General features: G+C 38.8%; 6 protein-coding genes, 1 long non-coding RNA gene and 1 pseudogene across 8 annotated transcripts in view; 4 read left to right on the top strand and 4 right to left on the bottom strand.

Annotated features, from left to right (window-relative positions):
- Positions 1-827, bottom strand: part of LOC102721993 (conserved oligomeric Golgi complex subunit 4) — a 4,370-nt gene extending 3,543 nt beyond the window's left edge. The window contains exon 1 of the mRNA XM_040520873.1: positions 1-827. This exon is cut by the window's left edge and continues 964 nt beyond it. Coding sequence (XP_040376807.1) covers positions 1-692 — 692 coding nt within the window. The 5' untranslated portion in view covers positions 693-827.
- Positions 828-1,876: 1,049 nt separating this feature from the next.
- On the top strand, positions 1,877-4,166 carry LOC102722278 (glutelin type-A 1-like). The gene is made up of 4 exons (XM_006648548.1): positions 1,877-2,216; positions 2,758-3,029; positions 3,161-3,661; positions 3,765-4,166. Exons 1-4 carry the CDS (start codon positions 1,877-1,879, stop codon positions 4,164-4,166), a joined length of 1,515 nt encoding a protein of 504 aa, XP_006648611.1.
- A 6,930-nt stretch (positions 4,167-11,096) lies between these two features.
- Positions 11,097-15,296, top strand: LOC102701055 (putative disease resistance RPP13-like protein 1). The gene is made up of 2 exons (XM_006647256.3): positions 11,097-11,426; positions 11,846-15,296. The coding sequence occupies exon 2, from the start codon at positions 11,873-11,875 to the stop codon at positions 15,137-15,139; it is 3,267 nt and encodes a 1,088-aa protein (XP_006647319.1). The 5' UTR covers positions 11,097-11,426; positions 11,846-11,872; the 3' UTR covers positions 15,140-15,296.
- Positions 15,297-20,080: 4,784 nt separating this feature from the next.
- On the bottom strand, positions 20,081-20,937 carry LOC102722557 (annotated as a pseudogene).
- Positions 20,938-25,218: 4,281 nt separating this feature from the next.
- Positions 25,219-35,229, bottom strand: LOC102722838 (ankyrin repeat domain-containing protein 17-like). Its single transcript, XM_015833698.2, has 4 exons — positions 34,897-35,229; positions 27,527-27,802; positions 27,296-27,433; positions 25,219-26,982 (listed from the first exon to the last, which is right to left on the bottom strand). Exons 1-4 carry the CDS (start codon positions 35,227-35,229, stop codon positions 25,243-25,245), a joined length of 2,487 nt encoding a protein of 828 aa, XP_015689184.2. The 3' UTR covers positions 25,219-25,242.
- Positions 30,490-31,888, top strand: LOC121053635. Its single transcript, XR_005811178.1, has 3 exons — positions 30,490-30,671; positions 30,753-30,859; positions 31,850-31,888. It is a non-coding gene; the product is annotated as an uncharacterized LOC121053635 (long non-coding RNA).
- Positions 35,230-39,647: 4,418 nt separating the features above from the next.
- On the bottom strand, positions 39,648-50,451 carry LOC102699289 (alpha-terpineol synthase, chloroplastic-like). 2 transcript variants are annotated; one of them, XM_006648550.3, is made up of 7 exons: positions 50,167-50,451; positions 45,086-45,341; positions 42,818-43,181; positions 42,280-42,498; positions 41,265-41,400; positions 40,870-41,121; positions 39,648-40,143 (listed from the first exon to the last, which is right to left on the bottom strand). In XM_006648550.3, the coding sequence occupies exons 1-7, from the start codon at positions 50,434-50,436 to the stop codon at positions 39,838-39,840; spliced, it is 1,803 nt and encodes a 600-aa protein (XP_006648613.1). In that variant the 5' UTR covers positions 50,437-50,451; the 3' UTR covers positions 39,648-39,837. The 2 variants fall into 2 exon arrangements, with proteins under 2 accessions (XP_006648613.1, XP_040376826.1); XM_040520892.1 differs by lacking the exons at positions 39,648-40,143; positions 40,870-41,121; positions 41,265-41,400; positions 42,818-43,181 and having other exon boundaries at positions 42,416-42,498.
- Positions 50,452-64,969: 14,518 nt separating this feature from the next.
- Positions 64,970-68,691, top strand: LOC121053501. The gene is made up of 5 exons (XM_040520597.1): positions 64,970-65,056; positions 66,078-66,175; positions 66,251-66,344; positions 67,183-67,248; positions 68,458-68,691. The coding sequence occupies exons 1-5, from the start codon at positions 64,970-64,972 to the stop codon at positions 68,614-68,616; spliced, it is 504 nt and encodes a 167-aa protein (XP_040376531.1). The 3' UTR covers positions 68,617-68,691.
- Positions 68,692-71,808: the final 3,117 nt, after the last annotated feature.

The raw sequence follows: 71,808 nt of genomic DNA, 5'->3' as shown, positions 1-71,808 counted from the left end.
TCATCAGCAAGAGCAAGGAGGGGGAAGAGACGGACGAGGCGGAGCACGGCCGGGTGATCCTGGGCGTCGACGGCAGCAGCCATCCTTCGGCGCGCGAGCCCCTCCAGCCGGCGCTTGATGTCTAGAAGGTCACGGCGGAGGTCGTCATCGGTAGGGAACCGTGCGTCGATGGCGAGGAAGTCGTGCGCCGCGGTCGCAGCGGCTTTGAGATCATCCGCCGCCAGGGCTCGCCGCGCGGCGTCAAGGGCGCGGGACCTATCGAGCGCCGCCTCGGCGCGCGCGAGTGCGGCCTCCGCCCTCGAGTGCGCCGCGTCGAGGTGCCGCACGCGGGAAGAGAGCGCGTCGGCCAGCGCGGCGGTGGACGAGGACGAATCCCTGAGCGCGGCGGCGTCGGACGCCGCGAGCGAGAGGAGCGGCGGGGCGGAGCGGAGGAGGGACGCGGCAGCGCGGTCAAGGTCGGGCCGGCGGGCGAGGAGCGCATCGAGACGAGCGTCGAGGGCGCGCTGGTAGGCGACGCACTCGTGGAGGAGGCGGGTGGCGGCGCCGGCGTCGGTGAGGGCGCGGAGGGCGACGAGGGAGGCCGGATCGCCAAAGTCGAGGGACGGCGCGGTGTCGGCGGAGGCGTCGGGTGGCAGCGTGACATCGGGCCGTGGGGAGCGCGGGGTGGGCAAGGGGGAGGACGGCACGGCCATGCCGATGCCGGCCGCGGCGGCGTGGATCGCCGAGATCTCGATAGGTAATTCACGGGATCTGGGTGCTCTGGGTAAGCTGTAGCCTGTGTTGGGGAACGGGGGTTGCCGGGTTGCTGTGCAGCGGCCTGCGTGCTGCGGGTGGAGGAGACTGTCAGTCTCGCATTTCTGAGGAAAATAACTGCGTTTCGAGCCGGTTTTGAAAATATCAATGCTAAGCAAACTATTTTTATTTTAAAATTCGTTTGTAAATGGTAATATTATTATTGTTTAAATTATAAACCTATAAGTAATATATGACAACACACAGTGTGCTGGGGCGGTTTTATAATTTAAAGGGCTCTAGACGAATTCGGTGTCATGGCCCATTAGACTTAATAATTTTACTTATATTATATATTGTAATTATTATGTTATTTATGTTAGAGCAAGTTACTTATGTTAGAGCACTTTGTTTTTTATTTGAAGAAAATACTTTTTATGGGATCACCAGGTGTGATATGAATGGACTAATCGTCCGCTGACCATCTAGTTCGCTGCCATCACTATGGTCCTTAGCCTGTAATAATATGCTGCACATCAGTATCAATTCTCAGTATGAACATCACCGTCGGTTTGTAATAAGAACTAGAATTGACGTAATGATGCGCCATAAAATTGTTGGTTCACTCTAAATCAAGTGGGGAAGGAGTATGAATTAGTAAAGATACATTATTATTGCATTACTATTGTGGGTTATGAAGGAATATATGGTGTTATAGTGATTCGTCAGTTCATACCAATCTCTCCATGGCAGTGTATATGTATCGTGTTACATTATTAATTACGGAACAACATATGGGGGCATCTTCTAGTTTAGGTGAGTTTTCTCTTTTTGCTGTAATTCAGTTTAGGAACTATTGTCTCTAGTCAAGCCACCTATGCATAAAGCAAATCATAAACTCTTATTGCATCCTAACAAACACCCTGCACTTGTTGTACTTTTTGTATCATCTTGCTACCAAACAAATGAAACAGATATCCCTCATGGCTCGAATTAAACACGTCATTCTGCATAGGCAGATAAGATAAGATTGTTTTCCCTTTTCGCATCTATTCTCCTTTTCTTAGTGTATATAAACCCTCCTCCTCCTACATAGCTAAGTCATTAACACAGGTAGAGATTAAGAAGCTAGCAGGCCACTAAGATGGTAGACATGTCTATTGTTGTTCCAGTATGTCTTACCATCTTTCTCTTGTCCCAAGTGTGCATTGCACAGGTTTCCTTTGATGGAAGCCCACTCTATAGCTCACGTGGGTTTAGGGGTGGCTCGGCGAGCCAACAACAATGTCGTTTTGAGCATCTTGCTGCCCTTGAGGTCACCCACCAGGAGAAATCTGAGGCTGGCTCCATCGAGTATTACAACACTGAAGCACGTGACGAGTTTCGTTGTGCCAGGGTGAGTGCGAGGCGCTTGGTCATTGAGAGCAGGGGCTTGGTTCTGCCTGTGTATGCCAATGCTCACAAGTTGCTCTACATCGTCCAAGGTTTGTACATACTTTGTGCACAGCCATAACACATTAAGTATATATTTTCTTTGTTTTTTAAAATTTGATATCGTTGAATTTTAAATCTATATTTAATTGTTGGTATATACAACATTTTTAAAAATAATATACAAAATTAGGGGCCACCTATTAATCAATCGCTTGAAAAAACCTAAATTCATCGATCGATTTTGTAAGACGTTGGACTAAAATCAAATGGTAACCAAGAAAACCAAACAAATTAGCACGTGGACAGCAAGCACAAATCTTCAAGCAAATATAATGGATAAAATATTCAATTGGTAGATTAGAAATTTTCAAGCTATTAACAAATACCGTAACAAACATGATAAAATTATAAATCGTGATTAAAGTTATTTTAATAATAAAACAAATCATAATTAATAGTTACATATATATATATATTTAATAATACAAATATTCAAACATATATTTAAAAATCAACACGATCGAATGAAAATTAGAAGGAGTACGTGCGAATAGTTAGTTGTGTAAAGAGTCACATAAATACATGTTGCAGGTAGGGGAGTGTTCGGGATGGCACTGCCAGGCTGTCCAGAGACATTTCAGTCGGTGCGATCAGCATTTGAGATGGCAACGGGCGATGCCGAGTCTAGCACCCGAAAATTGAGGGACGAGCACCAGAAAATTCACCAGTTCCGCCAAGGGGATGTCATTGCAGTGCCACCTGGAGTGGCTCATTGGCTGTACAACAACGGTGATTCTCCTGTGGTTGCTTTTTCCGTCATCGACTTTGGCAACAATGCTAACCAGCTTGATCCGAAACCAAGGGTATGTCCGATATACACATCTCTCAAGCACAATAAATATTCTTTCATATTTCTATCTTAGATTTACCGAGTACTACCACAAACACAGATTTATATCATTATTTATATAATACAACTCAATATATTGAGCAGGAATTTTTCCTGGCGGGAAAGCCTTGGGGCTGGCAGCAGGTCCAGTACTCATACCAGTCTGAACAACAAAGCAAGCATCAAAACATCTTCGCCGGATTCAACCCAGATTTACTTGCTGAGGCCCTGAGCGTGAGTAGGCAGACCGCCATGAGGCTCCAAGAACTAAATGACCAAAGAGGGGCGATTATCAGAGTCGAGCAAGGCCTCCAGTTGGCACTGGATCCTTCTTTCCAAGCTGAGCAGGAGCAAGAGGAACAGCCCCAGGAGTACTTGTCGTCCCAACAGCAGCAACCAACCTGGTCACAGCGCAGTGGAGCTTGTGTGCAAAACAATGGCCTCGATGAGATCATGTGTGCGTTTAAAGTGAGCAAGAACATCAACAGTGCACAATCCACTGACATTTTCAACCCCCGCGGTGGAAGGATCACAAGGGCTAATAGCCAGAATTTTCCAGTTCTCAACATCATCCAGATGAGCGCCACAAGAACTGTGCTCCAGAATGTGAGTACAAACCATGAAAAAAGTTATTAAGACTTCTACGAATAGAAAACATATAACGCAGGAATAGTAATTTTTGCTGTAATTTGATTTTCCCTGTTGGCAGAATGCTTTGCTCACTCCACACTGGACAGTGAATGCGCACACGGTGATGTATGTGACTGCTGGTCAGGGGCGCATCCAGGTGGTTGATCACCGCGGTAGGACTGTCTTTGATGGTGAGCTGCGCCAGCAGCAAATCCTGCTAATCCCGCAGAACTTTGCAGTTGCAGTGAAGGCACGCCATGAAGGATTTTCCTGGGTTTCCTTCAAGACTAGCCACAATGCCATAGACAGCCAGATCGCTGGAAAGGGATCTATTCTTCGTGCTTTACCAGTTGATGTGCTTGCCAAAGCCTACATGCTTTCAAGGGAGGAGTCTAGGACCCTAAAATACAATCGTGCTGATGAGACCCTTGTCTTTGCACCAAGGCCTGAAATACAGTTGTATGCCGAGTCAGAGAAGTGAGTAGGTAACCGAAGTGTGGTACAATCTATTTGTAATAGGAAAAGAAGCCTCCACGTTGTCTCTCACGGGCTAGAAATTCTGAGATTAATCGGAGAAAAATAGGAGAAAAAAGAAAAGATATTTTTTAGGAGAAAAGAACGGCAAAAAAAAATTGAGTCGGACAACGAGGGGAAAAAAAGGAAAGCTAGAAACATATTTTTTAATCGTGATCGAATACCTAACCATATTTATCTAGCTTTATGAAAGTGATCTAATTAAGAAACATGTATTTGTTTGCTAATTATAGTAACTATATCCAAAAAAAATGAGTCGGACAACGAGGGAAAAAAAAGAAAGCTAGAAAGATATTTTTTAATCGGACTGCGTGATCGAATACCTAATCATATTTATCTAGCTTTATGAAAGTGATCTAATTAAGAAACATGTATTTGTTTGCTAATTATACTAACTACATCCATGTCAATAAAATACATAGACGTGGCGATGAAACAAAACACAATCACATAAAGGCAATCACAGCTGTCGCATCCCAAATACTCCTGCCGAAATTAGTTTCATCAAGTAATTATACACCAATAAAAAAAGAATCCACCACGTTTACTCTGACATCATAAAAATCATCAAATTAATGAAAAAAGGAAAAAGCTTGAGCTTGCTAAAAGGAAATATTGGTTGACCGTGTAAATGAAGATAAAAAGTTTATTAAGTAAGCCTATAAAAATATTTTATTTTAATATTAAAATTATATTATTAAAGATTTAATGTTTTAAGAAGGATGAAGATGAAGAAATCTGCAAACCCACGGTCTAAAGATATTCATGTGATTGAACTCCTGTTATTAGAGAGTAAGAGACATCACTGTATTTTCTCTCAATTAATTTTATATATCTTTCATTAGACTTTCTAAAATAATTTAAAATATATGAAATTAGAAATAAAAAAGTAATACAATTAAAAGACAATAAAAATCAAAACTAAATTAGAGATAAGAGTCTGTGTAGAAGTACACTTTAGAAAAAAAATCTAAAGTTTGGATTCAAAACTAAAATAATAACAATTCGGAGAAATATTTCTACATGGACTCTTATCATAATATATTTAAGAGAAAAATAAAAGTGATAAAATTGTAGTTCAGACTAATAAATTCAGAATATTAAAAAACAATTCCATGTAGAAATACAATTTTTAAGTTAATTGAAAATTATTTCACATGTTAATCGAAGAAAAAGAAAATTGCTTTATCCTTGTGTCCATATAAAAAATATAACTAACAAATGAGATTTAATGCTCGCATCTATACCAACGTACTAGAGGAGTTCCTATGGTCCAAATCATGAGCAACAATGACAAATTAAATATAAGAAAATCAGTAATAAATAATTATTGGTAAGATGCACATATTTCTTATTCAAATATATGCTATAATATGTTTTCTTTAGTAGATAGAAGTATGTCATTAGAGATATTAGGAACACATCACTAATATTCTAAAGATAAAGATGAAAAAACGAAGATAAAAAATAAATCATAGAGATATCATTAATTTATTGTAAATAAGAGAATAGTAAAGGATACATCACTTTTGCTTTATATACATATGAATTACTATGTTAATCAAAAGATCAAACATATAAATTTGGTCAAGTTAAGCCAGAGTTTGAAAACTATATTACTATTTTTAATATTTTTTATAAAAAATTGAAAGAGTAGATATTATTAAGTGAGAAAATTTTATAAAGATTCTAGCCGCGATCTGCGCGGGCCACCGTACTAGTTTGTAGTGATTTGAATAATATGGAGGGACCAGCACCTCTTTTTGAATAAAAAATGAACCAGAAATTAGAAAGAACTTTATAGAATAATAATATTTTTTACATCGATATCTCTTCAGAACACAACAAAACTAGCAAAATAATTTTTAAACTGACTAGCACATTGCCCGTACGTTGTAACGGGATTTAATTTGTTAAAAAAATTTATCAGAATATGTTGTTTGCATTATTTTTTTCATATGTCATATTTTAATATTACATATATTTGTTATTCACATATGTGTCTATTAATCTCACGGTTCATTTCTTCTTACAATAAGTAGAGTTAGTAGGAACGGTATATATATGAATCCACCATTATTTTTTCTTTTAAAAATAGAGTATAGATAAAAAAACAAGGAGTTGGTGACCACTAGCAATATTTATAGCAGTATAGATAACGTAACAAAAAAGTCCAAATTATCTTGCTGAATTTTTGCGATAGTCCTATTTACCCTTCCCAACTTCAATGATGAACTTTAATTGAACAAATTAATTTCTACAGAAAATATATATTTGCAATAGATTTATTGAATTTCTGACTTTTCACTATTAGCCACAATCTTGTAGTCTCGGTTGAGTCAGATCTTTCGAGATTATTCTTAATAAAAGTACATATGATATTTGATAGGTTAAAATTAATTATTAGTTAGTTTATCTGGCTAATTTCACTATTTTAGTTATTATTAATTTTGCAACGAAGCCAATCAATCTGTTACTATGTTTATATTAAATAGGCTTATCATCATACCGATCATCGCTGAGGCTGATGGACCGGTTGAACTTATTTTTTTCTTATACTCAATTGTAGGATTTGACATGCCTCAAATCCTGCGGTAGAGTCAAGCAGACTTTACACGCCTTCGCATGTATGTACTCATAACGCAATATTTTTATCACATCGTGTGAATTTTTCGTGAACATGAGCCACTGAAAATGTCCCTATAAATTATCTTGTAATTAAACATGTAACACTAGAATCCCCATTTTACACGGCTATAGATAGACTCTAGTTCGTTTGTAATGGGTCATTAGGACATAACTTGTGTAAAACTTTTGAATTCGCAGTTCTACGTTCTAATTGTCCATTTTGACAATAACGATTTTGCTTCCGTGGTGGTTTTCTCAAACAAAGAAATTGGCACCACTGAATCATATGAAATTCTTGTGGTCTATGAAATGCTACGTTTCATGTAGGATTGTGAGCAAAACTAACGTAAGGTTCAACTTCAGATAAAGTATGCTTTTGAGTCTTTATCTTTTCTCAAATTCATGTCTTTTCTCATAGTTCATTCAAATTGTCATTTCTATATTTTATATGTTTTACAATAATCTATTTTATGCTTGTATTTTTATCAAAAAAACTTCTGCTCTCTTTTTATTTTTAAAAGAGAGCTTGCAGGAGCATATTTCTCCTCCCTTCACTCAAGGTCGTTAGGGATGAAAACGGTCGGGAAAACTATCTAACCACATTCGTTCCTGCATTTTTGTCTCGGTAATGGGAGCGGGAGCGGGACCCTCGGTCGGAAAAACGAAGTCGGTTACACGGTATTTCGAAAACGATTCATTTCGATCGGGAACATGGCGATAACGATCAGGAATCGATATTTCAAAACGGGAATAACAAACCATATAACCACTTTAAATATTCGACGCAACAAAATTAGTGCGGATATAATACTAGCATAATACATAAAACAATTGATGAGAACATACAACATCATGTAAATTAGTTGATCAACGCATACTCATAAGAATATAAGAACATGGTAGAGTTCAAAACAAGAATGTCCACGGGAATTATCCTGGGAAAATACGGGAACCGTAAAAACGGTCAGGAAAACACCTCAACCGTTTTCGCTACCGTTTTCGTTGGTTTTTTTTTGTTTTTTCCCGATTTCCTGTTTTTCCTGTCAAAACGGATTCAGGCGAAAAAATCGATATAGGTGCCGGTGGGGACGGGATTTTCCCGTCCCGTTTTCATCCCTAAAGGTCGTAACTGTCCATGGACTTATTTGCTTGGTCCAGCCTGCCTCTATCCAAGCCGTACAGTTTTGTTTTATTTTAGATTTAAATATGAGTTTCAGGATAATTTATTTTTAAACATGGAGAAATGTTTTTCAACAACAAAATGTTTTCAGAAAACACTGTATTTAGCCACACGAAACTTTTCACCCCTATAAAATTGAACATATGGTAGAGTTCGTGTCCCTCACGGGTAGATGCATGTTTTCTTGTCTGCATGTGGTGAATATAGTACTGGCGTGTGCTGTTTACCAGCTAGAAATAAAAATAAAAGACTATTTAATTTTTTATAGTTATTTAATGGTGTAAATGATAAAATTAGTTACTAAGTTAAAAATCTATTTTATATAGCTGAGATAATAAACTTTTATGTATAATTTTTTTACAAAATATATTGTTTAGTTCCAAAAACATACACGTAAGAGTGAAGAAAAAAATATAAGAATAGTTTAGAAAAAGAACGCAGCCTTGAATGGAAATTCCAGAAGAAGAAGAAGAAGAAGAAGAAGAAGAAGAAGAAGAAGAAGAAGAAGAAGAAGAAGAAGAAGAAGAAGAAGAGCTCACCGATGAAACCAAACCAGAGATTATGCACTAAAATATATAAACAAATCGATTCAGGAGTAGTGGGCGGCAGGACTGCAAGGCTGCAATGGGCCATGCAGCTGTCGGCTTTGCCTTTCTTTAGTTGCGCCTATTTGTCTTTGCTAAACGGAAAGCAGAAACACCGGGGCTCCTACCTGTGTGTCTGTGACATGTACACCTTCCTGCTACTACATGCCAAGCACGTTGCATTAATCATTACTCAAGTGGTGGTTTGATTATCTTCTTTCGGCATCATGATCCTTTATAACAGAAAAGAACACATTTTACTTCTCTAAACTAATTAACTACACAATTTATTCTTTAGAGACAATTGATCATTTGACCCTTGTTTAAAGGCTAACTAACAATGTGACCAAATTTTTGTATGTTTGCTTATTTAACCTCGTTTTTGAAACCGAAGCTACGGACTAACCTTGTTCCGTGAAATGAAGTTAACAGCGTGACCAGGGGTTAAATTGTCCGTTTTGCCCTTATATGTAAAATTTTAGGGAAATACGTTTAAATGTTTATTCAAACATTGGAGACAAGATTGAAATATTTGTTAACGAATTTTGTATTGATTTGTTAGACTTGAGATAAGTTTGATTGATATAGTCAAAATTGACTGGGCCTACTCATGGTGCTTCGTTTTTAAAAAACAAGGTCAAATAAACAAACCTAAAGAAAATGGGTTAGAATGGTAGTTAGCCTTCGAACAAGGGTCAACTAAGCAATTGTGTATGCTCTTTAAACTATTTTTGGCTTACTTTACCTCCTAAGTTGTTAAAAATAGTTCACTTGTCTTCTTCATAATATTTCCTTTTTTCTGACTATAGATGACTCTATTATTAAAGTTTAAAATATTTTTATTTTTTGACTACTGCCTCAACTTTACCATATTGATGTTTAAATCAATTTAAGGTGCTTCCAACCTATATAAATAGTTTGAAATATGCTATAAGATTCGCGAGATGTATGTTGCAATTCATCTTTGCTCCTATCAAAATTCCAGTTCAAATTGTATTAATATGAAAAGAAACAAAAAATAGAAATAGTGTTAAAGAGTAAAATGAACCATTTTTCAATAGTTCTGTGTGTAAAATGAACCAAAAAAATGAATCAAAAAATAGTTTAGAGGGCTAGGTTGTCCAGTCAAATAGTTTGGTTGAATAAAATTGACCTTTTTTTTCTTCGTAAGTGGACACAAATACTTCCACGGTTATCAGAAATAACAGTCATTAATTTTTAACAATTCTAAAAACTATGAAATTAACGTTGCACTTACGAATACAAATCTAACAATGTTACTGGCTCAATCACAAAATAAATAATCGTTTCAAAATTTATCATAAATAAACTGATACTCACGTCCCATTTAAACTTCTCTGTCTTATCTCTAACCTCATAAGACATCATAGTTTTCTTATCCTCATAATTTATCCTCCCTCTTGAAATAGTCGTTTATTTTAAAACGGAGAGTACTATATGACATTTAGCATGCTCCTTCAGTGTGAAATATAACACTATTTTTTATTATGACAAAGCTTTAGCTACGAATTACTTTATTGAAATAAAACAAAAGTATAACCATAAAGCAACACTTTTAAATATGAATCTAATAACAACATTACTTTTTATCACAAAAGTATTATCGTAGCAAAACAAAGTATGTTTTATATGTTTTGAAATAGAGGGAGCCAATGTTATTGTAAATAGTAGTTAAAAGTTACATGTGTATTTTTAAACAAAAATATTATTTATAAATAGGTTCCAAATTAATGCACTGTAAAGTAGCAGTATGTTCATTTTCTAAATTTGTCTCGGCCCATTTAGCCATTTCTAAGCCGAAACCAGTGTGCAAAATGGAACGGATCCGTATCATTATTGCTGTAAGGATGCGATCATTTCCGTTGTAAAACGCCCTGATTACACGAGGTGGCAAAAAATAGGCATGTCATTTCTTCTTGCTTTTCACATTGCTCCCCACACCCTAGAGATATTCTCAAATATGACAAATACTCTTTAGACCTCCTTGGTAGGAAAAACCTTGGAATCTGGGAGGATCACAATTCTATCGAAAAGTTCCTACAAATGCATTTGAAACAAATGAAATCACATTATTTTCTTTAAAATTTTTACAGGTTCGGCAAATGTAGAGGTTTTGGAGCAAAACAAACACAAGATTCTAGTACCTGTTTTTATCTCTGTGTTACTCTCAATTCCGATGTTTATTATCTGTGCCAACCAAAACATTAGTTTTAGACATGACGTTCTATTCTGACTTTTTTTTTCCCAATTTATACACTTTCACATGCGTGCGCTTCAAATGGGTCTTTATATGTTTTGCACTTATACCCCTCATATTACTCCTTTGAAATTACAGAGACTTGCCAAGGGCTTAGGAAAATATTCTTTTATAGTGGAAAAAAATAAGAAAAAATGGAGTAAAAAAGAATCAATTGCCGTTTCAGATCAGGGTGGCCGCCCTATAATTTGTTTGCGCCCAAACCAAACATAGAGTAATGGAGGAGGGGAGAGGGAGATGGCCCATCTCCTCCTCCTCCGCTCACCTTCCAGCTTGAAGGTTTCTCTCTGAATCGATCGGATCAATCAAGGAGGAGGTTGAGCAATTCCTGACAGGGACAGATCGGAAAAGCTCATAGCTTTCGTTGTTTGATCTGTTCCTGCTTTTCGATTGGAAAATTGGGAGGGGAGGAAGGTGATAGCCATTGAGGTGGTGGCATTTGCTGTCACCACCTTTAGCTATCGCCTTCCTCTTCCTCGTCTTCCTCCTCTTGCTCTGCCCACAGCCCAGCTTCTTTCTTCCATACAGCAGCAACAGGTAATCAATCGATCGATCATGCAATCAGTTATTTTGCTCCTGGTGTTAGATTTTTCTTTTCGTTTTTGGTGTTTTTTTCTTGTCAGGGAAGCTCTCTGTTCATCTGATTTGCGTAAAATTATTTGTATGGCAAATGCTAAAATTCATCAGCAAATCAATCAATAATTTTGGTGCGATTCAGTTAATGGTCGAGTGTTAATTCGATGCACACGTTTCATCCTGCGAGAGTCACTCCTTTTGCAAAATCATCAAATAAAAGGAAAGGAATCCTGTAAAATCGCAAGGAATTTCGATGTCCGTTTATCGTTTGAGGCCTGTAACTTGCAACTTGTAAATGCCTAGCTGATTTTTTCGTTCAAAGTGGTTAGTTTCCGCTAAAGAACATGATTAAAATTTGCTAACTTTTTTCCCCATTGAAGGGCGGCACAAATAGGTAGCAACCCGCCATGGCGATGGTGCTGGACTCCTTCGTCAAGCGATGCACGGCGTCGCTGGAGGACTTCGTGGGGCAGGAGGCGTGCGCCGCCCTCGGCATCGGGGACGACGTGCGGTGCCTCCTGGCGACGCTCCAGCGCGTCCAGGCCATCGTCTCCCACGAGGAGCGCAGCAGGGTGCTGAGCGCCAAGATCGACGGCTGGGTGGCTCAGGTGAAGGACGCCATGTACGACGCCGACGACGTCCTCGACGTCTCCATGATCGAGGGAGGCAAGATGCTCGCCGAGGACAGCCCGCCGACGCGCAGGCCGCGGTGCTCCCTCATCTTCTCCTGCTTCAGGCCCGCGTCGGCCCCGAGGTTCCACCACGAGATTGGGTTCAGATTCAGGGAGATCGATGCTCGGCTGGTTGAAATCGAGCCTGAGATGCCCAGCCTCCCCGCAGGATCGGCGCACCCTGAATCAACAAGGGAATGGTTCAGTAAGAGCATCATCTGTGGCAAGTGCTCTGACGCCATTAAGCCACATGCAGTTGGGACACAAGTTCAGAAATCTCTGGATGGCCTTGTGCCTAGGATGATTAGAGAGGGCAAGAAGAAGGTGGATGTCTTTGCCATTGTCGGTGCTGTGGGGATTGGCAAGACAACACTTGCGAGGGAGATATACAACGACGAGAGGATGGCCGAAACTTTCCCAATTCGCGTGTGGGTGAAGATGTCCAGGGATTTGACGGATGTGGATTTCTTGAGGAAGATCATCATCGGTGCCGGTGGTGGCGCTAATGCTCGGGAGATTGGGAGCAAGAAGGAGCTCCTTGGGCACCTCAGTTCTGCTCTTTCGAAGAGGTTCCTCATTGTATTGGATGACTTGGACAACCCAGGTATATGGGATGATCTGCTCAAAGATCCACTGGGAGATGGTGTGGCCAGAGGCAGGATACTGATCACAACACGGAATGAACAAGTGGCAGCAAACATGAAGGCTATTGTTCACCGCACTGACAAAATGGATGCAGAGAATGGCTGGGCACTATTGTGTAGGCAAGTCCTCCCAGGGTGTAGTTCAGAAGAGCTTGCGGTACTGAAGGATGTCGGGGTGAAGATCGCAGAGAGATGTGATGGCCACCCTCTAGCAATCAAGTTGATTGCAGGTGTCCTGAGGTCCAGAGGCAAGAGCAAGGCTGAGTGGGAGATGGTTCTGAAAAGCGATGCTTGGTCCATGCGACCATTTATTCAAGAGCTGCCTCAAGCTCTCTACTTGAGTTACGTTGATCTGCCTTCTCAATTAAAGGAGTGTTTCCTCCATTGCTCTTTGTATCCAGAAGAACTGCCCATTCAGAGGTTTGGTCTTATCAGACATTGGATTGCTGAAGGCCTTGTAAATGACACAGAGACCAAGTTGCTAGAAGACTCTGCTGAAGAGTACTATGCAGAATTGATAAGCAGAAACCTGTTACAGCCTGATACTGATAACCTTGAGCAGTGCTGGATAACGCATGATCTTCTTCGCTCGCTAGCACGCTTTCTGATAACAGATGAGAGTATCTTAGTGAATGGCCAACAGAGGTTTAGCACAGGCCCACTGTCCTCATTGTCAAAGCCACGGCACCTGACATTGTGGAACATGGAAAGCGGATTGGAGGATCCAATTTCAGTAAAGCAGCAGATGAGCCTAAGGTCATTGATGCTCTTCAATAGCCCTAATGTCAGATCAATAGATAATCTCATCGAGTCAGCATCATGCCTGCGTGTCTTGGATCTGAGCAAGACAGCATTAGATGCCCTCCCAAAGTCCATTGGTAATCTGCTTCATTTGAGGTACCTCAATCTTGATGAAACTCATGTCAGAGATATACCCTCTTCCATTGGCTTTCTCATAAACTTGGAGACCTTGAGCCTTCAGAATTGCCAGCGATTGCAGAAACTTCCTTGGACTATCAGGGCATTGCTACAGCTTAGATGCCTTTCGCTCACAGGAACTTCCCTTAGTTACGTACCAAAGGGTGTTGGTGATTTGAAGCATCTGAATTATCTTGCCGGTTTAATCATTGGTCATGACAACAGTGCACCTGAGGGTTGTGATTTAGATGACCTACAGACTTTGTCAGAATTAAGGCACCTTCATATAGAGAACCTGGATAGAGCTACTTCAGGCGCTGCTGCACTTGCAAACAAGCCATTCCTCAAGGATCTACAGCTCTGTGAGCAGGCACCATTGATAGAGGAGCAGCAATCTGAACAAGAACAAGACAATCAAGAAGACAAAAAGGAAACAGAAGAAGAGAAGGAAGTATTTGATGTAACCAGTAGCCAATCTGGTAGGGAGGAATCAATAAAAGTAAGTGAAAAGATATGGAACGAACTCACCCCACCCCAGAGCATTGAGAAACTAGTAATTAAGAACTACAGAGGTGGAAACTTTCCAAACTGGATGACAAGTCCCAAGTTGAGCATATCATTCCCTAGTCTTGTGTACCTGAATATTGACAACTGCATGTCATGCACGGCACTTCCTGCTCTTGGCCTCCTAAACCAACTCCAATCCCTCCAAATTTCCAATGCTGACTCACTCATCACCATTGGTTCTGAATTCCTCAGCACTGCTACATCGACATCGCCCACTACTTCCTTCCCCAAGCTTGAGGTGTTAAAGCTGAAAAATATGAAGAAGTTGGAAGTGTGGTCATTAGCTGTGGAAGAGAATCAGATATTGTTACCTTCTCTTAAATCACTGCACATAGAGTTTTGCCCCAAACTTAAAGCTCTACCAGAAGGACTGAAGAATGTTGTGATGCGTGAGCTTTATGTCGAGGGTGCTTATAGCCTAACTGAAATAAAGAACCTGCCGAGATTATGTGATAATCTTGAACTCAAAGACAACAGAGCACTTCAGAAGATCTCTAGCTTGCCTTTACTTCAGTCTCTCACTATTGACAACTGCCCGAAGCTGAAGCATGTTTCAGGTGTTGACACATTGCAGCATCTCAGACTGGTGTTCCCTCCATCCACGGAGACATTCTACTTTGATGAGCTGATCATCTTTTGGAGTATTGCGTTCCCACGGTGGCTAGAGCAGCTGATGCATAAGCACAACGGACTGCGCCGTTTCGAGCTTCAGTGCAGCCTCCCATTACTCAGGAGCTGCCTGGATGGTGGCAAGAATTGGAACATCGTTCAGCAGATCCCCGAGGTCCGCATTACCAGCACCGATGGCAAGAGGTACATCCGGTACAACAAACGCCGCTGCATCTACGAAACGAATGCTCAATCTGAAGACTGAAGCCTTCGTGAGAGTCCCAATGCAGTATGTTTTTTTTTTCACCTTCACTGTGCTGTTCATCCTGTCATGGTTCTCTTGTTCAGTTATGTGGTGATTTTACTCGCAGAAGTGTATATTTGGTTCTCTTGGCCATTGATTGGTTTGGTTTGTTACAAGGGCACACTGCAGTTGGCTGGTGTTCTTGTTTATACTGTTTGCCCAACACACAGGCTATTCTATTACATCTGTTTTGCAACACAAACAACTCATAAATTTAGTTATCCCTTGACTGGGATACGAGGGGACAGAGTAAAAACTGATCTGCAGGTATATTTTGCTCACGTAAGATTCCAATATTTTGATGGAAACTCGATATGATAATTTGCTCGGAGTTTCTTAGTAGGTCAGGTCAATTCATACATCTGAATGAGCCGTAGACATATTAAACATCTGCTCTTTTTTTTCGTTCCTATTTTAGTATATGACGCAATTAACTTTATTATACGTATTTAACCATTTGTTGTATTAAAAAATCCTTTTAGTAATAAATCTAATCACAATAAAATAAATGACAATTACGTAAGTTTTTTTTGAATAAGTATATTGTTGCAAAAAGTTAACATGGTCAAATATGTTGCAAAAAGTTAACAACATCATCATTTAAAATGAGTATATTGTGTGAAGACAATTAGAAAATTTTGGTGATGGTTTTTAATTAAAATGGACAAAAAACTATTTTACAATAATCTCACTTGTAGTAGAAATTTATATAAATTTAGTAGAAACAATTTTACCTAAAACCGGATAGTTTTCATCCTCATGTGGGTATACCAGAATGATAACCCACTCAAGCGGGTTTGAGGCCGTTTTTGGCCAGGATCATTCACATGGTAATATTTTATGGTAAATGATTATTTTGGCTGTTTAGATATTCCTTCCCCAAAGAAAGCATGATGAATAATAGTGTCAGAGGACCGCTCGTCGAGCAGGGAGACTGGCGGACCCATTTTTTCTGTTTGACCAAGGAAACATAGGGGAATTGTTGCAGGCTGTGGACAGGTGTAGAGATGGATGGGGTAGAACGAAAGAGGATGCGTGGTAAAAATCCCATGAACAAAAGATTTATATAGTTTTTAGGCATGATACGTATAGGCAGGAACTCCAACTAGAGATCCCCTTCGTTCTATTTTTTTTTTCTTCTTTGGCTCACGTATGTTCCCGCTCTCTGGAATTCCTAGCCTGCTTGGCCTCCTCTTGTTTGTGGGCATGACGTCCTCTCCGTTTATGCCAAGTCCTACGGTTTCCACAATTTAGCAGAAACATGTAATCATGTATCCTGCAGTCGTAGTATCACCAAAATTTAAAGAGACCACCAGGTTGTCTATTTTGCCACTTCAGTGTGTTGCGCTCATCCTATCAAATTTATATGCATAATATCTAACGAGAAACACTAATTTCCATTAAAGAAGTAAATTCGTTATACTCCCTTGGTTCTGAAATAATTTACATGATTATATTCAGATGGATGAAAGCCATAGGATCATATTTATGACGCTGTAAACATATTTTTCAGGTATTTATATATATGTCAAAAATATAAGCAATTAAAATTTAACTTTGAATAGTACCGAAGCCTAAGAGGGAGTAGATATAAAAAGTAATATGTTTTTTATTCGTTACTTCTTAACAGCAACCTTTGATTTCAAACTTATTCAAGGCAAAAGCATAATGCTAGAACAAACATGAAGCATCAAAGTTAAATGCCTAAGAGGTCATGGGACTTATCAATCTGGCAACGGATAAACTTATGAACCTTCATATGATCTTGATCAGTTAAGATCATAGCCATGGAGAAGCCGGGCTGATCTTAGATATCCGTGTAATTATAAATTTGACTGTTTTAAAAAAATATCATTAGTATTCAATTAATTAGGAACACGGCGTTATAATTTCATAACTATTCAAGATATGCCACCGTGTAGCCCTTCAATACGTTTAGAATTTTTTTACCAAATTGCCCTCTATGCTTAGAGCAGTCTTTCGGAGGGGGTAGTTAGCAACAAGGGAGGGCAATATAGTCCAATAATTTTTAAAAGTGCATGAAGGGGTACATGGCATATCTCGAATAGTTCCAAAATTATAATAAAATCTTTCCAATTAGTCGAATAGTAATGATATTTTTCAAAATAGAAAAATTTATAATGACAGGATCCAATTAACTGTATAATTTCATTGATCGCTTTGGTGTAATGAATAAAACTTCTTTTATAAAATAATTGAGTTCATTTTGCACAATCTAAATTTATTGAGTTTGTATACAAATCCATTTTTTTACAAAGCTTGCACCTCTATCAAAAGGAACCATTTTAACCCACTTTAGTTGCATCGAAAATTACCTTGCCTTAATTTTTTTTTAATATGCCTTTGAAAACTACTACTATCTTATCCAAGTTTACATCCTTCTGTCATCCTTCTTCTTCCTTGTCACCACCTTCGGCATAGCACATCAACAGGCAAGCTCCATAGGGAAAGCATGCAATGACACTGAGACGAGATCGATACGACGGTGGACAAGTTTGAGTGTGCAGTAGCAATAATACTAGCATTGAGTGAGATTGAGGAAGATGGGGACCATGAACAACCTCGAGGGCCCAATTGTTACGGACAGTTTCAGGCAAGATAGAGGGAGGCTGGTTCTACAAGTGATCTCAAAGGCATGGCAGAATATCAATAACAGCAAGATCCGTCAAGGAGGATAGTTGGTGATGCCTTGAGCAGAGAAGTGAGCTAAAGGGAGAGACATCAACAACATCATAGCTTGGGCAAGGCAGTAGGCAAGCGCAAAGGCAGAGGCGCTCGCGCTGTCAAATGAGTTAAAGGGTTGGCAATTGTCAATCTCTCACGGTTAGTATGTCGTGCAGTGACGAACACAGAATAGAAATTTCCAAGGTTTAATTTATACTAATTTTCTAATTTTTATATTTATATATTAATTAATATGATATAATTTAGTAAGAATTGGATAATTTATCTAGGGTCCAAGGACCCCAGGAAACTACATATAGGTTCGCCACCGGTCTCATGTTTGTTTATGTGAAGAAGAATAGTAATCTTAAGGTTCTTGAGACAAGTAAGGTACCAAGAGATACTAAATCACAATCGTTGATTGTGTTTGATCTGAGGGCTCACAACCATTGATTGTGTTTGATCGGTACCTTGAGGAACCCGCACATGGTTCCAGGAGATAAGAGGCCATAGGAGGGAGAAGGAAAAGAAAACATTCTTTAGTTATTCTGCATTGTATATATTTAACGTAACAGGAAAAGGAGCCTTTACGTTGTCTCTCACGGGCTAGAAATTTCGAGATTAATCAAAGAAAAATAAGAGAAAAGAAAAAAAGAGGAAAAGAGCCAATCAGAAAAAAAACTGCAGATCTGTGTTGGTTGTTAGATCTAGCTAATGGATTCTATTCTATCCACATTAATCAGACTATGCAGTGCCGAAGATAGAAATCGCAGGAAAAAGACTCGCTAGAGACCAGCTATTTTGAATCGGACAGGGAAAATAGAAAAAAAAATAACAGAAAAAAAGATAAGATAATGCTTTTAATCGGACAAGGAAAGAAAATATCAATTAAAAATAATAAAAGGAGTCCACGTGTATTGAAGTTTTGAAAAGTCCAAATCTCAGTATATGTGTAAATGCTGTTTAGAAAATTCCAAATCTTGGATTAAAAGTTTTGAAATAATTGATATTGAGGAAAGAGTCATCTATCAATACAATTTGGAAACATCCAAAATTTTGATTAAAAATAGGTATGAGTACAATTTATAATACATGTAAATGGGCTTCTATGTGAAAATATAATTTAGAAAAATTTAAATTTAAATTAACAATTAAAAATTAATTAGCATAAAAAATCAGTCGGAGGCAATGTAGATTGCTTATGTAACTGATTCTTTCTTTGGGAACCGTATTTTAGAAATTGTTTGGGAAACAACGGGAAACGATGTCCACGTTAATAGGATAAGCAACTGATTCTTTCTTTGGGAAACAAAAGAAACACAGTCATGCATGTCTGTTTCCAAATTATACTCGCTATATCCATGGCAATAAATATGTGAATAAGCAACCAAAATAAAACACGAAACACATAATTCTAGAAATAATCTAAATTCACGTTAAAAATAAATATTATTGATAAATGACTTCATATATAGAATTAAGATATATTCTAAAGTATAAATAAAAATATATTAATAGAAGACTCCGTATTTTTGTCTATACTAATTAGAAGCCCTTCTATGAGCCCTATGATGTGAAATAATAAAGTTATAGAGAAAAGAAACACCGCTTGCTGTTACAGCCTACCAATTGACATATACAATTCAATTCAAAATTTTGAATTAAAAATGTTAAAATAATTAATATTAAGGGAAGAGTCCATCTATAAATACAATTTGGAAACATCTAAAATTCCGTTTAAAAAGCATCTAATTAGAAATATAATTTCAGAAGTAAACATAAAAATAATAAAAGAGCCCATGTGCAATTAAAATTTAGATAAATCAAAATTTAAAGTATTAGGCATATAAGTTTGATTAAGTTAGGTTGGAGTTTAAAAGTATATTGTTGTTTTAAATATTTTTTCCTAATAAAATGTAAAACCATATATGCCATTATGTGAAAAGGATTATAAGGATACTGGCCGCGCAATCTATGCGGGCCCCATGCTAGTTTTAGGAAAGAAAAAAACATATAAAACTAACAATGCGGATAAAATTGTACTGAAACGAAAATAATAAACTAGGGAATGTATAAGTTCGGCTAGGTAAACAGTAAAATCCCACGAGTAGTGCAGTAGTATAATAATAATGTTCAAAACATAACGAATCAAAGGGCCGGTGATTAACGCAACGGCAGAAGCAGAGTCCGATGCAGTTGCAGGGAGTGGAATCAGATTCATGGGCTCTCGCCACGGATCCTTCTGGCGAGGTGAAGGTCCTTGGACATGATGGTGACGCGCTTGGCGTGGATGGCACAGATGTCGGTCTCCTCGAAGAGCCCCACCAGGTACGCCTCCGCCGCCTCCTGCAACGCCAACACCGCGTGGCTCTGGAACCGCATATCGCTCTGCATGTACGTGCCACTAATAAATCTCTCAATTAACGTTGATGCTTCACTACGCATGCAGTAGTAGAGGCGATCCATCGAGCACATCGACCATTGCACTGCACTGTGTCCAATAACCCAGAGAATCAATGTTGCTACCTTGTAAAGCCGTGCGATCTCCCTGACGAGCCTCTGGAACGGCAGCTTCCTTTTCAGCAACTCCGTGCCCTTCTGATACTTGCGGATCTCCCTGCGAATGAATGGTTACGATCGAGCGCGAGTGAGTGTTAAAAAAGCATGCAAAAACTGGGTTCCCAAATCTCGCTCAAACAATTTGCTTGGTCAGTTCGACAGAAGATAAAGAACAGTTTCTAGCTACCGTTCTACTCTTGAGAACAAAGGGGAGCAGCTAGCTCGCTAGAAATTAAGCACGAAAAAAAAAGGAATTATATATATTATTAAGGAAAATATACCGAAGAGCTACGGTTCCAGCACGGTATCGGTGAGGCTTCTTCTCCTCCTATGGACGGAGTGGACTTACGAGCGGCCAACTGCATGCATGTCGATCGATTTTATTATACATTCATCAACAGTAGCGTGACGATCGACGGGGTGCACTGTGTACGTACATATACGCCAGTGCGTAGTTGCTTTCTAGATGCTTTTCCTCCTGTGGACTTGCGAGCTGTCTGCTTAGTACGAGCCATCCTGCAGCAAACCATATGGACAAGAACATTATTCACGATGGCTACAAATAGTAAGACAACAATTTTTGAAGCCCCTAATAGATCAAGAATGGCAAGTGAGGCAGTGGTAAAATCAAGCTTCAAAAAAGATTACGGTTCATGTTAGAAATTTGCTAAAAGATTGCAAAGGGCATTGTAGTAATGATTTATAATAAAACTAAGACATCACATCAAAACTGATAAAAACAACTCATAATCAATTAGCCAAACTGCTGCTAATTTTGTTTATTAACTAAGCTAGAACTAAGAAAACAAACACCAATAGAAACATGTACATAAAATCTAAAAATATGAAAACTGCGATGTCACAAACATGTTCCAATGAGGCTATGACCATATCAGGAAGCTGACTATCAAGAGGAAGAACAAAAGATCAACTGAACGGGGCGTTAGGGGAGGAGTCGAGGAGACAACGGTTCATGCCTTTTCGGAATGGAAGATGTTTTTTTTTTTGATAAATTTTGTGATGATTAGCTCCATTCATGTCAAAATCGTGTAACATTTCTGCGAAAAACCCCTCCCTTAATTAGAGCAAAACAAGAGAAATTGTTTATACCTCTCACTATTCGCGTGCCGTAACCTCTTCGGTCGTGCGCCTTAGAAATTCCTCTTCAGGTTGGCCAAACTCTCTTCTTCTTGGTGTGCAGATCTGACCCAAGAATTGGGAGCTATTTATAGGCGGTCCGGAAGGGGTTACCATATTGTGAACCGACTTACCAACGTTTCATTTACCTTTAACGTGCGGTCGTTTGATTAGTGCTGCGTTTAATCGGACGGCCAAGATGGTTTAATTATGTGATGGCACGGCTCGGTGTCAATACATGCCTCATTGCTATTGGCTGGTGCTACCAGCACAAGGATCCCGGGTTTGCAGCTCGTCTGTTGATTAGCTATGTAATCATACCATCGGAGAAATTTGTTTCCTTCTAATGCGGTTAGATTATAAAGAGACTGTAGCATATATGGTACTATTAAATAAAGGTACTAGTAAATTGGATTTTTTTATTTCTAAAACTTTTTTAATAATAATTTTATTACTAAATCTCATAGGTAAATATTTTCATCATCTAGACTTTTTGGCCATACCGCTCCTCTTGACATGGAAAAAGAGCTCTCACACCAAATTGGCTGGCGTGGCAGGTTACCACGCCAATTACTCAAATTGTTTTATCACGTCGGGCGAAGTGGCGTCATCAAAAGGGTCAAATGTTTTTTGATGTTTACTAATAAAATTATATATTAAAAAAATTTAAATAAAAATAGTATTTTTTTTTACCTTTGTGCCATGTTTAGTTTTGTTTTGCGTTTAGCATATACGGTCACTTTGCACTAGGTTCTATCAGACTAAGTTTCATTTAACACCTTGATACGGCATAAAAATATAAGAATTTAATAAAATATCACAAAATATGAATGGAATTTTGTGAGGCATGATCTAATTTCAAACAAATTTCATAAGTTTTATCTATATTTTATATGGTAGAACCTAGTGTCAACCAAACTTATTTTGATATACCCTACTAGGGTAACCCTAGTATAAAGTGAGTATGTGCTAAATTATTGCTCGCTCCCTTTACCCATAAATATGAGTATTTATACGGCCAGGATTTTTCTCAAGTTTTTTCTGGGTTTTTGCAGGCACACAAAAGTTTTTATATAAAATTTCATCATCTTGTCTTTTGAAAATATATCTTTTTAACCTTGTAGTAGCTATTCCACCGTTTACACCATTAAATAGTTATCATAAAAATTAAATAATTTTTTATCTTTGATAAGAAAATCCCAAAAAGAACACAACCTTAATATATATTAAAATACAGGGGAGAAAAGTTGAATGTCTCCGAGAATCTATTAATATATAAAGTATTAATATATAAAGTAACAGAAAAAGAAGTCTTTACATTGTCTTTCACGGGCTAGAAATTATGAGATTAATCGGAGAAAAATAGGAGAAAAATGAAAAGATGCTAGAAATTATGAGATTAATAGGAGAAAAATAGGAGAAAAAATAAAAGATATTTTTTAGGAGAAAAGAACGGCAAGAAAAAATGGATCGGATAACGATAAGAAAAAAGAAAAGGAAAGAACGAAAAAAAATTGAACCGGACAAGGAGAAAAAGGGAACGAACGGCAGAAAAAGAAAGAAAGATATTTTCTGAATTCTTCGTGAATACCTAACCATATCTATCTAGCTTTATGAAAGTGTGCTAATTAAGGGCCTGTTTGATCCTCTAAACTTTTTTTTTTGTCCCTGTCACACCGAATGATTGGACATTAATTAGAAGTATTAAATATAGACTATTAATAAAACTCACCTTATACTCTGGACTATTTCGCAAGACGAATCTATTGAGCCTAATTAGTCCATAATTAGCGAATGTGATGCTACAGTAAAAATTTGCTAATCGTAGATTAATTAGGCTTAAAAAATTATCTAATGAAATAGCCTTTATTTATGCAATTAGTTTTGTTATCAGTTTCTATTTAATACTCCTATTTAACGTCCAAATATCCGATATAACAAAGGAAAAAAAAATCATAGATCCAAATAACAACTAAGACACAAGCTGTTACCGTCGAATCTATTACATATATATATATATATATATATATATATATAAAGTACTGTATTTATTTTTATTGTATACAAAATCCCATAATAATTAAAGGAAAATAGAAAAGTCACTAGGAGAAGTTACCCATGTTAACTACAGGAAAATTAAAGAAGTCCAATCGGACATTATGTCCATTGCTTGCGTGGTAAATTTGGACTCTTTCTTTCGAATGAGTGTTTTAGATTTGGAAAACAAAGTCATTTATGGTCTCTCAAAGTGAAACCAATCAGGAGCTATACATGTATTTGTTTGCTAATTATACTACATCCATGTCAATAAATACATAGACGTGGCAGTGAAACAAAACACAATCACATAAAGTCAATCACAGCTGTCGCATCACAAATCCTCCTGCCGAAATTAGTTTAATCAAATAATTAGACAATAACGGAAAAAAATCTACCACGTTTACTGGGATATCATAAAAATCATCAAATTAATGTAAAAAAGGAAAAAAACAGAGCTTGAGTTTGCTATTTGATCGTGTAAATGAAGATAAAGGTTTATTAGTTAAGACTATAAAAATATTTTATTTTACTATTAAAAATATATTATCAAAGATTTAATGCTTTAAGAAGGATGACCGATGAAGAAATCTGCAAACCCACGGTCTGAAATTCATGTGATTGAACTTACATTATTAGAGTGAGAGACATGACTGTATTTTTAAAGACAAGTGTATGTATAAAAAAATTACAAAATATAGAACTTGGATAAATATTAAAACTACTATCGATATAAGAGTCCGTCTAGAAGTACAATTTAGAAAGAAGAAGAATCTAAAGTTTGGATTCAAAACTAAAAATAATCACAATTCGGAGAAATATTTCTACATGGACTCTTATCATAATATTATTTAAGAGAAAAATAAAAGTGATAAAATTGTAGTTCAGACTAATAAATTCAAAATATTAAAAGACAATTCCATGTAGAAATACAATTTTTAAGTTAATTGAAAATTATTTCACACGTTAATCGAATATATGTTATAATGTGTTTTCTTTAGTAGATGGAAGTGTGTCATTAGAGATATTAAGAAGGCATCACTAATATTCCAAAGATAAAGATGGAAAAATGAAGATAAACAAATAAATCATAGATACGATGTTAGATATCATTAATTTATTCTAAATAATAGAATAATAAAGGATCCACACTTTTGCTTTATACACATATGAATTACTATGTTAATCAAAATATCAAACATATAAATTTGGTCAAGAAAGTCAGAGTTTAAAAACTATATTACTATTTTTAATATTCTTTTATAAAAAATTGAAAGAACAGATATTATTGTGCGAGAAAATTTTATAAAAATTCTAGCCGCGCAATGTGCGTGGGTCACCGTAGTAGTTCAATTTATTAGCAAAGGCCGTGTTCAATTATAAAAAAAACGAATACATGGAATTATGAGCAGTCGTTGGATTGCAAAAGAAAAAAAAACAGTAATGTTAACGATCAGATGCATAGGTATAGGTGTAGCCACTATAATCTCACATCTCTAATGGGATATCTGAATCAATCAGCACGTCGTGATGACTACAAAAATAAAACACCTAGGGGCAGCAGTAAACGTATATGTGTATATACATTCACAAATAGTATAATTTAACCTGAACCTCCGAACCGACTCGCACAATCCAAGATGTGTTTATAAATACATCCTTTTGTACAAAACAACCAAGTAAAAAGCAATAAATAAACTTACAAGCGATAAATAACATAACTTACAGAGCAAAATGCATACATAGTGACAGGATGAAATAAGTATGCAAGGCGGCTTGCAGGCAGAGATCCATTGAGCCCCCAGCTGGCTCGTTACCTGGCCTTGAGCCCTTGACCATGCACACATGTACACTACGAGATTGATGCCTCTCACCCAGAGCTCGACGCTGGACGCGCGGCTGGCCTCGAAGTGGATCTCCCTGCCCGTCACCGTCTCCACGAGGATGATCAGCTGCCGCGCGGGCGCCTCGATGCTCGCCTTCCTGTTCCTGGCGAACGCCGCGCTGGGGCCGGCTCGCGCCTCCCGGCACGCCACGTTCCTCCGCCGGGTCGCCCCCCACGTCAGCACGCCGGACCTCATCATCCGCACCGTCTTGCGGTGCGGCGAGCCCCTGCCGCCCCGCGTGTGCTTCATCAGCTCCTCCCCGGCGAGGACGTGGGCGCGCGACTGCAGGTGGTCCAGCAGCCACTCCTCCGTCGCCTTCTTCGACCTGCCGCTATTCCTTGCCACCGACAACGCCGTCTCGTTCCTGCCGTTGCCGACGCCGCAGTCCGCGCCGCCGTGGGACACCAGCGCCTTGCACGAGCCTAGCTTCCCGGCAGCGGCTGCGTGCATCAGAGGCGTATAGCCATCCTCGTCCTGTGACTGTGAATTGGGATCATGGCCCATTTTCAGGAGCTGCAGCAACGAGGACACGTCGCCCATTCGGGCTGCGTAATGCGGGGGCCTGAATGATGTCTGGCTTGTGATCACACTTGCTAGTGAAGCCTGGAGTAACATCTGTTCAAAGAAATCTCTAGTTTCAGGAGTTCTGCTTCGGATGATCGACATCACGGTTTTCCCTTCTGCACTTGTGACAGCAATATCTGCCCCTGCCATCACTAGAAGCCTGAAAATATCAGCATGGCCTGACTCGGCAGCAACCATAACGGGAGTGAGCCCTGAACCATCCAGCTTGTTCAGATCTTCAGCTGAGTAATGTAGCATCATGAGAAGAGCTTCTGGACTGTCACTTGCGGCAAAGTAGTGCAGCGGAGAGAAGACACTGATATCTGATGTAGTAATGCAAGCTCCAGAGCTCAATGCTCTGGAAAGAATGTCGACGATGGCGGAGCGAAACGAACTTTTCTTCCCTAGCATCATTGCTGAGTCACCTGCATTGTTTACCATCCCAAGGTCCGCCCCAAATTTGATCAGTTCAAGAAAGCAGTCAGAGTGTCCAGACCTTGCTGAGATCATCAGAGGAGTGTCCCCAGTAGAAGTCTGTGCGTTGATCTGAGCTCCATCTAACATGAGTTGTTTCAGTACGGGTGCATAACCCAATCTTGCCGCGAAATGTATAGGGTAGGAGACATGTCTAAGTTTTGTCATTATCGGAAATCTGGCATTGGCACCGGCATGTAGAAGCACACTTACTGCATTCAGGTTCTGACAGAGTATGGCATGGCAAAGAAGATTCCGACCCTTGCGTGGGGTTTCCAACAACCATGGTGCTTTGTCAAGCAGTAACTTGAGGATTTCACCACTAGATTCGTAGCACTCTACTGCACACCAAATGACATTGTACTTTTCCACAAGGCATGCACCGACACGAAGTTCTTCACCTGTTGCAGCGTCCCAACACCAAGAACTAACTTGCACAAGACAGTCCAAGTAAGAGCCTTCCTGCACACAAATTTTATGACAAGAGTAACATTCTAAGGTTCGTACTCAGGTTTTCTTTCCAATTTATCATATGTATAGTACTCATAAATAATGTGGAAAAAAAATTGCCTCAAAAAAAATAATGTGGAAAAATTGACTGGCTGAGATTTCGTTTACTGAAAAAAAGGCAGCCAGTGTGTTTAGCGTACTGGAAACAAATTAGCACTGTCTTGTAACAGAACATGAACTTAATCGGCAAAACAGTCGGCGATAAAAATTATCTGGACATACATAACGCATCCCTAGTTGTCATATATTTGGTTATGGCGGATACCTCAATCAAGAGTTTCACAGTGGAAATTTGCCGGCCCATAACTGCCGCCACCAGTGGAGTGCAATTCACATTAGCATGTAGTACAGGCTTGACAGACCTCAAGAGAACCCTAGCCATGGAATTAACATCAACCCCATTCTGACAAAATGAAAATGAATCAGTAAACAGACATGTATGCAAGAAAATGTGCGATGTAATTGGCTGTACATAACTGGTGACATTTGATCACACCTGCAGTAGTATGACCACTACATCATCAAAGCCTCCTGAAGAAGCAGTCACCAATGCATGTGTTGCAGCTTCAGGACCTATCATTTCTGAACAGACCAGGAGTCTAGCCGATTCAGCTTCAGCAAAAAGAATAGCTTCTGATAGGGAATGTTCACAAGCTTCCTGAGTGGCTCCAGCCTGCAGAAGCATTGCTAGAATATCTTTGTTTCCTTCACGTGCGGCAGCTGTTGTTGCATAACCCAGAAATAACTTCTGATTAACATCAGCTCCAGCACTCTGTATTGATATGTCATGTCCATTACTTCATTTATATAACTATAGACTATGGAATATTTCACAATACCATTTTTAAGCAGATATAAAAAATGAATACCAAGAACACTGAATAATTCACATCCCTCCTGCTATGTATGTGCATCTTCTATATATATTTGCTCGTCTATTTCTATACATGATTTTATCAATTTTCATCACACAATTTTCTTGTTTGCCTCAGAAATGCTGGAGAACATAGCTTCATTTTATTAGGAAGAGAGCAAATATTTACATGAAAGAAAAGAAAATACCCCTGCTTGTATACCTAACAGACTAGGTTAGCCTGATTAATTATTATAAACTCAGTTTCACAAATCAACCATCAGGTACATCAAATGGAACCTCAGCCCCAGCCCTACTGTGCACCACATACATACCTTATTTTGCTATGCCTGTATTGGTGCATAAAAATACTTCAGAAGGTACCGGGAGGTATCACTGTTTTCTATGTAACATTGATAACTCTTGGTACCTTAAATACTAGAAGATACCAAATTTTACGTAGAAAACAGTGGTACCTCATGATATCTCCTCAAGAATAGGAAAAATGCTTTAAAAACATACGTGCATTATCAATATATGTGGGTACATAACTATATCTACTATTATACTTCATATGTCAAATAAGAAAGCTTTAAAACCACTTACAAGGCCACCTAAGCTCTAGAAGATGGGGTGACCACAACAGTTTTGACTTCTCTTACTGCTTTTTAAGAACATTCTCTTCTTTAATAATATTAAAGTACATGAATAACGGCGAATATTTCCCTCAATCAATTGGGCCGACATTCTCAACTAGAATTAAAAATCACCTTGGAGTTCATTAAAAAAAAGATAATTTCTAAATAGCTAGGTTTTGGAAATATACTACACAGAAATTGTATAGCTAGCTTTCCAGATTTCGAGAATTTGTTCAAGGTGAGTTGTTGTGATGTATCACTTGCCGGCATTGGAGCTGTGGTAAGTCATAGCACAGATTAGCTATCTTCTCAAAGATACTGTTGATTACAACTACTGATCCATCCACCTAACTTTCCAATGGGCCTTACAGGTCCGAAGGAATCTCATCTATTTTGTATCACATCAAAGGCTATAAGTCGACTTCATTACTCATTTGTATACTTATAGTGGGGTACTGCGAAAGATTTGTTCTGTGGAACATTATCAAGATGCAAAAAGTTCTATAAACAACATAGCTTACTAAGAGAAGCATTTTCAGTGGGCACTGCAGAGTTTTAGCCCATCACAACACTCTAATCAAATTAATAAGTAATTTAGAAGCTTCAAACTAGTGCCAGCCCATCACATTCTTGTCTTGAAAACAACAGGAGAAGATTATCCATCCCATTCCAGAAGGGAGAACAGTTACTGTCAAACCATACCAAAAGGTCATTAACCATGTCCCTAATGCTAACTCACTTCAGAAAAGACTATGATGCCCCTCATTAAACGAGGAATGAATGGAAGTGGTAGGGTATGTGTGCATGACAATAGAAATGATGTGATTAACAGGGATCGAGGATAAGTGATCGATGAAATAAGTAGTACTGAGATTAATATTTGAAATGCTTATATTGAGAAACAAGATTCGAATCATAGAAATATTCATATTTTAAAACAAAAGGAGCATAAATTACCACTAGAGTGGTCCGCTAATCTTCCATAAACCACTAATATTATATAGATACTGTCATTCCAGTAACTATAACAGCAAAATATACGGAAAGAATCGGAAAAAGCCAAACCATTTGTTTGAATATAATTAGTTCTTACTCGCTGCGTTTTTTTATGTTTGGCGCCATTCACTTTCGAACCAACATGTAACATACCCAAGCCCGTAAACCCGAGAACTAAATTTAACTTAAATGCATCATGTGGTTGGGAGTGATTTTAATTGTTTTTGGATCTTAATCATCTCATCATCACATGCAATAATAGACCTAGAGTCACAAAAATAATTAATTTGGTATTTATGTGCATCCAAAAATTCTACAAAAATTCTGAAAAATACCTTGGTATGTCAGAAATCAACCCTCAAAGTTTCAAAATTTTTCATTAAGGTTTGCTATCTCTTTGATTTATTTTAATCTCTCGAAAATCCTGAAAAACTGCTTAGTAGATTCAAACTTGCTCTCTTGGTAAAATTTATTTAAAAACCTCTTTTAAAAGTTTTGTTTCAGCTAAAGTCTTCTACTAACTTTCCTCTAACACTACGAGGAGTGGCACACCATAGATCACTCTTTAACCCTTTCTTCTCTCCCTCCAAAAATCGAATCAACTACTAATTGCACTGTCAACGGCTGCTAATCATGCTGTCAACCCATGTTCATCCCTTTATTAAGCCTAAACCAAAGACTTCTAACCAAAACCACTTCAGCCCTTTCACTCTCCACATCACCCCCGACCAAGAGGACCACTAGTACACGCTTATTGCTGCACAAAATCTCCCTTCAATCCCCTCCAAAGATCCATGGCTGACAACCTTCCATGACTTAGCCTCCAAACCAGATTTCAAATCTCTTTCACTTGCAAGTGGGCTCCACACTCCTAGGACTCACATGGCAGCCTCCCAATCTCTCCTCACAGCCTCCACCGCCCTCCATGCCCAATGGGAGCCCAAGAAACCCCATTATTTCACTAGCCACCCCTCTCTCTCTCACTCCCCCCCACTTCACTCTTGCTTATTTCACAAGCCAGCGCGCCAGTAGCAAGGGCATCATCCCCACATCGCGTTCCAAGCCCGAGCAAACGAATACCATGCCCAGATTGCCCGGAGCTCGACCGTCTTTCCCGGCACCGGCAACTTAGACGTCGTCGTTCTCCATCCCCGGTGAGTCCCTCTCACTTTCTTCCTATGGAACGTGATCTACGTATCATGCCGAGCTCATTCGTGCCTCTTTTGCCCAAGAAGCAATCTATCGAACAAGTGGTGGGCGCCACCGACCTCGCCGCCGACCACCGTCTTCACCGCTCCCGTGGACCTCGCTTCCTCCTTTTCTTCGCTTGTTGAGCACCCTGGTACCTTGGGACAGCTCGTGCACTAACTCTTTTGCACTAACCGAGCCCTCGCATGCACTAAACAAGCTATTGCAAGCACATGCATGGGCATACCTAGACATGTCGTCGCTGTTGCTCGTGTTCCATGGGCTACGGACCACCATTTCCCTCACCACCACCACTCACGGATGCGCAAGGACTCCCTCTACATTTTCTCTTTTGCGCTCAAATGGATTCAGGCCACCGATCGTCGCCGGCGAGCTGAAAATCCAACTCACCCATGGCTGCCCCTTGTTTGAGCCGACGAGGGACCTCCTTCGGAGAATTCGACTAAAGCTAGGGTCCTATCCGAAAACTGCCTAGACACAAATTACTGAAGCAAGGGAGTGCGGGTTGATTTCCTATCTTACGAGGGCCTTTCTGCAAAACGCCCCTCACATCAGAAAACGCCATTCACTGACGTGTGGGCCCGGCTGAAATTAAATTTTGAAAACTGATTTCTATTTTTTTTAGCTGAGAATGAGCAGAAATTAAAAATTTTGTAGAAAATTCATTTTAAGTCCGAAAATTGTGAAACCAGTTTTGTTAGATCCGTGGAACTGTCAGCTATTTTAGAAAAATATAAAACTTGGTACTTTTTGTACAAACTTTTCCTTTATTTTTGTTTTTCCCTAAATGTCTCCTAGAGCTTGTTAAATCCATAACAAATTGAAAATAGCTCTAAAAATTATGAAACCACTTCTGTTAATTTTCTAAAATCATGCTCTGTAACTTTGTAAAAGTAATTTTTTTCACTTCTGTACAAAAATGTTGCTTAATAAAACTTAGCCCTTTTTAAACCTTTTTAATTATTAAATGCATATCTCTGTAAAACAAAGTGATAAAATAAAAATTTCTTCACTAGAGGCCACCTGAGACCAGCACACACTCACTGCATAAGTCTCATGCATTTTCATGCATTTTTGGTTTTTATGCATTTTTGTATTTATCGTATACGCGTATTTTGAATAGAGGAAGAATACGTCGAAGAAGAAGAGGGTGAGTTTGTTGAAGACCAGGTTCAGGTGTTTGCGGACGAAGGCAAGTCAGCCCCTCCTTTGACCACTTTGATCCTATGTTTTAATGGGCTAAATGATTCTATTGCAAACATGCATACGTTAGCTAGTATTAATTTTAGAAAAAGAAATTTTATAAATATGGGAATGGTAGATATGACCAAATTGCTGCATAACCTACCTTGAAATATTAAATCCTTGCTGGTTGTAACCATAGGGTGCTCTTGGATACAATTATTGTGTTATTTGGGATTATGCTATGCTTATATTGCCGCTATATGCTTATATATTCGGTTACCGCCTTACAAATTACTCATTTTTGATAAATGTTATATGTGAAAAAGGTTATTTTGATGCTGCTGGATAGAATTTTAAATGTGTGAGTATTGTGAATAGAAAATGGAGGAAACTTGTTTTTTTGACTTGGGCGGCGAGTGGTGTACATATGGTAGTAGATGTGCACCGATAGGGGAGCGTTCGCCCGGGTCGATTAAGGACCTCACTCTATGTCACCAACTAATGAAAACAGTACAAACCACATGTGCTAAGTATGGGCTGGCCATAACCTATTAAGTTGTTTAGAGTTTAGCCTTGCATCTTGGTAGGCCGAAGAGTATGCGTTACCGGGTTTTGGTAACTTATCGGAACTTCCTATGGTTTGTGATGAAGTTTATTAATGACTTGTGGTATGTGATGATTTGAGCGGGCAGTCTGTCCAATACAACGGTGCCGTGCCTCGTGAGGGATTCCGGGTAGGGTTCCTTACGGCGCTAGGTTAAAGCATGGGCCCGCTACCTAGTGGCGCTACTTTGCTAGTAGCGTGGGTAAAACACACATCGGGCTGGTGCAAGGCTAGACAATAAACAATGTAACGGTTTTGTTATGACCTCTAGATCACACTCAATGTGTAGAGTGCGGTGATACCGACGGGTATCGGACAAACTAGAGCGATCCATATCATGTGGGCTTAAAAGTTGTACAAACTCTGCAGAGTCTAAAACTAATCGATTAGCCGTGCTCACGGTCATGAGCGGCATGGTGAAGTGTCATGAGTATAGTTTGTGATTTTGATAAACTCTTTGTGAACTTGAAAAATGGTTGGAATGTTTTGTTGGTGAACTTGGATAAAGTTCGGTGAATGGTGATGATATGATGGTAAGTGGTGATGATCTACCTTGAGGGGTAGACGCGTGTTATTTATTCATTTACATTACAAGTTTTACTAACTCTATACTATTGTTAAAAAAAATTCCGTTGAGAAAATGTTGTGAACTAAATCTGGCATTTATGCAAATTAACCTATACACAGCTTGTCCTTGAATACGGCCAACATGTAGCATGCTAGGGTTGTCACCGACTTGCCAGTACATTAATTTAATTAATGTACTGATTTCTTGCTTTCTTTTACTTGTTTTTGGTTCAGACCCTGCTGCAGGTATTGACTGTTTGGATGAGGAGTTTGATGCAGCTTGTGATTTCCAGGATGGTTCTAACTAGGGATTTACCCTAGCCGGTTTGCCTATGGGCTTTTGGGTAGCACGCTTACCGCATGAACCAATATGTATGGCTTGTCGCCAAGTACTACTTAGAACTTATTAAGACTATTATGCTTTATGCTTAGAACCACTTATGATTCGGATATCGTGCTTGAGATGAGTTATGTGAGACTATGTTGCATTCCTAGGCAACTAGTCCCACATGAGGATGGGTTTGAAATGGTTGAGATAACCGGGGAATATGCCTTTGTTGAGATCGAGTCTCTGGGGTACGCTTTTGGTTGCCACCATCGAGTGGTTGACGGGCGTATGACGTAGATGACTGGCATGGCTATTCCAATGGTTATGTCTTCTATTTCATATCCGATGGCTTAGAGCCTTTGGAGTGCCCTCTTTAAGACATGTCGGGGTCTGCGATGAGGTTGGATGGTTACCGTAATTATTTGGGTTTAATTTGAGACCCCATCCATCCAGATATTTCGCGCTGACATGTCTCGGAGCATTGCACCACCTAGGCTTTGGAACGTCCTCACACAACATTTGGCCACTATCTCATTCAAATAAAACAATTGTCATTTATTTTTATTATGATTTATTTTATCATTAAGTAAATTTACAAAATGAATTTTTTACATATTTATAAAAAAATTAAATAAGACAAATCGTCAGGCATATACTAGAAAGGTAACGTCGTCAACCATAGAAGATCGGATGGAGTAATAATTCATATTAGCAAGCAGATTAGTGCAAATTTTATTTTGGATAGTACCAAACTGTACTAGCCATACAGAAAGTTTTGTACTAACCATTACCGATTCATTTGGAATTCTCTCGGAATGAATGCACTAAAACAACCTTGAAACTTTTTTCACGATAGCACAACGGGCAAAAATTATTACTACCTTCGTTTCATAAGGCAAGATGTTTGACTTTTTTGTTTTACGTCTGACCATTCGTCTTATTCAAAAATTTAGTACAAACATAAAAAATTGACAAGTCGTGCTTAAAATTCTTTTGATAATAAAGTAAGTCATAAGCAAAATAATTGATATTTTCATAATTTTTTGAATAAAATAAATGATCAAACTTTAAAAAAAATCAAACATTTTACATTATGAAATGGAGGGAGTATATGTTTATTCTCTGAAAGCAGGGGTGGAGCTACATGGTATGCCCGGTATATATTAGTATATATACATATTTAAAAAAATTACCTGAATATAGACAAGTATTACCTAGCACATATATATTGAATCATGTTATCTATTTTATAATTATTACCGATTTACTAAAATGAATTTATCGAATTGTATTCGATAATTTTTAGGTAGACATAGATTTGCCACTGTATTTGGGGGCGATGATAAACCGTTGAGATGGAATGTGCGGGGATTCGAGTGGGTGTAACGATGATGTTAATTCAATGGACCAACGCCTTTGAACCATGATATTGGAAACTACAAGCAAATGAGCAATTTGTTGACGGTAGTTTGGTTACGATCTTTACCAGGAGGGTACGAACAACTTCGGCTTGTCCGGCGTGCGCGGCGGCGAAGAGCGGCGACACGTCGGTCTTGAGCTCGCGGAACTCCACAATCACCTCAGCAGCCGCCTCCTCGCGAAGCACCACCTCAGCGCACCTCACCCGCAGGCGCGCCACCCCGACGCGGCTCGCCGCAGGCACGCCATCGTCCCCGTCGTCGTCTGCGGCGGCGGCAAGGCACGCCTCCACGGCCGCCACGTCCCCGCGTAGGGCGGCCTCCACAAGCCTCTGCGGGGGCGACGCCTCTTCCTCCTCCCTCGCAGCCGCCGCCATCGCGGCCGCGCCGCGCCGCGCCATGGTCGCAGAGTGTGCGGTGGCGCTCTCCAGGTGTGGTTGAGGCGTGGTTGGCGAGGAGAGGAGGCTGCTGCGTGGGCGTGGCAACGTTCGGGTGGCTACTCGCGAGACTTGGACGAATTCCAAGTTTGAAACTGGTTAAATGGGTATATACTCTGTTCTGTCGCAGGGCTACTCTTTAAAACAAGGAATCATGACTGATCCCTTTTTAGGGTTTGGTTCACGAGAGGGTAAGCGTAGATCGAGGAAAGCGAGTGACGGTAAATATGCAAGTTCGTGTTACTTCAGAGCGTAACAACCTACTTTTCTGATATGGATGACCGTGAATAAATGCCCAATCTCATCTCCACTGGCTCGGTCCTCTTGTTACATCTCTCGAGGCTGTCACAGTGTTTGGGAGTAAGCTGGTCTCCAGTACATCGTTCTGTCTCTTTGCCCTGATAACCAGTGGAGTATAACGTACTTCCGATCCGATCTGTTGTCTTGCAGTTGCAGTTGCAGTTGATCTACTGCTGGTAATGGTTGCTGTTGGGCTGATCGATCTCTGCTGCCGCTACCGATCCACCTCCACTCATTCTGTTGCGATTCCTATGTTGTTGCCGATCCTTTGTTCTGATTCCAAAACTATTGGTCTGTACAGCAAGGGTAGTCCCTAGAATTTAAATGGGAATTAATTTTTATTCACTGATAGTTTGAATTTAATGTTCAACCGGTAGGCTGAAACAATATTTTGCAATCTAGTATGTAATCGTCCAAAATTAGGTCCTATTGTCTAAAGGAAGGTTTTAGGCCCTACCATTGTCTTTCTAACGCCGCCAGTTCTGTTTGTTTCAGATCAACAGGTTAGGAGAAACGCTAAAATCAGTGCTGCTAACTAGATTACCAACCGGCGCAGCAGTTCGTTTTCCTTTCAGATGGGACTGATTGGGGTCTCATGTACGGTTTTCTTCCCAAAATAAAACTTGTACAAAATTCTCTGTAGATATTCAAACTTCTATCATTTGTCCCTTTTCATTAGACGGTTTTTGATTTATGTATAAAACAGTGAATAGATTAGTATGGGTAGTTAAATACAGGTTGGCGGAATAAATAGATCTCCGTGTTTTATCATCAGAAATACGTTCAGTATTCTCAGTACTGTCAGTTAGTCACACACACATATATATATATATATATATATATATATATAGATTTTATATGATATTTTGCTCCATAGGTATCAGAGTTGTGGAGGTGCTGAGCAAAATTTAACATCAAGAGTTAGGCAAGTACATGACGAACTTATATGATTGATATATGATGACTAAAATGCTATGCTATCATTATTTTCTTATACATATATTTACTTGCTTGGTCGTGCATAATTATTGAATCAGACTTTATATTATTATTTGGGTTAAATTTATTCAGGTTTCAAATTAATAATTGAGTTACTCATGTTGTTTTCAAGTTTCATAATTCTCATTTTTTTCTGATTAACTCAATGAAGTACCATGCGTATCCATGGAGTGTTTTAGTTGATTTTTCATTCTTGATCCTTGTAGTAAGCGTTGGACCCGTTTTCTCGGCTTACTGGTAATACTAAAAGGACGGCCATGTCTATTCGGGAGGAGAACTACTATTTCATTGTATTAGGAGTTTATTCATGTCTGCATGGGATGGGAACTATGGTTTAATAAAATTCCAACTTTCTTTTCAAAGAGAATTGATACTTGTTGCTCTTTGTTTCCAAATATATACGATATGTTTTAGTTTCATATTATATTTGCTAAGTATTTTATACTAACCCTTGTGATTTATTTAGTTTTTACGTACCAACTATCATCGACGTGCATGGACGGGAAGTACCATCATATTATTCGATACTTACACATACCTCTAACTCCAATTTAGTTCTAATATATTATAACAGATTACGTAGTGATTGGATGATCTCATATATGTGACTCTGTGAAGTTTGGGATCTAGTGGGTTGTTTTGTGTGTTTTGTGTAGCATTCTAGGTTGACGAAAACCTGGGGCATTAAAACAATTAAGGACCAGTTCACAGGAAAGTCTCATAAGACCTATCCTTACTTACCGCAAGTCAGCGTGGGCAACGTTTGGACTTGACATATAGCTCATTCCTCTCCTAGGCACCCACGTAAGGATGGAAGTGAATGAGTGGGTCATGTCAAGGGTTGTGTCACAACCTATTCGCGGGATATCGTGATGACGTACGTGGAGTTGTCTTATTAGAGTAAAACTGTTTAAACAACTACACCCACGATTTTTGGGCGATCAAAGAGATTCGCTATAATTAGTTTCACTATTTTCATAATTAAATAAATATGGTAAAACTTGTTGAGAAAGTTAAGCTAGTATCATGTGTTTTAGCATGGTATTAGTGTGCTTTAGCACAATATTAGTGTTGGACCTGGTGCGGTGTTGTTTGGCACTGACCATTGGTTGGTTTAATACTATTATTTAATTACTTTTTATTTAACTATATATTACTTTTTTGCTTTTGTTTAACTGTTATTTTTGCAAAAGTGAGTGTTAGTTGTTATTCATTTATACACATGTATGCATTCTTCTTGCATTTGTTGGTGGCTTGTTGAGTACAGTGATTATACTCAGCTTGCTTTAGCCCCTTTCCCTAGAAGCCCAAGTTCCGTCTGACGAGAAATCATTCAAAGATTAGGCGAGTTAGTACCCTCAAGTGTTGTTTGTGCGGCTATGCTGATGTCATCGCTTTTTTGAAAAGCTACATTACACATTCTTTTTCCACTGCGTTGTTCAGACTATATTTATTTTATTTGTTTATTATAATGATGGATCTATACTGAATTGTCATAGTATATACTTGTGCTTTTCCTGGACCGAGAATGAACTCACACATTTTTTTGAAATTTAGCTTAAATTTCTAGGCATGGCACAACCTCACTATCGTAGTCCCGCTGTTCTGACTACCTATATCTCGATGGTATAACCGTAAGAAACCAATAAACACAAATCGATGAACTCTTAAAAGTAGATTTATCATTACACCATGTATTTGTGTTTATAAAGTGCAACAACAATACTACTCTCTCAATATTCGAACAAACTCAAAACCCTAACGTTTCTTTTAACTTGATATACTAAAAAATCGATACCAAGAGGCTTCCACCCCTCTACTATTTATATCCGTAGAACACAACCTAAAGCCACAAATCCAACATATGCAAGGACTCCTAATCTACTAGGAAACCTTCCCCTACAAAACAAACACCAATCTTTCCATATTTGGACTCCTTCAAATTTAACTTCTCTTTCCATAAGCACGCATTCTTTGAATGTATGCCATATGTAATCTTCACCACCACATGCATTGTTCCTTAGCCTAAGCATCTCACATGACATACTGATCGTTCGAACATCATCTTCACTCAAGTCGACTCTTGATCCATCACTGGCAACACTCCCCCAATGTATCAAGACACACCTACACATGAATCAAACAAGAAACCCATATATAAGCACACGTTCTTTCCAACTTGACTCACATACGCATAATAACAATGTCCATACATATAGAAACCATCTAGAAGTCAAATCCCCAAAGAACAAATTCAAAATCTAAAACATTAGTTGAAACCGAAACAAATCTAACAACGGTGGGTCTAACCGTTGGGCCTGGCGGTCTGGCTGCCAACATATCTAGGGTCTAACCTCTTGTGTTCCTGCGACCGGAGATATCCAGTCACATGATACCACCACTTCGATTACTAATGAAATCAAATATCAAAACCAATTATCTCAAATACCAATTGTTAATCATAAATTAATAATAAAAACGCACTTTGAATTTACATTTTCTTGTGCAACCCCTCCAAATGAACATGCCTCGGTGACATCATGAGGATATTTGCATGTTTGTTGCATCCGCTTATTAACTTGGTTGAAATGTGGAGAGCCTCCAAATACTCATGGATAAAATGATAGTGTGTGTTGATGTTCCTGCTCTAGTCATGAAGGATTTGACTCATTCTTAGTGAGGTTGTGATCTTGTTGTGAACCTTTAGCTTTTGCAGCATGGGCTTCAAATTGGCTTGATTGCCAAAGAGCTACACTAGCTTGTGGTAGTTGTGTCGCTAGATAAAATAGGAAGGTCCATGTGTCTTTGTGACTACCAAAATATCCTTCTCTCTCTGAAGGAGAAGATGATTTAGGTGGTGCTCTTGCGATCATTGATTTCATGGCCATGACACCATTGGTTGACCTAACGAGCTCCTAGGTTCCTAGTTCACATGAGTTGACTAACACTAAAGCAATGAGTGCTGGTAATGTACATTGTCATCTTCATATTATATGAATCATGTCCAATTGTTTTTATTGTTATGACTTAGGAACTAAAATTTGGAAAATGACAAACCTAACAAAACCAAATAGTTAGCGGGCACAAGGCTTCAGGTCACTGAAGTTTCAATCCAATATATGTAATACATAATTATTTAGGTACATGGCTGTTACAAAACCAAGGCATTACTTATTTAGAACAAATAACATAAAAATTAACAATAGTACACTCTTGTAATCTATGTAATACATGACATACATTGGTGCATAAGATGATATTCTTGTCTATTCGTTAACTATCATTAGGTGAGTACAAAATCTCGATGAACAACGATTGTATCCTATCTCTTAGGCTATGGGAATTAGTGAACTTGTCTTCTTGTTTGTACATAAACTCCATTGTCCTTGCCAGGTTGAAAATCCTCTCAAGTAATTGCTTTTGCTGAACATTACCAAGGGTTAACCACTCATCGTTAAAATCTTTCCATGTGTCTTCTATTAGTTCCTTGATCTTTTCACATGCACTTTCAATTGAAACATTGTGCTCCTTCATGTAGCTATTGATTGTTGAAGCAACATGTAGTGTAACTTGCTCTCTCTGCACATACAAATATATGACGAGTTAAACACATTTTCCTGCAATTTTTCATGATAAATTTTATTCATCTTGATTTTCAGTAAAGTAATCAAGTGAATTTCCCATGTTTCTGTTGTATGTAAGTACAAACCATTATCAAGTACTCAACAGTAGGATGCTTCCATTCAACCACCTCAAAATAAGGCAATTAAAGTGTCTTTGAGAGAAAAATTCACATTCAACCACATCATTTGATTACGAAATACAATATATATAGGGAGAAAAAAAAGAGAAATGCATACTCTAAGTTATTGATAAAAGTACATGCCATTATTCATGTCATATTTACAATTTTATATGTTCGTGTATGCAATAGTTTTGAGATAAATTATTACATGGTAGTACGTGTCATGTATATACTACCATCTTTTGATGAAACTTGTTTGTGTATAATTATGTATATTTTTAAGTTGGTAGCATGGTGCTATACTATGCCCTCTAGATTTTTAAAGATGGTGGTGTTTCTATATTTTTAGAAATTTTGTGCAAATATATAAAATGTAAATCATGTTGAGAATACCTACCCTTAATGATAAAGCAAATTATACAACAATGATAAATACATAGTTGTCTTGAATAAGGTATGTCCAAAAGTCAGGAACATCATCTAATTAAAGGGAGTACTATTTGATAGCACCTACTACTTTCTCATAAGGCTGAATATGGTAATTATGCATAGTGAATTACCTCATATGTCTCGAGATCATCGGACAGTCTCAAAATTATGCAAAGTGCACGTACTATTTTAGGTGCGCTGGAAACCCAAATAAATGATTCCTTTGTTGCAATATGATCCATTCCAACCAAGGAAGCACATGATAAAAGGTAACATCCGCCTGACCTTGTTGAAATATGTAGGTGTTCCTCAACACTAGCAGGGACATATCTTGCATCACGCCATTTCACTTCTGTATTAAATGCTCTAACCAATTCTATTGTCTGTATAATGAAGTTGGGTGGTTTCAATATTAGATGCTAATAGACTATAACACTCATTACATAATGTTAAATTTAATATATCTGATTTGCTAGTGTTGTTTATGGGTAAAATACATGACACGGATAAGCGATAGAATACATACTAAGTTTCTTAGGTAGGATATGCGGAACTTCTCCTCCTCTGCCAAGAGATCTTCCATGTATTTATAGGCATCTAAAACTTTTCTATAAACAAACTTCATGTATTCTGGGATATCATGGGCAGCCTCTTGATCCCATCTGAAGATAAACATTACAACACTATTCGTTGGAATAAATATCATGTTTATCAAAACAATAGTTCACAAGTACAATTTTAAAATTTATAGAAAATCTATCATGGCTCTCAACAATTAAATATAGCTTAAAAATTAAACTTATTGAATTTGTTCTAGTTCCTAGCAGCTTGGTTTGTAATATTGTGTATGGCTTTGAAAACAACACACCATTATTGATAAAACATGAGAACCGTTATTTCCATGTCACACAGGCACTATGACAACATACTGTTAATACTATGCAAAGTATTCGATGGTTAAGTTCATTTGACAATTGAATAATTAAAATAATTAAAATAATTTTCATCATAAATTATGTCTATAGTGCTTAATTTCCATTATTACCATGTTCTTTTGATACATATGCACTCATTTATAAATGAAAATTAATAGCGGAGGATCCCCCTGTTGTGCTGGCATAAAATAAAACTTATGTTTCTTTCTTTCTCAGTTTTGCAAGGTATATGGATTGTATGTAAGGCATATGCTACTAAGGTCTTCCCCCCCAACACACACACAAACTTCTTGCATTAGATGTACAACAAATCTACAAATTTTTTGTAGTGGCTTGGATAGATTACATTGCTTTGCCACTGGCGTGAACATGATTGACTACTTTAGTTTTGAATAAATAAATATCCAATTACATAAGATTTTTGTTTCTATGATACACTATTACCTCTGAATAAATATGTCCAATTTCCTTCTTTATCAACTAAATGGTGCCATATTTATCAGTAATATTTGAGCGGCAGCAATTTCTATATTACTAGCTACTTATTTATTCTCGTGTAAGAATACACTGTATAGACATATGGATACATAAACAAATAATACAAACCTTTCCATACACCTAGTAAAAAGTTCACAGTCCTCCGAAGACCCATATATATCATAAATATCATCCAGGAGTGTCACAATTGCAATTACCATTGTCAAAATAATTCTGCCTCGTGAGTATCGTGGTTCATAATACACTCCTACTATCCAAAAATAGCATTCGACAATTCTATCTCGAGCAAATGAGAGTCTTGATTCAATTTGTAGATCCTTCCACCACCTGCAAATTAATTTGTTTGCAACTATTAGAGATATATGTTACTTAGAGATATGTTAGGATAAGATTAATTTGTACGGACTCCATTTTTATCTGTACGTTCGTTTTTATCTCCTTCCAATGTAACTCTAGATATACCAGTCCCTCGAGACTTAATACAATGGACTTATGCACTACCACTCAATACTAACTATTATCTACGCTGTGGCCAATTTAAAGTGTACAATGTTACAAATTTCAGTTTAGACTAAAATTTGAAAATAGGTAGATTGTTTTTATAAACAAGTAAGGAAAAGAATCTGAAATGACGTCATTACTTTACCTTGAAATGATTTTGAGTTCGTCCTGATAATGGAGTTGCATAATATTAGAGTTCAACTTTGCCAACTCCAGTATCGTTTCATGAGTTACCTGCTCTCGCTCATAAATCAATATATATTCCTTTGCCTCATATATTCTTACTCTCCTTGGCAAGGGGATGTCAAGCGCACATTTTATTTCACGAGCTAATGACCCTTCCAGATTTGCATGTGCTGATTCTAGACACATTCTGGTGAAGGAAATAGCATCATCAAGTATTGTCTCTCCTTGGGTTCCAAGATATGCAGCATTGTATAGGCTTAGTAGGTCCCTTGGATTGCTTACAGCAAAACACCCCTCTTGATCTTTAAACTTAGCAAACACGTCTATAGCAAGGAATGAAGTTTTTTTAATAATATAATTTTGTCACCTATAATATAAAAAGATATCTAGGAAATTAACTATTGTCATAATGACAAGTCAAGTGATAGGAAAAATGAATAAAATTGTTTGAGTTTGGATTGGAAGGCATATGGGGTGATTAATTGTTTGGGTGATTCAGGGGAAAAAAATTAAATGCCATGTTCGTAAAAGAAAAATAATTTATGAATAAAACCTTTGTTATATGTGTTCTTATTGATATAAAAGCTAAGACAAAAAATTAAATTACGATGAAAAACCTCTAAGTAAAAGCGAAAATATGAGGTTGATATTTCCTAATTCTGCACTTCCAAGATAAAGTCTTTTGCACAGTGTACCTTATAAATGTTAGGCAAAATTTACTGCAGGAAATCGAAAAAACAAGTTATTTTCTCAAAAGATCTCCAAAAGCATGTCTTTATAATGAGAGCATTTTTCTCATTCTTGAGGAGATATTATAAGGTATCACTTTTTCTATATAAAATTTAGTACCTTCTAATATCTAAGATACCAAGAGATATCAAATTTTACATACAAAATAGTGACCTCCTGGTACCTTCTTTAAGGATGATAAAATTGCTCTTATAATGATCACATACTATAACTTTAATGAACCTCAACATCCGGCCGCTCGTGGTGTACATTTCAAGTTCAGTATTAGAATTCCACATTTTCTCGACTTTCATACCTTTATGGATATCTTCCAATGGACACCAAAAGGCATGAAATAATATATATGCATACAACTAGCAAAGAAGTGAGAAGTAGGATAAAATGATCTGTTTTTGTCCCTTACTTCTACTGTTCTACGTCTGCTGCATCGCGTCTACCATCAGCCACAAGTAGTGGCCTCTCGTCGCTTTGCCCAGGCTCCTAAGCTAGTTCAACCGGCTGCCCATGCCCGCTGCGCGTGTGCCCGTTGCATCGGCCCTCACCTCAAGCTCGTCGTCCACGGGTTGGCTCGCTCTGCCACCTACATGACTTCCTTCCTGTGTCCGCTGCGTCTAGCTACCGATCCCCAACATATGTCCTGTCCACGGCCGGGTTGTTTGCAGCGGACATGTCTGTTGCTAGCTAGGTGGGCCGAAGCCAGTGGAGGTCGGTCGCAGTAGCTGTGAGAATGTGTGCAAACACAAACAACTCCGACGGCGAACACCATTCAAAACAAAAAAAAATGTTTCGATGGAAATGTAGCTAACCTTCGTAGGAACTTAGTGGTGAAGAGATCGGGCTTGTCGGAGATTTCATCAGAGTAGGGGAAGAATTCATTGCAGGCCATGCAGGGGATTGAACAACCATGCCAAATTATTAAACAAGAAGGAGGGCAAGTTTGTTCCTCAGATGGGGTAGGATAGAGTAAGGTTATATAAGTATTCTTAGCGATCTAAAAGTCAACACTAAAAAATAAACTTTAGTGAAAAAAACCTTAAAATCAACTCCAAATATAAGGCTAAAAATTTAAATTTTATATTATAAACATAAGCATAAGCAAAAAGATAAGGGTGATGAGAGCCCATCCGACAAGATGGACTGCGATGCACCACCAATTCAATGCCACGGCGACCAACTAATTTGATTGTTTATGAATGTATGGTTATCTATGCGACCATCTTTTTTTTTGTTATGCTTATAAGTCAAAATTTAAATTTTTAATATTAAATATAGAGTAGATTTTATAGTTTTCTCATCGTGGCTTACTTTTCAGTCTTGGTTTTTAGATAACTAAGAATACATATATAAAAGTTTCATTCATAAATTATTTTTTATTTGTAAATATGTCTTTGCTTTTTTTTTTACCCAGCTCATTTTCATGTTTTTGTCAGATTACATAAACAGGACTCGGAATGCAATTACTTTACTTTTATCTTACCTTGTGAAACCCTGTAACCATGTTTACGAAGTATGTAAAACCAGAGGGCTACTGTGTGAAGATCATCACAGTCCGTGACATTTATGCCGCTTATTTGCATTACCAAAACATTAATCTCCTCTTCGAAAAGGTGGTTCACACAAAGGCGCTCCAATGCATCGATAAGTTGCAGCCTCTCGAGCAAGGTACAGGTAACTGAAGTTGCTATTATATTTGCCACATCTTCCTTCAGTTTCTCCGCTTGTGCCATCCATGCCTGTTACAAATACTAGTAAGTTATTTCCGAGTTGACGCTGCAAGCAAGTCGTTTCCTAGTACGACTTTATCATGCCTGACAATTAATTTTGGAGGGAGTAAAACTTTATCCCTGAATTTGAAGCGACATTTATCGTTGGCTTATGCCTAACGATAACTTTGTTTACTATTCCCTATAATTATTTAAGTTAGATAATGTTAACATTAGGCACAACATTTCACTAACCCATTTTATTTAAAAAATATGTAATTATTATTTATTTTGTTGTGATTTTTTTTATTTTTAAAGAGACCTTAAATATGTCATATATTGTTGCACACTTGCACGAAACTTTGAATAAGATAACTCATATTGCACCATGAAGAAATATCCTAATTCTAGGTAGTTGAGCGAAATGGAATATATATTGAAGATTCTACATAGAAATATCCTAGTTTGAGAAGAAATATCCTGCTTTGATGGTCTTTTTATTTTTTATTTTTATTTTTATTTTTTTTGCCAGGGAGTATCGCTAACCGTGCCTAATTTCTGTTCCCAAAAATTATTTTTGGGAATTAGTCAAAAGTAATCTCCAGCTAGCAGCCCCTAATATTTACTTCCAATCCTACGTTACTCCTGATACTAACCCAGAAAAGAGCCTCCTACACCTCCATCCTTTAGCCGCAACAAGCTTACGTGTAGCAGCTGGTGCGCAGCAAGAGAAAAGATGACTGGGCTGATCCTATGAAAAAAAAAAAAAACGTTGTGCCCCATCCTGTTAGCCGATAAAAAGAACTCGTTCCGGCAGATCGCACGGCAAACGAATTAATTAAAATAAATGTAAACCAACGGCCCGTTCCACCCTGCCTACATGGAAACTCACTAATTTTTGTTTTACGAATCTAAATATAAATATAGATACGTGGTTAGTTGAGAAAGATTTATAAGATAATTATTTTGTGGCAACTCGTAATATATCAATTTTAGGAATCAATTTAAGCTCTAATCTAATTTTCAGTAACAACAACTGTCCAGGTCTGGCGGGTTTTCAAAATCATTAGAGGTATAGTACCAGAAATAATCAGCGGTTGATATCTTTCAAAATTGACATTTCTTTCCTACCTTCTCGGCAACATATATTCAAGATTGTAAGTTGAACTGATCGGAAAAATATCTTTTCCGTTCTTTTGAAGCATTACAAAACATTATTTATTTCCGTTTTTATGAAATACTAAATTGAGCATCATCTTTATGACGATTTTTACTTAAACTAGATTCTCTGTCACAACTTAAATCTGCTTAACTAGTTGATTTTGCCTCCCATATTTTTGCTTATAAGTCTTGAATTTTCTATAGAGTTTATTTTAAGACCTTTCAACAAAGGTTCTTTTCCAGTCCTTTTATATCGCTAAGAATACATACAAGTTTTATTTAAAATCTATTGTTTGTTTTAAAATATACCGGACTTTTTTTTAAAAAAGCCACACAATCACCCCTGGCTTTCCTGAGTAAGTGTGCATATCCCACATATGTACAACACCCTGCTTACACATTTTGTTACATTCATCACCTTAAACTTCATTTACATTGATCCAACGTGCCATCAGTGTGCGTGGATAGATTAATCCAACCAGATGAAAGACTATATAGTTTAATTTTTAGTAAAATACGACGTCGCTGGCCACAGTGTCTAGGGGCCCACATGGCATTGTCACGAAGGCTCATAAGGGGTTCAAAAATAATTTTCTCACAAGTGGGTACACATGTTGGTGTCGCACATTTTAAAATTCAAAATTAGTTAGGTTTGTTTAACACACTACCACAAAATAAATTTTACGGACGGTTAAAACTCCTTTTCGGACGTGGATAGAAGATCCGCCTAACTTTTTTTGTCAGTAAAAAACACAATTTTCACAGAAAAGTGTCAGAACTGTATGTGAAAATCAATTTATCGTATTTTGACGTTTAGCTGCCTAAACAAAACAAAAGCATTTTATTTTTACTAAGCTCCAACACACACCCACGTACGGACACATACTGCAAGCTATAGTATTTATTTCAACGGAATATGCACTGGTGTAGTTGATGAGATTCAATCTCAACGTTGTTTTGAAGTAAGATACCATTTTTTAACTTTCACATCTTCTAAATTTGTACTGTTTATTTGGCTCTAAATGATGTTAAATAAAAAAGTAATCAATTGCAAAGGTATGATCTCCTCTACCTCTGTAGCATTCAAATAGTCTAATTACCAAACTAATTACACAGTTATGGGGAAAATCGTGAGACGAATCTTTTGAGCCTAATTATGACGTGATTAGCCATAAGTGCTACAAGAACCAATATGTGCTAATGACAGATTAATTAGGCTCAAAAGATTCGTCTCACGGTTTTAAGACGGAATTTGAAATTTGTTTGGTAATTAGACTATGTTTAATACTTCAAATGTGTGTCCAAAAGTTTGATGTGATGTTTTTGCAAACAAAAGAAGGCCTAAATATGAGATTTTGTAAAAATAAGTCTAAGATGTTATAATGGTTGTTTGCGCCTCTAAACAATCTCAAATGCAAAATTCTCAACCACAAAATTTAGATCTTGTGAAGACCAACAATTTCTAATACAAAGTTCATATTTATCAGTCCATATAAAAAATTATTTGGAAATTTGGATTTGGATTTCGTAGATGGGACATTACCAGACCTGCCTGCAAAAATTGTTTTGCCCATACTGGCCTCTGAGTGGTATGCCTGTGAAAAAAACATTAGTTTTTCAGGTGGTCCTCTTAGGATGCGTTTGGTTCGTGGATGATGTGGATTGGGTTGGATCTGTCCTAGGATCTTAGGATGGGTTGGTTTCATTTTTTTTTTGTTTGGTTGGATGGATGGGTTGGACCCTATTTTTTGTTTGGTGGGAGGGATTAGATGTGATAAGTTGGACCGGTTTTTGTTTGGTTGAAGAGATCAGATAGGATAAATGTTACCTCTCATATCCAAAATAAAATATTAAATACTAGGATTAATATATGAATAACCTAAAGTAATTGGATGTATATTTATACAAGTAATATATTTTAAATAAATTTAATAAGTAAAATGGACACCTCTCTGTGTGTCGTGGTCATCCCATCCCACCGTTTTGGTGCGATGGGTTGAACCTGAATCTGGGAGAAATATTCTTCTCCTGGGTCCAACACATCCCACCCATTCACCAACCAAACAGGGTCAGGGTCAGGAATGCCAACCTATCCTATCCTTGAAACCAAACACATCCTTAGTGACCCATTTGCGATAATAAGACGGGTTTTGTCCTCTTGTCACGATTGAGCATATTGCAGGCGGTGTCTCTAACGATCCACCTAAAATTTGGAGAGGGGTCCTCCACCAAAATTGTTGATATAATCGACACAAAGAACATATTAGACAGATGCTCATAAGAGGACCATGCATCCCGTGAACTTGAGGTCTAATGGAAACGCATCTTCATCTTTTCTTTCAATGAACTTTCAGTACGGAATGTTGGAATATTTTGCACACTGTCCATGCTGCGTGAAGATAGTGCTGTCCATCGCGTTTGTGGATAGGTCTTATATGTGGTATGGTTGGAGACAAGCGAAACAGTTTATCTTTGAAAATATTAGACCTTCAGTGGAATCTTGGGGACACTGTTTAAAGAGTGAACTTTTTTTTTTATTGTCCAAGTCATAGGAGTGAGAAGTGTTATATTTATTGTTAATGCCTTGTAATTTACTCTTATACAATTTCGTCCTATAGCATTTTTATCATATATAAATTATAGTGCAAAGGCCAGGAGTTTCCTCTGCAGTATTCTTACCAGGAAAATGGGTGCTTAATACTGGTCCCCATGATTTACTTCTATTATTGAAACCATGCAACATCCCCTTCATTTTTCTTCCTCCTCCGTTCTCTCCTTTCCTCTCACGTACACCTAAGCTATTTCGTGCCGAATCTAGGCCCATCAATAAATATTGATGATTAATTCCAACATGATTGGAACGAACTAATATCGTTTCGATCAATGTATGGAAGTCCAGAAGATGAATCAAACTTGACCGGAACGATGGAGCAAAGGGTATAAAAAATTATTTAGCAGAGGATACAACTAACAGGGATGTCACACTCATATAACTAAACTAGCACTAATTCTAAGCCTGCTAATGGATTGCAATCTAATCCAAATCTACTCCAATCCATATTTTTACTAGTTAGTCTACCAAATCAACCCGCACCAATTATTCTTTACGAGTTTATAGACCTAAACGTGTATTTTCTAAGTTTATGGACCTAAGTGGTACCGCGCCACAAGTTTAAAAACCGGACATGTACTCTACTCTTTTAATCAATTTCTATATGTGGGTCCTACATATGTGTAATCTCCTATCCATTAGCTGCCCAATTAAATGATTCATTTGCCCTTCACGGGTTAAATCCATTTAGAATTTGAAATCAACTAACCAAATCCAGCTCATACCAATCCATTTGTCACTATAACCCAATCCAATCCAAACCATTTAGAGTAACAATCCATTTGCACCCAACCGAAAACAATCTAAATTAAAACCAACTCATTTAATCTATTTCAATCCAACCTATTGATAACACTAACTATTCTCATCGATGTTTGTACATTCCTCCTAATATAGTAACCAAAATGATTTCACGACTCCGTCTTAATAATATTTAGTTGGGTTGTCTGGACACATTTTGAGACAGCACCACTGAACATGTGAATGAATAATTAAATATATGCCAATGTATATACGTTACCAAATGAGATATAAGTATACAACTAGTACTATAATAGGGAAAAAGGGTTTCGATCGATCAACCTGTTGCTGGGAGGAATCCACCGGGCTGGTATAGTAAATGAAGAAATCACCCCACACAGACGGATGGAATTTTCCCGGGTTCCGGGCCAACCGGTCGTCGGCAACGCCTGAATCTGAAAGCTGCCGCTGCCGAGCTCGTGAGCATTGCCCGGAGCCTCGTTGGTGCTGCGGCCACCTCCATGAGAGGCCTGAGCACCGTCTCCGTGACGCCGCAGAGGCGAGGTGGCCGCTGCTGCACCACTGCCGTGCCTGCACTGAGAAGGTGGCCATTGCAGCGCTCTGCGTCTCTCAACAACCCGGGCCTGCGCCTTCCTCTTGCCAACCTGAGATGCTCTATATACTGGGAATGCGCATATGGTGCCGCGTGCCTATGGTCTTGTTTAGTTTTTAAAATGTATTTTCAAAAACATATCATCGAATCTTAAACGACATGTAATAAAAAAATGCCTGATACTGGAAAGATAGATCTGATCGAGAAGGGGCCTGCGTAGTGGACTAGTGGTGCAACCGTATGTCTTATTTTTTTAAAGTAAAGTACACGATCGGTCTTTAAACTTGTGGCGCTGTACCGCTTAGGTCCATAAACTTAGAAAATGTACGTTTAGATCCATGAACTTGTTTTAATGTACCATCCAGGTCTATAAACTTATTTTAATCCATGAACTCGTTTTAATATACCATCCAGATCCATAATTTTAGACAGAAAGAGTTCACGGATATAAACGTGTATTTTCTAAGTTTATAGATCTAAGTATTACCCCGTCGTAAGTTTAAGTACCGACTATATACTTTATTTTTTTTACATCCCACGTGTTTCTTATAAAATTATTCGAAATTACTGTGAACCATGTCTTGGATACTGACCCTGGCGGATGGATATGCCTTACCAAACGCGACCAGGTTCACCGAAAATAATAAATTAAAATAGGCCAAGATCAAGCTCATTAATTGAAGAACTGTCGGTAGAAGTTGACAGCTTCCCATGTGCAAAGAACTGCATCAAGGAAATGGTTCGCTCTCCCTCTCTTTGATTGCCTGTCCCACGATCATTTTGTACTATTTTATAATATAAGATATTTAATTTCTTTTAACATTTAATTATTTGTTTTATTAAAATATTTAGTACAAATATAAAAATGATAAGTCGTGTTTAATATTCTTTTGATAATGAAGTAAATCACAAGCAAAATAAATAATATTTTTATAATTTATTGAATAACACAAATAGTAAGTGAAAAATTCATTATGAAACGGAGGGACGAAGGGAGTAGATATTTGATTCCTCCGTACACACAAATTTCGTGTACGATCATGGTGCACACACATATTATGGAACATCACTGTAACAATTTCATAAAAGATTCTCTCTCCGGTCAAAAATATTTATAGTTTGGCATAAGATTTGGTCGAGCATATAAAATTTCGATAAGCAATTTTATGTTACAATAAAATTGTAAAACCTATTATATTTATGATATTATAATAATACTTTTTGAGGAATCGGTGTATACCATTTGTTTTGTATTGAAACTAAGTATTTAAGAAATAATTGTTTCTCAGAATTTTACAAATTTGACCAAATCTTGTCCTGAACGACAAATATTTTTGGCTAGAGGGAGTTTACACATACTTATAATCTTCTTGCATGCATATATAATATTTTAAGTTCAGATTCATAATATACACGTCAGAAAAAAATGCATATATAATATTTTAAGTCATGGTTGTGTGCTATTGTACATTTGTGTCTAAAAAAATTATATCCTACCATCTCTTTTCTAAAATAAGATTATTTTTTCTCAATATATCTTGCCAAAAATAAGTTTCTTTCTGAGTAGTCATTACATTAGAGTTTAGGAAAGCAAGAAATAAATGCATTAGGAATAGATAAAATACGAGATAATTGTATTAGATTTGATAAAGTGGAGGGTACGGTAGTCTTTGAGCTTTTTTATTAGTATGTGTGTGATGAGTGAAAAATTATATTAGGATTTGATAAAATACGGGATAATTACATTTGGATTTGATAATGTTATTTTGACGGAGGGAGTAATACACTTGAGTATGTCTCAAAAAATAAGCACCAATTAGTAATTTAAATTTAATAAATATAAATCATTTTAATTTTGTTGCGCAGTTCACACATCTCAAACTTTTATGAAGTGATATGATATATCTAAAAATATGAACACATTAGGTACATGTCGATATGTCATGCACATATATACGGACATATCCTGAAATGTGAGCATATTAAGCACATGTACACATTTCATATGGACTTTTGCTGACATATGTGAATGTGATATTTTAAATTTTGTACATGTTTAGACCATATGGTGCAAATATTTAGTATTTTAGTTTTGATGCTAATTCAAGACAGATGTCAAAATTATACACCTATTCAATACATCTTTTTTAACATATTTTCCACATTTATGCAGATGTGGAACATATCTCAAGGTACACCCTCGGGTATTTATCATGTATTGAATAGGTGCAGTGTGTTGCTCGGAACGTAAGAATAGGTGTACGAAGAATTATAACAAATCTATTTTTCTCATGTACTCACATCAAAATCACATATACGATGTATAATTCACCAAGAAAAGAATCAATACGTGTTGTAACATTAATCAAAACCGTAGCATCAAAGTAGCGAGTGATTCAGGAACAAAAATTCAGATCCTTCCACTATGCAAAAACAATATGCAAAACAAACGCGCATAACGTTGCCAAAATTTGGAGTGGTCAACGAGCATAGTCCAACAAAAACAAAGCCAGAAATTTTTGACAAGTGGTCATGCATTTCTCTCTACAGGCGAATTCATAGCTTTTCTAAAGACTGAAGAAGATATATAAGGGGTGATTGTTTAGCTTTTTCATGGAAAAAGCTAAATGACATATTCAAAAAGAAAAATAATTTATAAATAAAATTTTCATATACATATTCTTAGCGATCTAAAAGCTAATGCTGAAAAGTAGAATAGTGAAAAAACCAAAATCAACTCTAAATTTTGGCTTATAAGAATAAGAAGCAAGAATATAGGACCAACATGTTATAAATGTTGTCTACCTTAAAAGAAAAGATGACAACAATAACCACAGTACAATATATGATATCTGAATGTGACATAAACATAATCTCTAGTAGTCCAAAGAAGATTCCAAGGAACTCATTACCACCGTGCATGTGCCACAAACGGCGGCGATGCAGTTGCTGAAGCCAGGGGCCACCAGCTCTAGGGCGATAGGGATGTGACAATAGCTCCATGAGGTAAAATGACTGGTGTAGAAAATCATCCAAAGTAGGGAGGCATTGTTGTCCCTATCTCTAAAAGTTGCCAATCCAGCCGGGGTCCCATGAGCTCAAGGTGCCTCTCTGAACTCCAATCACGTGAGAGCAACAATAGTAATAGGGAGTGCATGAGGAGGAAAGAACCTATGGTGGTGGCCGTTAGCGAGAGTGTATCACTATTCTTTCTTTCTCAACACTTCGCCGACGGAGAAGAGACCGGCTTGTCATATCACAAGCTACATTGGGTGTAGGCTGGTGCACCATCAAGCCATCCTGAGCTTGACATCTGAAGCAATCCATGTGCATCTCACACTCAGCTATTGTCACATCCCCTCCTTCATGGTGGTCTGTCCTAGATCTGACTTCTCTTGAGCCCCTTCCTAGATCCAGTGCTCATGATCTCAATATAGTCAGATCTAGCTAGGATGTTTGAGACAGAATCAGTAGATGCTCGAAGGAGGTAGTGTCCTCACCCCTCAAATCCGGTGGATGCAGTTGGTAGAGGTCATGGAGGCGGATATACATGAATAAAGGTAGCAAGGAATGACAATGGACAACTGGCTAGCTAGAGTGGTCTCAGCCATGCCTCCATACTTCTCTCCCTTTTTCTCTTTCCCCCTCGCTGAAGTTGAAGTGAGGAATTGATAGTCATTTGCTCCTCTAACCAATGGGCATAAAGCTACCCATACATGTCAGTCAAGTGTATACCTAGCGACTATTTGTCTCATACTAATATCGCCATTAGCACAAAGCAAGGAATTAACATACTACTACCTCTGGTTCATAATGTAAGATGTTTGACTTTTTTGTTGCAATGTTTGACCATTCGTCTTATTCAAAAATTTAGTACAAATAGAAAAAATGACAAGTCATGCTTAAAGTTCTTTTGATAATGAAGTAAGTCACAAGCAAAATAAATGATATTTCCATAATTTTTTGAATAAGACAAATAATCAAATATTGCTAGCAAAAAAGTCAAACATCTTACATTATGAAACGGAGTGAGTAGCAAACATATCAACCCATGTGGACAGCTCAGATTGCTGGTGCACATGAATGTATGTTCTATTCTACATTTTCTCATACATATGTCCATACATACCACATATCATTCATCAACATCTGTAAAACCACCATCCACATTTGCCATCAAATGATCAGCAACAAGATGATATCTTTCTGATGGATTGGTGATCCACTCATCCACTCCCTTCACAACATGCCATAGCATGCCATACACGTTGCCCACTAATTGTACTATTTTTTAAGCTAGCGACGGAGTTAGCATAGTGCGCTTTTGTTTTTTCTTCCATGTGCTTGGGCCATCTACTATCTCTGCTCTCTCAATGTCACGTCAATGGATGCAAGCCTATGTTGAGCCAACAACCAATGATCTACAGAAAAGGAAGATACTACTAAACCACAACCATTTAGTCAGTAGCAATCACTTGCAAAAATGGCTTAGAGTATGTACAATAATTTAGACATTTATTGTTTATTTGACATAAAAGATAGCTAAACAAACAAATTATACAATAGGTTGTTTATTTGGTTGTCTATATCATATTTAAAACATCATTTTTATGTGTATACAGACCAATGCATAAAGTTCTTTTTGTTGTAAAATAGGTTGCATGCAGCCTAGAAGCATATGCACAAGTAACAGGATGATGTCACATAGGATGATTAATTTGACGTGATATATATACCCAACTGTTGTCTCACTATTGTACATGTCCTAACAAGTTAGTAACATAATTCTATATACTATCTATCTATCAAAACTATATACTCCCACTACACATTAATCAGAAGGATCTCGACTAATTTATCAAATTGAGTAGAGGGAGACTCAACTGGGTGGAAGAAAGATTAGGGAACATGCCAAAAACTCTAGGTAAGGATGTTCCTGAGTGACATAACTCGGTAATCCCTTCCCGGGAGTAACGGTGACTTCATTTTTTATGGTTGTAGTGTGTATCGTCCGACACTCTGGTTGACAGCAAGATGGGAAGTTCCCAGATAGCCGCCCTCAATTGGTAACACTTCCTGAACACGGAAGCAGAAGACATAGGTTGTTTCTATTGGTTAGCATTTGCATAAAACTAGCATAGGGGAAAGTTACCGAGTGTACGTGACACATACCTGGGATGAGTTTTTTGTTGCTAAGTTTCTTGGATATCTGCACACCATAAAGTTATTCATGACCTGGTGCTATTGTATTTTGACACTAAATATGGTGATTGTTGAGCAACTTAGTATCCAATAACCAATTTATTTACATTTGCAACAGAAACAAGGCATGTGGAATCTACTTCAAGACTGACTTCTGACCTTACTATTAGTGATATGCCCTAGATGTAATCACAGAGATGATTGTACCACATAGTATGGTTACATATTTATTTTGCACTATTTGTTGAGGTAGAGAACTTGTTATTAATTAATGAATATGTGATTCGTTCATGAGACTCTTCATGTTGTATGTTATTATCTCTTAAAAGGATGCCTGATCAAATATCACATCTGGCACAAATATGATTATATGATTAGCACATGTATTGATTGATGATCATGTCTTATGTATCATGGTATGAAGATATCAAATCAATAAATGTGGATATATGTTGGAGAACAAGTTGTTGGATAGATCCGACGTGAGACATGCTAAGAGCTATGTGTGATGTGCTACCAGTGTTCTTATCGAATGTTATTCCCTCCATATTTTTTATATGGGATCGTTGACATTTATATTTATGTTTGACCATTCGTCTTATTTAAAAAAAATTTATCCAAATATGCAAAATTATAAGTCAGATTATAAGAACATAATTAATAATTATATAATTTTTTGAATAAAAAGAATGGTCAAACATAAACATAAAAGTCAACGATATAATATTAAAAAAATGGAGGAAGTAATATATAATCCTTAGACTTGATATTATTGTAGTTTCCATTCTGTGGAGTGGATTGCTTAGCAACTACTAAATGTTACTCCGTGATAGGATGTTATAAAAGTAGTCTTCTGGTCCTGTCTAACACTATAGGTTAATTTATAATGCAAACAAGATATTATAAATTCAGTTAAATGCAATCATATAAGCCAAATATTTGAATTTGTTTTTCGATCAATCCTTTATTAATTTAATTATTTAAACAAACTTTGACAAAATATCATTAAACCAACCAATAGTTAATAGTGACTATTATATCTTTACAAAATTAACTATAGGTTGAATCACATTGTAATAAATTATAGGTTTTCAAGTATGGACAATAATTGTAGAACTTGCAAGGCCAAGTTTATATGCTAATTTTAGAGTTACTACATTATTCAATTCACATATGGCAACGATAATTTTAATTAAATACTTTATTCATATTATCTAATATTAACATAAATTTTAAACTCCACAAAGCTAAATTTAATAAAAAAAACCTTATAGAAACATGAGTTGCATCACATAGAACTTTCTATCTTCTTATAACCAATGAAATTTTATTGACGTTTGTACATATCAAGGGAACTAAACAAGTGTGCAATTCTTAGATAATACATAATTCAAACTCTAAACTTTTTATGAGTTTAAAAACAAATTTCATCATGTTTTCTTATATTACATAAAGATAGAGTGATCATATAATAGTAGAAAATATTTATCGCACTAGTTTTAAAAAATATGACACTTTTGAAGAAAGTGAACTTACTAATGATATTTTTTTATTAGTTGTGTTTCCAATTCATTATTATTAGAAGGTGTACATATCTTTCAATGATTTAAAAAATATTCTACAATGATGCATCATTTGGTAGATCAACAAATTTACTTATTTCACATAAAAACATGGTGTTATCAAAATATTTCTAGAACACCAGATACACATTCCAATTTGCCAGAGATTTATCTCTGATATTACTGTTAGTGATTAGGCACCTAACAATAGTGGTCTAGAACCTTTATCGATCTTATGTTTAGCGTAAATACGACATGGCATCCAACAATTGTGGTTGAACTTTGATTCTAAAGATATACATTGCATATATGTAGGAAGCTGATTGGGAAGTCAATCACAAGTTAGGTATCTATGATATGATAAGTGCATATATGATTGAGCTATTCAAAATATGATACATATCTATCCTTGTGCTTAATCGATATCATGCGGCAAAAGTACTAATACAAGTATACACTATTGATACGCTCTTTATGTTTACTCGGTGGGTCAATATGTTCTACTAGGAGATGTTGACACATGGACCAAAATAAAGTTTTTGGATTGCAACCGAGTATACACGAACTTATGGATAGCACACCTAATGGACTAGAATAAGAAAATTGGATGGTGACCTAATAGAGGGTCAACTAGAATAGGGACCCGAGTAGGACTCTTGGGCCCAATTTCAGATAATATATATTAAGGGGCTAGGAGGAAAATTGTGAGTGAGAAAATTTCTAGCCGTTCTCCTCCTGAGCCAAACCCTAGCCACATGCAGATGCTACCATATCTACTGTCACACCCCAAGTTTCTATCCCAAGCCAAATTCAATAAAAGAAATTGTTAATTAATAATTGGCTTAATTAAAGCTCAGGAGAAATACCCTCTAAAGAATTAATTTAATTAAATCAAAGTTCGTGAAATCATTAACTAAATTTAAAGTTGAAATTCAAATTATATAACTTGCCCCAAAAATTAACTAAAAATTTGCGAGGTGAGGTTCCCTCTCTTTTTCTCTTTTTTCTCCTATTTCTTTTTTTTCGGATTTGGGCCGCAGCACCAAATCTTCCGTCCCTTCCTTTCTTTCTTTTTTTCTCCTCTTTTCTCCACCCGCGCCGGCCCAGCCGCAGCCGCGGTCCACCTCCCCTCCCACATGCCAGCGCCCCCTACTTCCCACGCACTGGGCCGCCGTCCCAGCTTGCTCGCCTGCCCGCGCCGGCCCAGCGCATCGTTCACCCGCGCCGTTGATAGGCGGGGCCCGCCCGTCAGCTCCTTCCCACTCCCCCGGGTCTAGCTCGGTGCTGGAACACCGCCGCGTTCTCCGTAGGCCGCCAGCCACTGAACCCGCCCCCGAATCGTGCCAAAAATCCTCGCCTTCGTTCCCTCTCCCTCCTTTCCAAATGCCGGCAACTCCCTCTCCGTCTGCTGCTGCCGGTTTTCCTCCTCCCACTCGAGCGCCACCGTCAAGCCCTCGCCGTCGATCTCCCGCGCCGGCCCCCGTCACCGCTGCCTCCTCGTCGACCCATCGCCGCCCTTCGCGTCACCAGTAAGCCTGTCCTCCCTCTCCATTCTCGGTTGCTCATTGTCATCGTCGTCGGGTTGGTCCATGCCATCGCCGGCCGTCCCTGCCGCAAGTTGTCGCCGTTGCCCTCCATCGTCGACGTCACCCCCGCGATGCCGTCGCCGAATCTCCACTGCACGGGCCCGAGCGCGTCCGCACTCGTCGTGTGCCATCAGCACCGCCTCGGTTCGATGTCGCCGCTTCCCTTGGCCGTGCCCTCGTGCCGCCGTCGCCACCGTCCGTCGGCCATGGCCAGCCGATCTCCGCACCGCCGCCCGGTCGTCGGCTGAGCGTCGACTGTCTCCTTCCTCACCTGCCCTATTTCCCCTCACTGACTGACGGGCCCCACCCATCAGCCGGCTGCTTGCACCCCTCTCTTCCCTCCTGGTGGGTCCCACCTGCTAGCCTTTCTCGCTCACTGACAGGTGGGGTCCACCTGTCAGCGCCACCCCTCTCCCCCTCGGACTGACATCACTAATCTCACTTATTGCGCAATAAATCGATTTATGGTTTTCCTGTTTAGTTTAAAAACCCTAAAAACTTTTAAGATTCATAACTAATTCATCTAGTCTCCATTTTAGTCCATTCAAATTTCATTAAATCCAGAAAAATGACAAGAATACAATTAAATAGTTTCTTTTGCTGTTTCAGTATAGTTTGTGCCTGTTTATTATTTTTGTGCTTTGTCGCTTAGATTCGGAGCGCGCCGAAACGCTGGTTTACTTCGAGGTCGTCGCAGAGATCCCTCCTAAGGCTGAGCAAGACAAGTGACACTCCTTTTGACCTTATTGATACCATCTATTATGAAATTCTCACTTTGTTTATTCAAACATGCATTATTTACTTAAAATATTTACCGTACTTTACTTTATGTTATTTGCCGAGTTTAACCTATTATTATTATGCTGTCGTATTTTCGTTCAATATTCTTGTTATACCCAAGGTAATTGAAGTAGAATTAGGTCTAGGGGATGCTTACTCCTGCTTAAAACAAGTAGCACATGGGGAACCTGTAATTACTGTTAGGCTGATTTTAGTGAAAGATTCGGTACCCGGCCAGGCTTAATTACAACAAAAATATTGCTAATGGTGGGTTCTGGGCGCATGGTTTTGCGAGTCGCACTCATGATAATTAAGGACCGGTTCATGGGAAACCCTGGAAGTAATTTAGTGCTAACCACAAGCCGAGTATGGGCAAGGTGGGATTTGAAGCGTAGCTTCGAACTGTTTGACGTACCAAGGCAAAAGTGGCCGTGATGGAGTATGGATGGGAGTCATGGTGTAACGATGGCCTATACTGCTTCCAGATTGACCAAAGCACAAGAGGGGTCTACCCGACTTGGTGTAAAGGAGGGTGTGAAACCTCAAGTGCAGTGCGATTAAATACGAAGGGTTATGTGACGGTCCTATCACGGTCTCCTTTCCGGTATGTCATGGTGGCATGTCGGCGCACATTCAAGTGCTGTGGAGCCTTGTGGGTACAGTAGTACACCTCTAATCAGAGTAAATCTATTTGAATAGTCATGCCCATGGTCACGGGCAGACTCCCAGATTCACTGTGATTAGTTGAACCTTAATGACTTGAGTAAACTAGCTTTGGATTGAGACTATTGCAATGTGGCGTAACATTGAGTAGTGGTTGGGCCTATTGCAACGTGGTATAACGTTGAACAGCGTGGAGATACTTCATTTAAATGCTTTACTTACTTATTTAAATCCTGTTATTCTATTTAAATATTTGTTTTACTTAATTGCTGCTTTTGTGCAACTAACCCTACCCTCTCCTTGAGATTTATCTGCATTCATTTATTACTCCTTTTCCGTACTGCTTGTTGTGTATGTGGTTGTACTCAACCTTGCGTAATTTCCTCCTTCGGAGGTAGAATACGGTTCAGATGGAGGCGACTCTAAGGTTTGAGGCTTGCCGATGTTAAGATGTTGCCTGTGGATTGGATCCAAGCTGCGTTGGAGCCCAACGTCCTTTATTTTACTCTCCGCTGCATGTCATTAGACTTTAATTGTTATTTATTATTGTTTCTAAGAACGTTGGTGATGTAATCAACATTTTCTATTGGTGTACCCTGACTGGTCCTGGACAAGGATTTAATACACAATAAAGCGCCAAAATTCGTGTAAGGAATTTCTGGACGTGACATATATGCATATTGTTCTTTCCTTTTACTTGTGCATACCCGTGGAGGAACCACTCGATAGCGGTGCTATTAACACAGTTGCACGACAAGGTGAATGCGTGTGGAGGAGAAAATCAGGCTACTATCGACAACTTTATCTACTTCGACGCCGTCCTATATCGCTGACGCTCCTCCAGCTTCTTAGCTCTTTCTTCTGGTGCATTATGTGTCGAGTCGTATTGATCCATGATCTTTTGCTTGCAGTTTCCTGGTTTACGTGATGGAAAATTTTATTTTATGCTATCATAGCCTACACGTGTCCTACATTCTATAGTTGCCTCTCCCTTGACAAGGAGAGATTAGGAGGGTCGGTTAGTTTGAATAGTTTTCACTGGGATTCCAAAGCTCGGGTAAAAAGTTACTTATTGCATTCCAAACCATGAGATTCCAAACATCGGGTAAAAAAATACTTGTCCCTTGTCCATTTACTTATTGTATTCCAATTCTTGCAATTTACATCCATAGAGATAATCCGAGTCGTTGTGCCACGCCTAGAAATTCCTCACATGAATTTCTGAACTTAAATGTGTATTAAAACTCCTATCCGGTACCAACTAGGGTACACAAATAGACAATGTTGACATAACCATCGTTCTTAAAAACAGCATAGCACGGCTCCAGTCCACAGGCAATGGCTTGACGGCACATAGCTCACTCCTGAGAGTCACCTCTAACTCTAAAGGGGGAGATTATGAAAGACTGAGTACAAACCACCGTACTCAACAAGTAGCATGGAATAGGAGGAATAAATGATGCAATGGATCACAAGGAATTCGCTAAGGTTAATTGCATACAACAACATTTAATAAATAACAGAGATTTAAGTAGAATAAATAAATAAATGAATAAATAAACATACGTAAAGTACCAACATCACTTTCCAACGTTACACCACGTTGCAACATGCCCAACCACTACTCAATTTTACACCACGTTGCAGTAGTCCCAAACTAGTACCAGATTAATCAAGTTATTAATGGTTCGACTAATCACAGTGAATCTGGTAGTTCGCCCTTATCCGTGGGCACGACTATTCGAATAGGTTTACTCTGATCAGAGGTGTACTACTATACCCACGAGACATAGCTCCACTACACTTGAACGTGCGCCGACATACCACCATGGCATACCGGAAAGGAACATTTGGTAGGACCTATTGCATAATCTTCCATATTCAATCGAACCACACTGCAGGACTCACTCCCTCCTATAAACCAAGTCAGGCAGCCCCCTCCTGTGCCTAGGCGAATCTGGAAGCAGCATAGACCGTCGCAGGGCCCATCCATACTCCATCACGCTCACCCTAGCCTAGGTATGTCAAAAAGTTCGCAATTACACTTCAAGTCCTACCATTGCCCATACTGGCTTGTGGTTAGCACTAAAATAACTTCCAGGGTTTCCTGCGAACCAACCCTTAATTGTCATAGGCGTGACACTCAAAACCATGCACCCACAGCCCACCATTATCAATATTTTAGTTGGCATTAACCCGCACCGGGCATGAATTCATCATCATTAATTATTTATAACTAGTAATGATTAATGTGTGATCCTATGAGCTATTTGTTCTAAGCATAGCTTGGGCCAAACTCTACTCAATTTACCCCTGGTATGACATAAATAAAGATGGATAAACAACGGCATAATAATAGGTTACTCATGAAATAGATACAATAAATAGTTTAATTAAAAAAATGCCAGTTTGAATTAGTAAAGCGAGGATTTTGCAATAATAGGGTCAATATGATCATAGATGAATGACACTTGCCTTTCTCTTCTCCCTAGGGTACTTCAGCGACGATTTTGAAGTAAATCGGCGTCGACGGGCACAAACTCTACTGAAACAGCACAATAGTATATTTTTAATGGATTCTTGCCATTTTTATGAATTTAAAAAAATTTGAATGGATTAGAACGGAGAACGGCTGAATTAGTTGTGAATTTTAGAATTTTAACTATGTTTTAAACTAAGCACAAAACCTTAAATGAAATAATTGCACAATTGTTGATGTCAAAAATGTGCTTGCTGACGTCTCACACACGAAGGCATTGGAGTCGTTTCTTAGAATGCTCCAGTGCAGGACCTAAATTCTTAGAAGGTGCGTGGGCGTGCCAGTCAGTTTGATCTTGCAACTGACAAGATGAAGAATAAAACAAGCCGATGAGCTATCGAGCCGATAGGTGACTAAATATCCAGCTGACCGGATGATTGTGTAGCAGCATTTAGCCGATAGGATGAACGATCGGTGGTAAAAAGCTTAGATTGGCTAGAAACTTGATAGAAATAGACTTGAATTAAATATTAGACTAACATAATCCACCAAGTTACTTATTAATTTTAGTCGAACGGATGAGCCCATATAACCGGATCGAACCAAACATACATAGATCGGACTTAACCAACACAATATGTAGTCGAGCATGATATAATTATAGGAAATATGAAGATCGATAAGGCTAATAAATAAACCGATGAATTACTTGGAATAATTAAATAAGCAATGAATGCTTTGCTCCGATCGGCTAAAACCAATTTCTGTGTAATTCTCGCGAGCCGATGCAATATAAATAACTACCAATCTAAATAAATCCAGCCGATTGGTATGAAAATAATACGGTAAGGCAATCGACTACTCTATTGATGTAAATTGAATGAACATATAGATCGACAAGGATCATTGGCTATAGATGGCGGACAATCAATCAAGATCTATAAAATATCTAGCCCAGATTGCTAAGAATAATCATAGAAGATCGAACCTAACTGAGATAGTTCAAGATTACGCCTAGCAATGTCGGGATATACACTAAATAGATCTAGATTGCTATCAAGCCGATGATTGATAACTTATCGACTGGTACTCCGATAAAACAATGAGCAAAATACACCAACATGATATAAACTATATGATAAACGCAATCTATAAGATCGGACCGAACCGAGATAGTACTAGATTGAAGATGTCAAATAGCAAATATGAAATTAACGCAGATCGCCCAGAGTGGTCGACCAGATCAACTCAAGATACAGAAGTAACTCAAGATAAAACTGAAACAATCCTAAAACTGATAACAAGCAATCGCACAACCAAATTAGAAGATCGGACCGAACCGAGAAAGTCCTAATCTAGCCGATGCGATTACCATGGCCGGCGGAACGTAGGACTAACACCTCCATCGAAGATCGAAGGGATGCAGCCCTGCGTCAGATGACATGTTCCGCCAGAGTTGAAACCTCGGTGAAGAGTGTAGCGATGCACCGAGAGTAATTAATCTAATTGATAGGTAAATAGTTTACAATGACCCCGAGCATACATATTTATACCCTCAGGTGGATGCTAGTCAGTGTTGGACACGACATATGACTCCTAATAGGTAAAAGGAAATAACAAACTCCTATGTAGACTCTATCTCTAACACACGAGTCCAATCGGACTCTAACTCTCTTAGAGATAGAGGACAAACATAAACTAACTATAATTAACAGATAAAATTAAATTACATGGATTCTGATTATTCCCGAATCTATCTATAATATTCTAGGCCCAATCGGACTCTATTTCTGATCTGATCCAGACTCTATCGACTGAATCCGAGTTCTATTCCGTCGGGTCTTCTATCTGATTGCCCTGTTTCCTGTCCGATTCGGTCTTTAATCATAGTTTAATCTCCAACGGCAATTATCCAAATTCTGGTGTTAACAGCAATTAAGTGAGGCGCTGACGTCAGCGGAGAAGGAGGTAGCACTGACAGGTAGGGTCCACCTGTTGGTGGGAGGGGGAAGGGGTGAGAGTATGACAGGCAGGCCCACGGGAGGGAGAGAGGTGGCTGGTCAGTTAGGCTGATCGGTGGAACCGAGGAGGGGAGAGAGAGGGGACAACAGGTGCGGTAGACGAGTGGGGCCCGTTGGGAGGGGAGGTGAGAGAGAGGGGCGAAGAGAGGCCGTTAGGCAGGGCCCATGTGTGGGCGAGGGAGAGAAGAGGAGAGGGGGGAGAGATTGTTCCGGTGGCGCTCGGCTGGGAGGCGCAGCGCATGGCGGTCACGGCATCAAAGGTGGCGGCCAAAGTGGCTCGGTGGCGCCGGCTCGAGAAGGTGGTGACGACAGCGCGGCGAGCGCGGGTGCGCTCGGGCGTCGGTGACACCGCGTCAGTGATGGCGAGGCGAGGGTGGCGGTGACCGGAGGGATGGCGACGACGGGGAGAGAAAGAGGGAGAGGAGAGTGGCGGGAGTGCTCACCGGTGGTGTCGGGGATGGCAGCGCATCGGTGGCGGGGATGCAGTTGTGGTGGCGGGGCTCCGCGGCGGCCGACAGCAGTGAGAAGTGAGATCAGATGGCGGCGAGGAGGCGGCAACGCTGTAAGAGCCCTAGGTTCATAACCAGGTATTTATAAATTCATTTGTTATCCTTTAGATTGCATATTTACTATATTGCAATTTGATCATATGCAATAACAAAATTAACTCTAATCGGTAAAATTGAAACCACTTCTATTTGAGCAATAACCTGAACAGAAGTATACATATTTAATATTTTATTCAAATATTAGTTTATTTATCATCACTAAATATAAATTTTGTTGAATTTTAACTCTCTATTTAGGTCTCCTAAAAATTCAAACCAAGTTTCAGCCTAACCCAATTCATCTTTTCACCAGATTTAAAATACTTGGGATTTATGTGTGAAACTTTCAAAAATGGAAACTAGGTGACTCAATCTATCTCAACACCAAAACATACATTTTTCACACTCTTGTAGCTTAATCAAATTGAACTTACCAAGAGAGAGAAATAAAATAAATCCTGAAAACTACAAGAGTGAATCTGTACTCAATTTTTCACCCACCTCTCTCACCCTCCTAAACAGCCATGACTTGGGCCCACTTGTCATTGACCTTGGGTGTCTCTTTAGCCCCCACAAAACCCTCTTGGGCGTGCTCCCACCTCAGGATTTAAGGGGGAGGGGCAGAGAAAACCCCTTCATCTCCCTGCCATTCTGTTCTTGTTGCTATTCTGTTCTTCCATGAGCTAAGCTCCCTCCTCATTTTCCTCCTCCCCAAATCTTCACAAAAATGCAAGGATCCAGCCCTGCATGTCACACCACAAGATCCCCAAGGTTGTAAGCTTTCCATCCATCCAAATAGCCTGCACATGCATCGGTTGCTGAGGGAGATCGAGAAGAAAAGAGGAGCTTGCTGCTTGGTGCAGAGCAGCAGCAGCAGCAGTTGTTTTCCTCCTCTTGGTGAGCTTTCTTCCCCATCCATAGCTACTCTCTTAGGTTCCCCATCATGCTGAGCATTCCTAGTCTCCTCCATAGGTCACCGGTTCAAGATTTGAAGGCTAGTAGCAGGCTGCAAACTGTTTTCTCTTCTTCGGTGACAACAGCTCGGTGTCTTTGCTTCCCTGTTTTGGTGAGTTTTCAGCTTCTTCAACTCAAGCTGAAAAGTGTCTTCTTAGCAGTAGAATCAAGTCCTTAATGTATGTTTTCTTGCATGTGATGCTCTTGGCATTCATGCACTAGATCGAGCCATCCACACGTGCTGTTTTGGCTGAAAAATGAGTGAACTTTGAAAATCCATAACTAATTCATATGAACTCCGATTTCAGTGAAACAAATTCTTATTGCTTCATAAAACAGATCTCTTCATTGTTGTAAAATAAAAATGACCAACTTTTTACTGTTTTTCTCTGTAGGAATATAAATAGCTATATGTCTCCCTTGTGTGGTCTAGCTCTTCATAGATTCGTAAGAAATTATTGGTAAAAGCTAAAATTGTGAAACCAATTTTGTTGAGCTTATATTTTGTTACTCTTTGCTGTTGTGAAAATAAGCTTGACAATACTCCCCTTAAATCATGTTTAGGAGTGTATTTAGCATTCCCATGATTTTAACTTCTAAGATCCATAAATAAATAATGACAATACATAAAGCTGTGGAATAATTTTTCTTAGCACCTGTGAATGATGTACTGCCCACTAAAAATAATTATACATGTAAAAACTTGGTTTGAGTTGCAAATTACTTGTAATGCTCTAAAGTAGACTTAATTATTTTTGGAGCTGTCATTATCTGACCTGAAAGCTTGTCATTTTCATATCTCCTAAACAATAAGTGATAATCTAGTGATTCTTTCACCTAAATTCAAGTTAACATGTGCTCTACTCACTGTATTTATTTCATGATTTATTGATCATTTCGCATGTGCATGTTTATTTGGCTCTTATTCGCATATTGCTTCTTTTCGGTAGATTTGGAGAATCCGGAGAGTACCGAGCCATATCCAGAGGAGGATAGTGACTACCCTCAGCAGGAAGGCAAGCACCTAAGCATATAGAACCTATGCTTTCTCTATAAATATCTTTGGTTGCAAAACTATACCTATATATGCATGTGTTTCCTAGATGTTAAAACGTCTGTTTTGGGTGAATTGGTAGATCCTAATTATGCATTTATTCCCTGTTATATTGCTGACCTTATCCCTTGTCACCACCGTATAGGAGTGTTAGGCTTGTTTACTTCATTCATGCTTAGCCATGCTTAATGCTAATAGAAGTATAAGGATTGACAGTACTATCATTTGTGGTGTATAGACAACTTGTACTAATGGGTATAAAACTTGAGCACTTACACTAAATTATGGTTGATGAAATATGTTGGACTTGGACGGGTGGTAGGGCGATGAAGGAAGGTTGGTTTCCCCTGATGCAAGTAGCCCCGTCTGGGTCGTTAAGGACCGAACATTTTGACATCTATTCAAGCACCCTTCGTACTTACCACATGCCTTATTTGGGACCGGCTTGTTCTTTACTAGCTCTACTGTGATTATTTATACCACGTTGGAGAGACGTGAGGGCAGGTAGCCCTTTGGAGGGCCTCGGGTGCCTATGTTGGCCGGGGGTGCCTCCCGCGTGGTGCGCCCGCCTTGGTCACACCACACAGGCACGTGACTAAGTCGTCGGGAACCCCGGCGTGGTATAGGTGGTTGGGGTGGGATTAGGAAAGACATGTAATGAGCTTGTATCACTCGCGTACCGCACTCGACGGGGTGTGTAGCTTTTGATCCTTGTTCATTTCATGTGGGTACAGTTGTACACCTCTGATCAGAGTATAATCTATTCGAATAGCCGCGTCCTCGGTTATGGACATTGCTTGATGTGTTAGTCAGTTATGTTAGCATCAAGTGTGGATTAATATGGATGAGTTTATGTTTGATGGTGGTGTTGGCATGCTGTGCCATGATGGTGTGGACTTGGGTAGTCCCTTGTTGTTGGTGAGAGCGCCGTTTGGACTCTTTTGCTTATGCATTTCAGAATTGTATACTTGCTGTCCATAAGTTAAAATGATGTTATATTTACTATTACTTAACCACTTTTACTGTTATTTGCTCAATAAAATTGGCTTTATGCAACCTAGATGGCTTAGGTTAAGGTAGACCTTGCATACTCCTCTCTCCTTTTTATATATAGTTTTGGGTAAGACTTGCGAGTACAATCTTGTACTTAATCCGGTGTCTGCAATTTCAGGTGAGGATTCCGGGTATGAGTTGTGCTTCTTGTGTGGTCACTGCTCTGCCGGGGGTGGCGAGGGCAGTGAGTGATCCCTTCTCTTGCAGCTTGGCTCTTGCCCGGTTGGTTTGCCCTTGTGGGGTTGTGGCACCACCGGCTTCCGTTTTATGCTTATGAGCTTTATTTGAGTCTTCCGCTGCTACTCATTCTGTGTATGTTGGGACCTTGGACCCTATGTTGTATCATGTACCTTGCCACTTATTATTCATGATATGGTACTGTTATGACTATTAATTGCTTACGATGAAAATGTGAGGCTAGTCGCATTCCTGGGGACTAGCTCAGCATGAGTAACGGGTTTTGATCGCTTGAAATAATCGGAGATAGCGGTTTGGATCGAGTCACTGGGGTATGCTTTTAGTCGCTACCTTCGAGTGGTTGATGGGCATATGACGGAGTAGACTGGCAAACTATCTTACGGTTATGTCTTGCGCTCACTACTCGGCATTCCGATTATTATAACAGAAGGTTGTCAACCGTGATCATGGACACATTGAGGACGAGTGGCTATTTATGCGTGTTTGGATCTCACTCCTCCAATAGTATGTGATGGTCACGTTGGACAATGGATGTTATAATACTTGGGGTGTCCACAGCGATTGGTATCAGAGCAATGCCGACTGTAGGCTAGAGCTAAGTTGGCAATTTGAAAATGATTTGCAAAATATTCAACTTGAGTCGATTGCAAAAATCTTAGGATGTGTGAATCCTTTTTACTACTCGTCTCATTCTAGAATTCTTTCTCACCTCATTCTCAGATTTTCACTTATCTTATCTAATTTGGTTGCAAAAGAAATCTATGACTCCTCTTTTTCAAATATTAGACCGATATTGTAACCAGTAAGTTGAATTAACTTTCAGTTTGTAAATGGAACAAAAATTGTACAATGTTTAGTCTAAGATAGTGCATTACTGTTACTTATGTTATTCTTAGCCTCCCCACAAATTTTGAAAAATTATAAACTTGTTTTAGACAACCAAACTTTCGATCGGTTAAAATCTGGAAATTTTGGAACACTCTGTGGTTAAAAAAAAAAATCTAGAAGAAAAATTACTCACTGTTTTACTCTGATAATTTTTCTGGAGTTGGGCAACTGCTCAGGCACTCACACAAAAATTCTCAGAATTTTATTACTTATGTGGCTCTCTCTAAAAATTTGTAAGTCGCTGCTGTTCGATAACTTGAGAAATTTCAGAACCTTGTTTTGGAAGAAGTAAAATATACCAACTCAAAATCTGACCAAATAAATTGTAAAAGGTACTCCCAGCCAAGATACGCTCGCTAAAGTTTAGGCAAATAGCTATAGTGGCCATGTTTGATTGTTGGTTTAATTGAATTTTCAGTTCCTTGCGATTATTATGCTTTTGGCCCGCTATTTTTTATTGCATTTGGAAAACTATGATGGTTTATTGCTCCTTTCTCGGGCTTTAGTATAGGATATGTTCGTTTGGTAGTTAATGGTTCTTCTTTGGTGCGTCATGTCATGCTAACATAACATGTCATACTGGTGTATAATTGGATTGTGTATTTGTATTGGGCATTCATATTAAGTTTGTAATTTTAGACTTAGATTGCCTTGTGTGATCTGTGGTAACTTTTAGACCATTGTTATCCCTTAGTTTTTCCATCACTAACCATCATTGTTATCCTTGATCCATAGGATGTCTCGCCGCCGCACTCGCTCCCATGATCAGGATAGTCCGGAGGGTTCTCGTCGCAACCAAGAGGGGTCTCCTCCTCCTCCCACCATGGCTGAAGTTCTCATGGCTGTGGAGCGCAACCGTGAGGCTCAGAATACTGTCCTTCAGCAAATCGCTGCAAGTGCAGCTGCTGCTGCCGCCCAAATTGCCCGAAGTGCGGGCGGTGGTGGACACCAAGTCGCCGGGGGACTCGCTGAATTTCAGCGTACTCAACCTCCGGTGTTCACTCGCTCCGATGATCCACTTGATGCTGATGATTGGCTTCGCACCATCGAGCGGAAGCTCACTCTCATTCGCTGCCCCGACGCTGAGAAGACCAACCTAGCAGCCGAGCAACTCCAAGGCGCAGCTGGTGATTGGTGGGAGAACTTTCTCGCCATGCAACCTGCTGGCCATGCCATCACTTGGCCGGAATTTCGCAATGCTTTTCGGGCTGCCCATGTGCCGAAAGGTATTATGGACCTCAAGCAACGTGAGTTCCTATCTCTCACCCAAGGCAACAAATCTGTCATGGAGTACCTCCGCGAGTTCAACCACTTGGCTCGCTACGCTCCGGACGATGTCAATACCGATGCCCGCAAGCAAAATCGGTTTATGAATGGGTTATCAGCAGAGATGCAACTTGAGCTTGCTGCCCACTCTTTTCTGGACTTCCAGGACCTTGTCAACAGGTCTGTGGTCGTGGAAAGCAAGATGAACAACCTTGAGAATGAGCGCAAGCGCAAGCGGGCTGCGCAGATTTCAGCCGCGGGTGGTTCGCAAAAACCACGTGGTTGGCAGCAACCCCCTCCACGCTATCAAGCTCCACCACCTCCTCGTCGGCAGGGATTTGTGCCACGCCCACCTCAGCAGCGTGTCATACTTCCTGTTGGCGGAAATCAGCAAGCCGTTCGCCCGCCTGTTCGCTCCAACAACTGCTTCAATTGTGGGCAAGCGGGCCACTACATCAACCAATGCCCGTACCCTCGTCGTGCACAAGAGCAGGGGCCAAGAGCAGCAGCACCACGTCCCAATCCGTCTCCGAGGGCAGCACCTCAGGGTCAGCAAAATCAGAAGAGGGGCCGTGTGAATCACGTCACCGCCGAGGAGGCGAACAATGCACCGGATGTTCTTGTCGGTACGCTACTTGTCCATTCATATCCAGCTAGTGTGTTGTTTGATTCTGGAGCTACACATTCATTTGTCACCAAAGGTTTTGCATCAGACCATAAACTCCCCATTAGTAGGTTGCACCCACCTTTAATTATTACATCACCTGGTTCGGAAATGAGAGCTGAATTTATTAGCCGGGACACAAAAATCATTGCACAAGGGGTAGAATTCACCGCCGACCTTATCATCCTTCACACAAAGGGTTTAGATGTCATCCTAGGCATGGATTGGCTACAAAAAAATCATGGGGTTATCGACTGTGGCCTTCGTCTAATTACACTCAAAAATAACACCGGCGAACCGATCTTTCTTGCACTTGATGATCATCCTCCACAACTCCACGCTCTTTCGGGTGCCAAAACCAATGATATAGCTGCTGTACCAGTGGTGTGTGAGTACCCCGATGTTTTCCCAGAGGAACTACCGGGCATGCCACCGGACCGGGAAGTTGAGTTC

This window comes from Oryza brachyantha, chromosome 2 (assembly GCF_000231095.2).
Source record: "Oryza brachyantha chromosome 2, ObraRS2, whole genome shotgun sequence".
In the NCBI taxonomy this organism is placed as follows: domain Eukaryota; kingdom Viridiplantae; phylum Streptophyta; class Magnoliopsida; order Poales; family Poaceae; genus Oryza; species Oryza brachyantha.
The sequence above is the reverse complement of the archived record's forward strand: the minus strand, read 5'-3'. Positions and strand labels throughout refer to the sequence as shown.

Excerpts from the sequence above, each read along its gene's own strand:
- LOC102699289 (XM_006648550.3), bottom strand. The coding sequence starts at position 50,436 with ATGGCCACCTTCTCAGTGCAGGCACGGCAGTGGTGCAGCAGCGGCCAC. Across the intron at positions 41,122-41,264 it reads TATCCTACCTAAGAAACTTA|ACAATAGAATTGGTTAGAGC; the intron begins GTATGTATTCTA and ends TTCATTATACAG. Across the intron at positions 40,144-40,869 it reads ATGATCTCGAGACATATGAG|AGAGAGCAAGTTACACTACA; the intron begins GTAATTCACTAT and ends TTGTATGTGCAG.
- LOC102722278 (XM_006648548.1), top strand. The coding sequence starts at position 1,877 with ATGGTAGACATGTCTATTGTTGTTCCAGTATGTCTTACCATCTTTCTC. Across the intron at positions 3,030-3,160 it reads AGCTTGATCCGAAACCAAGG|GAATTTTTCCTGGCGGGAAA; the intron begins GTATGTCCGATA and ends TATATTGAGCAG. Across the intron at positions 3,662-3,764 it reads CAAGAACTGTGCTCCAGAAT|AATGCTTTGCTCACTCCACA; the intron begins GTGAGTACAAAC and ends CCCTGTTGGCAG.
- LOC121053501 (XM_040520597.1), top strand. The coding sequence starts at position 64,970 with ATGGCGGTCACGGCATCAAAGGTGGCGGCCAAAGTGGCTCGGTGGCGC. Across the intron at positions 65,057-66,077 it reads CGACAGCGCGGCGAGCGCGG|CCTGCACATGCATCGGTTGC; the intron begins GTGCGCTCGGGC and ends CCATCCAAATAG. Across the intron at positions 66,345-67,182 it reads GTCTTTGCTTCCCTGTTTTG|ATTTGGAGAATCCGGAGAGT; the intron begins GTGAGTTTTCAG and ends TCTTTTCGGTAG.
- LOC102701055 (XM_006647256.3), top strand. The coding sequence starts at position 11,873 with ATGGCGATGGTGCTGGACTCCTTCGTCAAGCGATGCACGGCGTCGCTG.
- LOC102722838 (XM_015833698.2), bottom strand. The coding sequence starts at position 35,229 with ATGGCGCGGCGCGGCGCGGCCGCGATGGCGGCGGCTGCGAGGGAGGAG. Across the intron at positions 27,803-34,896 it reads AAGTTGTTCGTACCCTCCTG|AGTGCTGGAGCTGATGTTAA; the intron begins GTAAAGATCGTA and ends ATATCAATACAG. Across the intron at positions 27,434-27,526 it reads TAGTGGTCATACTACTGCAG|AATGGGGTTGATGTTAATTC; the intron begins GTGTGATCAAAT and ends TCATTTTGTCAG.